General features: G+C 37.4%; 7 protein-coding genes, 2 long non-coding RNA genes and 2 pseudogenes across 11 annotated transcripts in view; 5 read left to right on the top strand and 6 right to left on the bottom strand.

The window, feature by feature from the left end:
• The first annotated feature begins 1,475 nt into the window (after positions 1-1,475).
• LOC143540739 (eukaryotic translation initiation factor 5A-like) lies at positions 1,476-5,180 on the top strand. The gene is made up of 5 exons (XM_077033721.1): positions 1,476-1,650; positions 4,324-4,446; positions 4,531-4,587; positions 4,682-4,756; positions 4,842-5,180. Exons 1-5 carry the CDS (start codon positions 1,528-1,530, stop codon positions 4,941-4,943), a joined length of 480 nt encoding a protein of 159 aa, XP_076889836.1. The 5' UTR covers positions 1,476-1,527; the 3' UTR covers positions 4,944-5,180.
• A 244-nt stretch (positions 5,181-5,424) lies between these two features.
• Positions 5,425-8,915, bottom strand: LOC143540738 (isopentenyl phosphate kinase-like). Its single transcript, XM_077033720.1, has 12 exons — positions 8,749-8,915; positions 7,274-7,504; positions 7,111-7,208; positions 6,997-7,039; positions 6,655-6,716; positions 6,501-6,557; positions 6,385-6,420; positions 6,214-6,291; positions 6,040-6,106; positions 5,906-5,968; positions 5,719-5,822; positions 5,425-5,629 (listed from the first exon to the last, which is right to left on the bottom strand). Exons 1-12 carry the CDS (start codon positions 8,807-8,809, stop codon positions 5,534-5,536), a joined length of 996 nt encoding a protein of 331 aa, XP_076889835.1. The 5' UTR covers positions 8,810-8,915; the 3' UTR covers positions 5,425-5,533.
• A 4,796-nt stretch (positions 8,916-13,711) lies between these two features.
• Positions 13,712-15,723, bottom strand: LOC143540761 (disease resistance protein Roq1 pseudogene; annotated as a pseudogene). Its single transcript, XR_013136639.1, has 2 exons — positions 15,093-15,723; positions 13,712-14,656 (listed from the first exon to the last, which is right to left on the bottom strand). The product of XR_013136639.1 is annotated as a disease resistance protein Roq1 pseudogene (transcript).
• A 9,615-nt stretch (positions 15,724-25,338) lies between these two features.
• On the bottom strand, positions 25,339-26,730 carry LOC143540760 (TMV resistance protein N-like). Its single transcript, XM_077033737.1, has 2 exons — positions 26,537-26,730; positions 25,339-26,305 (listed from the first exon to the last, which is right to left on the bottom strand). The coding sequence occupies exons 1-2, from the start codon at positions 26,728-26,730 to the stop codon at positions 25,339-25,341; spliced, it is 1,161 nt and encodes a 386-aa protein (XP_076889852.1).
• A 720-nt stretch (positions 26,731-27,450) lies between these two features.
• On the top strand, positions 27,451-27,978 carry LOC143540759 (uncharacterized). Its single transcript, XM_077033735.1, has one exon. The coding sequence runs from the start codon at positions 27,451-27,453 to the stop codon at positions 27,976-27,978; it is 528 nt and encodes a 175-aa protein (XP_076889850.1).
• Positions 27,979-30,913: 2,935 nt separating this feature from the next.
• On the top strand, positions 30,914-31,528 carry LOC143540758 (secreted RxLR effector protein 161 pseudogene; annotated as a pseudogene).
• Positions 31,529-36,431: 4,903 nt separating this feature from the next.
• LOC143540769 (uncharacterized) lies at positions 36,432-37,482 on the top strand. Its single transcript, XR_013136640.1, has 2 exons — positions 36,432-37,288; positions 37,346-37,482. It is a non-coding gene; the product is annotated as an uncharacterized LOC143540769 (long non-coding RNA).
• A 4,860-nt stretch (positions 37,483-42,342) lies between these two features.
• Positions 42,343-44,627, top strand: LOC143540771 (uncharacterized). 2 transcript variants are annotated; one of them, XM_077033743.1, is made up of 4 exons: positions 42,343-43,506; positions 43,653-43,785; positions 43,838-44,049; positions 44,178-44,627. In XM_077033743.1, the coding sequence occupies exons 1-3, from the start codon at positions 42,555-42,557 to the stop codon at positions 43,878-43,880; spliced, it is 1,128 nt and encodes a 375-aa protein (XP_076889858.1). In that variant the 5' UTR covers positions 42,343-42,554; the 3' UTR covers positions 43,881-44,049; positions 44,178-44,627. The 2 variants fall into 2 exon arrangements, with proteins under 2 accessions (XP_076889858.1, XP_076889859.1); XM_077033744.1 differs by having other exon boundaries at positions 42,347-43,506; positions 43,653-44,052; positions 44,169-44,627.
• LOC143540772 (uncharacterized) lies at positions 43,309-43,659 on the bottom strand. The gene is made up of 2 exons (XR_013136642.1): positions 43,468-43,659; positions 43,309-43,350 (listed from the first exon to the last, which is right to left on the bottom strand). It is a non-coding gene; the product is annotated as an uncharacterized LOC143540772 (long non-coding RNA).
• A 25,090-nt stretch (positions 44,628-69,717) lies between the features above and the next one.
• Positions 69,718-70,309, bottom strand: LOC143540757 (TMV resistance protein N-like). The gene is made up of 2 exons (XM_077033734.1): positions 70,111-70,309; positions 69,718-70,028 (listed from the first exon to the last, which is right to left on the bottom strand). Exons 1-2 carry the CDS (start codon positions 70,307-70,309, stop codon positions 69,718-69,720), a joined length of 510 nt encoding a protein of 169 aa, XP_076889849.1.
• An 88-nt stretch (positions 70,310-70,397) lies between these two features.
• The window catches only part of LOC143540754 (toll/interleukin-1 receptor-like protein), a 2,113-nt gene continuing 1,057 nt past the window's right edge, over positions 70,398-71,453 (bottom strand). The window contains exon 2 of the mRNA XM_077033733.1: positions 70,398-70,608. Within this exon, the coding sequence (XP_076889848.1) occupies positions 70,398-70,608 (211 nt within the window). The remainder of the gene's footprint in view (positions 70,609-71,453) is intronic.

Genomic DNA, 71,453 nt, shown 5'->3' with positions numbered 1-71,453 from the left:
TGTTCCATTCATCTCTAGAAGTAGGAAGTAAAACTTCCTTTAGATGACCGAATCTGCTTTTCAAATCTTCCCATATCATATATGGGTTATCATAATTAAAATATTCATGCTGTAGCAATTCATCAATATGTTTATGGATGAAAACATCAGCTCTTGCTTTATCCTGGTCAGAGCAATCATTGTATTCTTGGATTGCGTCTAACACATCCATAGATTTTAAATGTCTTTTGACATTTGCTGTCCAATACATATAATTTTCTCCAGAAATGTTGAGTGTTGGGAATTCGAGTTTTGCTATATTTGACATTTTGTTGCTAAACATAATAGAGCAAATAATAAGATAAATATTAGAATCCATATATATCAATCAACAATGAGATACAATACATTGGTAGAGCTATAAACATATAAAAGAAAAAGAACATGCCGAACTCTTCAGATGGGAGATTAAAAATTAGAATGAGAAGTAGTATAAGCATTATAGTGACCAACATCAAAACCGGGTGAATCATTTTGAGAATTTTATCTTGGATAAATTTAATAAGAAGAATGTTTGTTGTAAATGAAATGGAGTTAATGATTGGTTATTTATAGTGGAGGTTTATAACCCATTTATAACGGTTATATTACCGTTTATAACGGTAATATTACCGTTTGTGTGTGTGTATATATATAATATATAATATTAATTATTTTAAAGTAAGATAATAATTAAGATATTAAATACAGTTTATTTTATAAAATATATATAATTAGTATGCACAATAATAAGAATAGAATTGTTAGTGTAAATAAATCTAACTTCTAAATGAAATATTAGTGTGCATATATAAATAAAAGTTAGAATAGTTATCAAATTTTAATAACAATGTTTATACACATTATTGCTATTACTCAGTATATTAGTTAGTATATGTATATGCATAGATATATATCTAATGTACATAATTAAAGAAGTGTTTATGATGCTTATGTAGATACCTTTGTGTCTATTACCTTTCTTGGTTAGGATATAAGCGGCTCGTGCTGATAACGTGTTATAATTTTAAGAATTAACACAAGATTAGTGCTAAAACTTGAGAACTTTAGAAAATTTAGTAAAGAGAGAAAGTAGTGAAATGTATCACTTATGAATTTGTATGTATGAGGTGCATCTTCTCCTTTACATTGAGCTAGTATTTATACTACAAAAGATTAACCTTTTCTCTAGACAAGATTAACTATCTGATGGTCATGTAGTATGGGACATTATCAATAAATTTGACAAAGAGCTCATCCACTTGCTTGATAGATCTAGATTGGGTAAATCTTGATCTTGAATAATAGATATTCATAACACGAAGGACATTAATATAACAACCAAACCCCAATCTCTTCAATCCAACGGCCACAATCCAATCTCACCAATCTTTCTGTACGGCTGCCGTTCAAAACCCTAAATCCCCAATTCCACACTCATTCAATCAATCATCATCTTCTTCTTCGTCAATACCAATAATAATAATAATAATAATAATAATAATAATCATGTCTGACGAAGAGCACCAGTTCGAGTCAAAAGCCGATGCCGGAGCATCGAAAACGTTCCCGCAGCAAGCCGGTACCATCAGGAAGAACGGTTATATTGTTATTAAGAATCGTGCTTGTAAGGTATTCGTTTAATATTAATATTATAGATCTGATTTAGTTGATGTTAATGTTATGGATTTGATTATTGTTATTATTATTAGTTTATTGTTATAAGGTTATATGGATTGAAATGTTATAATATGTTTACTTGTTTACTGATTGTTATTACTAGGCTCGAGTTCGGCTCGTTTCGAGATATTTTTTTGTAGCTTTGAGTTTGTTATGTTTTAAAGCTCGAGCTCGGCTTGTTTATTGTTTGTTGATTAATTAATTTATTTATATACAGTTTTAGTTATTTTATATTTATTTGAGCTTCTTTTCTAAAGCTTGAGCTTGGCTTGTTAGTTTTTTTATTGATTATTAATATCTTTATATAATATTTTATATATTTGTATATGTTTTGAGAAAAACCAGACGAGCTGATGATCGGCTGGAGCTCGTATTCAGAATCTTAAACAAGCCAAAGCTTGAGCTCGGCTTGTTAGTTTTTTATTGATTATTATTTTCTTTATATACAATATTATTATATTTGTTTATGTATTGAGAGAAACTAGATGAGCTAAAGATTGGCTGGAGCTCGTATTCAGAACCTTAAACGAGCCAAAGCTTGAGCTTGTCTTGTTAGTTTTTTGTTGATTATTAATTTCTTTATATACAATTTTATATATTGAGAAAAACCAGACGAGCTAAAGATCGGCTGGAGTTCGTATTCAGGACCGTAAACGAGCCAAAGCTTGAGCTCGGCTTGTTAGTTTTTTGTTGATTATTAATTTCTTTATATACAATTTTATATATTGAGAAAAACCAGACGAGCTAAAGATCGGCTGGAGCTCGTATTCAGGACCGTAAATAAGCCAAAGCTTGAGCTCGGCTTGTTAGTTTTTTATTGATTATTATTTTCTTTATATACAATATTATATGTTTGTTTATGTATTGAGAAAAACTAGACGAGCTAAGGATCGACTGGAGTTTGTTTTCAGAACCGTAAACGAGTCAAAGTTTGAGCTCGACTTGTTTATTTTTGGGAAAGTTGCGTAAGTTATCAACTTCGACTAATTTTTTTCAAAAATAGACACCAAAGTTTACTATACAATCTCAAGAGGCATTCTAATTGATTCAGTCAGGCTTTGCCACGCACTACAAGACGGCTAAAAGTATGAAAGCTTTGCTGTCACTTTTTCAGCACTGAAAATCTAAAAGAGTAACCTCGGACCAATCAGAAATGGCCACGTGTCCAAATCTTGCTGAATTTAGTCTAAAAGCCTTAGTCACATCAATGTAGACTAAAAAGACAACGTTGGCTTAACCGACTTCCCTTTTTTAGCCGCCTTTTCTTTTTTTAGCGGCTAAAAAGGAGATGCCGGCTTAGCCGGTGTTGTTTTTTAGCCTACAACGAGGCATCTAAGACTTTTATGCTAATTTTAGCCGGCTTTCGACGTGTGGCAATTTCTGATTAGTTTGAGGTTGTTTTTAATGATTTTCAGTGTCCAAAGAGTGACGGCTAAGGCTTAACCGCCTTCCACATTTGTAGCCGTATTGAGGTATGTGGTGAATCCTGATTGGATCAATTCTTATCTCTCTTGGTGTTGGTGGCTAAATTTTAGTGTCTATTTTTGAAAAAAATTGGTCAAATTTGTTTTTTTGGGTAGTTTTCTCTTTATTTTTTATTGTTTATTAATTTTTTTATATACAATTTTATATATTTGTATTTGTATATATTGTGATAAAAATCAGACGAGCTTAAGGTCGGCTTGAGCTCGTATGCAGAATCTTAAACGAGCTAAAGCTTGGCTTGATAAGACTATGTTGTGTAAAACTAATACATAGAAGTTTAAAAGAGTTGAACTTTAAAAGGTCGCAAGGCTGGTTAAGGCTCCACGTGCCTAAACAAATTTCCATACAAGGCTTGAGCTACAGATTGATATAACTAGGCAAGCTTTATTTGAGGCTTGGCTTGTTTTGTTTTGTGCTTTTCATCCATCTGATCTTGAGTTGCTTTGTGAGCGGCTCAGCTTGTTTGCACTTCTAGTTATGGTCTTGTTTAGGGGTTGAAACGAGTTGAGCCTTAGCTTGTTTAGGCTCGAACTCAGCTTGTTTAGAGTTGTATTTCTAAAGCTCGAGTTTGGCTTGGCTTGAGCTTGGCTCGTTTATTGTTTATTAGTTATTTAGTTATTTCATATATATATATTTTTATAGTTATTTACAAGTTACATATAATTCCAATTTATATTTATAATAGAGTATATATTAGTTAGTTATTTTAATCATATATTTGAGTATAATAATTATTATGAAAATATATATTAAATAAAATAAAATTATATAAACAAAAAGCTTGTTTAGGCTCGAGCTTGTTTAAGTTTGTTTCGAGCTGAGCTTGTAACGGCTGATCTCGAGTGGCTCGGCTTGTTTGCACCCTTAATCTTATCTGTGAAGATTTTCTAGTTTAAGTTTCGCATTCTGGAAAATGTATAGATTAATGATCATCCATCTGTGCCACTTGTTCTTTAATCTGATAGAAATTTGAAGTTTATTGTCACCATGAATCGGTGGCTTTTTTTTTAATTACCAGAAACAGTATTCTCAAAATGAAAGCAAATTCTGTTATTGTAGTTTGTGTTTATAATGTGAGTTAGTGTTAATTTAAATACTCGTATGTGTTAAGTGTTAACTGTAATAATTTCTTTTTTGCAGGTTGTTGAAGTTTCTACTTCTAAGACTGGCAAGCACGGTCATGCTAAATGTCACTTTGTTGCGATCGATATCTTCAATGGAAAGAAACTTGAAGATATCGTTCCATCTTCCCACAATTGTGATGTATGGTTTTTATACATCAAAAATCAATTTCATTTCTTTATTAAAAAGTATATATTTTTCTTATGTTATTCTTGTTAATTACAGGTTCCACATGTTAACCGTACCGATTATCAGCTCATTGATATCTCCGAGGATGGATTTGTAAGTGTCTTTTAGTATCTTTTGGTATTTGTCACTTTCTTTAGATTTTTATGTAAGTGTGCATATAGTGATATTTTGCTTAATGTTTGTGTAGGTGAGTTTGTTGACTGAGAGTGGTGGTACCAAGGATGACCTCAAGCTTCCAACCGATGACACTCTGCTTACACAGGTTCGTATCGATAATCACGCCAATAAGTAAATTACCATGTTTCGTTTAACGCATATTGTAACTATAGTGTACCATATTTGTGCAGATTAAGGATGGTTTTGCTGAAGGAAAGGACCTCGTTGTGACCGTCATGTCTGCGATGGGAGAGGAGCAGATCTGCGCTCTCAAGGATATCGGTCCCAAGTAACTTAAGAAGTTGTTGCTTGAATTGGAATGTGGAGTAATTGTTAGCTTTCATATTAAAGAACCATATGCTAGAATCATGGTGTTTGGTTATTTGAAGGTTTCTACTAGGTTTCTGTTATGTTTCCTACAGTTTTTGCTTTGTTTTGTTTTGTTTTGTTTTTTTGTGTTGACATTTTGGTTGTTTGGTGAGAGGGATATGTACACTTTGCATCTCATTTTTTTGGGAGGCTGACATGTGAACTTATGAACTTATAAAATGCTTATTTTGCTCAACTATTTTGTTTTGTAACATCTGTTCTTTAACGCCAACAAGTATTGGCTCGCGTTAGTCGCTTAAAGCACACGAGCTTTGTTTCTAAGCATAAAAACTTTTCACAAGTCGCTTAAAGCACACACGAGTATTGTCTAACAGTTTTAATAAAAAAAATCCACAATATAAACATACATGAACTCCAAATGAATCTTAAAACATAAATTGAAGATTGCCTGAGAATTATATCAAAACCTGAACTGGTCAAATTGCATGGTACAACAATGTAACAAAGAGGCTCATGAAAAAATGAAGTTGCAGAACACATGACAAAACATGTTTCATGAAACATATCGAATAACTGTTCCGAGCCAGTCTTCAGGGATCTTATCTCTCAGTTTACCACTTAAGGCTGTCAACGAGTGTTCGGTTGCTGCCTATAAAGAGAAACATTTTCATAGTTAAGTACCTTTATAAAAAAAGCAGGCTATGAATGAAAAATATTAACACACACATATATACATACCTTCACAATATACACATCAATACCAAGTTTTGCGATCATTGCGGCTTCTGATATCTTGGTCACCATACCTCCTGTTGTATCGTGCGATGCCACACTAATCTCAACTATTCAACGCAAAATCATTTAAAACTTTATTATTTTATTCATCGCTTAAAAACTAAATAATAAACCATATTATTTTACTAACCTTGCTTATCTGAGTCTTCAAATGTTGGGTTCACAACCGACCAACTGCCATCTTCACGAACGGCTGTCCACTCATCGTTTAATCAAATTAAACAACAATATAGACAAAGAACCGTGTATAAAGCTTTTACTCACCAATCTCTCTGAGAAGAACAGCATTCGGTTCTGAAGGAGGGCGATCGTATACGCCAAAAACATCGGTCTTTATTGCTTATTGTATAGGAACACTATAGAAATAATATTTAGCATGTTTAATATTACTTTGGTTTAAAGCTATATATATTGAAGGAAAATAAAACATTAGGATACAAGGAAAACTACAAATTGAGGCTTTAAATGTGCGGCTAGATGACTTATGATCACGTCTCCACTTAATATAGTGCAGCCCTGAAACAATATGATATAACACGCTGTAACTAAATGCTAATCGTCATTAGCATAGAAGAACACTCTTTGTTAAATGCTAATAATGCTACATACCAGTGACTCATCAAGAACCGCATCACCGTGCAAAACCTAGATGGAAACTATTCATTCAAATTTACAAAATAGTTAATTTTACTTAGAACTTTTGACAGTCATGTGTGTAAACTTACTGGAACAAAACCGGAGTCAAGGGCTTCAACCACCGTTGACACATCAGCAGAAGCTATCTGTAAAAAAGTATGCTTTTGGTTTTTAATTGTTCATATGTAAAAGATGTCACAAAAATTCAAATAACCCGATAAAGACTTTTATGTTCATCCTCACATTTCTTTCACGCGTTGACCATCCACATGAAAACGGAGACATTGCAACTGACGGGATACCCTCTGCAACAAAGTTTTAAACAAAAATAAATAATAATTTACGCCAGGATTAACTTTATTTTGGTAACCGTGAGAATCAGTTAAGAAAACTCATGGGTCCCACCAATACCCTGCTAACCATCAGGGCATTGATGGGCCCGTGATTCCCCTACTAATCCATAGGGAAATACTCACGGGCCCACCACTGCGCCATCCTTGAAATCTTGAACAATGAGAACTTATATATTATACAAGTCAAATGATAGAATCGACCGCATTAATAACTAGTTAACTAGAATTGTACCTCTTGCAAGTGCTCTAACTATTTCAAGATTGAGCGAAGTCACCTAATAAAACGAGAAACAACCAACAATAAAAACACGAGACAAAGTCAACTTTAAAAAACAGTAACGCTTACAGAAATACGCGTAGCAACAAAACCGGCTTTCACAAGAGGCTGATCCAGTCCTCCTTTATGAACCCCCGATTTACTAGCTTGAAAATGACCAAAAGACCCTGAAAAACATAAATAATAAAATTGAAAACCGAAAAACATAACTCACATATACAACTTAACTGACCTGCTCCATGAATAACAACAAAAATGTTGTACTCTAAAACATGTTGTTCCGTAAACTCGTCAACATTATTCGTAGTTTCCGATATTCCCGAGCGTTTGCTCCAATCCATTCCAAGTACTGATCCAGATGATGATCCTAACGTCATTGATTCCCGCAGCTGTGAAGAAACTGTAGTAAGATTGGTTTCGTTTATCTTTTCGAATTCGTTCTTGCAGGTGATCGCTGCGCCTCCTATAAGTTCACATATTATTATTATTCAGTATGGAATCTTGTTTAGGGATGGCAATGGGTCGGGTTTATATAATCCCGACTTCATACCCGATTATAAAAGTTTATCCCATACCCGTCCCAGAACCCGTTGGGTATCTATTGATGTGCATGAAACCGAAAAACCTGAACAGGAAAAACGGAACCAAAACAAAAACCGAAGGTACAATTTTATGTTTTTGTAAAAAGCGAACTTACGGTTTGATGTTTGGTTTAGGTTTTGCATGTAATAAAAGCCAAAAAACCAAACCGAATCGAATATTACATTTTAAAAATTTTAAAGTTTATTTAAGTAATTTATAAGAATTTAATAAATCTGTAACTCAAATATTTTAGCTCAAATGTATAATAATCCACTAGTTTTTAAATAACTAAATGATTAAGGCCCGACTTCATTATTTTGAGCCAACTTTTTTTCTTCGGTCCAAAATTTTCAAATTCAAGTGGCCGAAAAAACCAAAACTGAGCCAAATTGAAAAATCAAATAATCAAAAGCAAACTGTTTTCAAAAATTCAAAAACCAAAGTTTTAGTTTTTAGTTCGGCTTTAGCCCACCCCTAGGTATATTATTATACCGTATATACCTAAAATAAATGGAGCATATTATATACTGACATACAGTATACACTTGAAATTAATTCGGTCAACAGAAATTAGGAATATAATCGAGTATATTATCTATCGTATATGCCTAAAATAAATCGGGTATATTATATATACCGAAAATCATGCTGGGTATCTAATAGGGTAAACGGGTATATAAGCAAATTCCTTACCCATCTCGTAGACTCGCACCCGTGAAAAACTTCAAGAGCATGTTTAAGATTGAGTTTGAAAAATGCGTATTGGTTTTTTTCAAAAAACCATTTTGAAAAGACAGGATTTATGGCTTTTGAACAACTGCTTTTTAACCATTTCAAAAAGCTAAAATAAAAAAGATTTTTAATATTAACAAACACAGTTTAACTTATTGGCTTTTTGAAAACACAACATTTTCCAAACTCAATCCCAAACAGTCTCCAAAACCCAGTCCCTTACCGGACCCTATACTCGTCCCAGATGTTTCGGGTATTCCCATCATGTTCGGGTTTCATTTCCATCTCTAATATAGTTACAAATATATATATATATATATATATATATATATATATATACAGCATAAACCATAATAAGGGAATTAACTTAAGTGAAAAGAAAGGATGTTTGACCGAGTTTGACGATGCAACGAACTGGGGTTTTGGGTTTGGTATTATTTTGCTTTGTCTCCATAGTTTGATGCTTGCTTCTGTGACCAGTTGATTCCTATGAATATGATTTGATTTCACACTTGTTTGGTCTTTCAAGTGTTTAGTTGTTGACGAATCGAATCTTGGTAGTTTGTACTTTTGTTTTGGGAAGATGATGTAAATACTAAATAGCCCCTTATTTTATGTTTAATTACATATTCTTTCTTATTATTTTTGTAAAAAAACTTGTTTGCATTTTAACATAATAACATGTGTTTTAAGGTAAAGGTCAAGAAATGCGTGAAAAATTTGTAGAAAAAAAAAACTCAAATTTTTTTAATAAAAATAATAATATAATAATCGTAACTCAAAATATAAACAATTAAAAAAAACTAAAATGTTCTTACGTCTTTCTCGTTCAGAAAAGAAAGGAAAAAAAGAAAAACACCCTCCAAAAAGATACAATGTTGAGAAAAAAGTCACACTAACGATAAAAAAAAGATGCAATTAATGACAAAAATAAACAAAAAACACAATGAAAAATTAAAATACACAGTGATATTTTTTCCTCAATATTTTGATTTTTTTAAAGAGTGAGGAAGGCGGAGGAAACATTCTTTTTCTTACTTTTACTTTTTTTTGGTCACAAATTCTTATCATTCTTCTAATTTTTGTCCTTTTTATAGAATTACTTAACCCGTGTATTTAATATTCCAGTTTTTAAACCATAATAACAACCAATACTAATCACTGAACGAATATCAAATGAAATAAAATCAAAGTTCTCATATTATAATATGACCAATTTTAGTAAAGTTAGATAAATCAAGTAGCACAACTTTCTGATAAACAAACTAAACAAATATAATTGATCAGATATAAACAAACACAAAAGAACATAATTGATCAAGTATTAGCCCTGCTTGCGGTGCGCACATATGATGTATATATGTGTGAACCCTCGGGTGGGCAAAAGTGAAATTGCACTAATTTTGACGTTATTTTACTAATCTCGTGAAAATAACGTTAAAAGTGACGGACGGTTAATCAGGCATCATGTAGTGGCGTTGATAGCCGAAAGACAAGGGTACATGCACCGATCAGCCGGTGTCCCGATGATTGAGTGCTATGTGCCTTATGTCCAAGGCTTGATGCAAAACTACTATCGAGCCGGGGGTCTCACTGGAAGCAACCTCTCTATCCTTATGGGGTAGAGGTAAGGCTGTCTACATCTTACCCTCCTCAGACCCTACTATAGCTTTGCTATTGGTGGGATATACTGAGTACGATGATGATGATGATGATGATGATGATGATGATGATCAAGTATGTAGGAACACAAATAAAGATAATTAAGGTGCTGTTTGTTTTTCCTCAGAAGGACTTCTCCACCTCTTTTGTCTGCACTGAGAAGAGGGCGCGCAGACGTTGGGCTCTGCAGTGTGTTTGTTTTTTCGAAGACGTTTCATTAAAAAACGTCTGCGCGCCCTCTTCTCCCAGAAGTGTTGGTATTATTACTTCTTTAACCTCTTCTCCCAGAAGTGATGAGCCAAGTTGCTACTGATGACTCCACCAGCAATTCTTCACTCTTCATTTTATTCTTTTCATTTGTTGTCACCATAATCTTTGTTTATGGCTGTGTTTTTCTATCGATTGCCGCCATCATTGCCGATTGTTACCGGGTTTGATTTACGAACCCTAGGCAGCGATCGTGTGGTGGTGGCAGCTCTCCGATGTTGGGAAATTACGGTTGTTAAATCTAGGGTTTATGACCTCTGATTGTTACCGGATTCGGTGTGGTGGCTGTACTCCGGTTGGGGAAGTGATGGCTTTTAAATCCATGGTTTCTGACGCCGGTTGCCGCCTCTGTCGATGTCGATTGACATTTGATTTGGGTTTTTTTGATGGTTGTTTGAAATATGAAATCAGGTTTGTGGCTGTGATGATCTAATGTTGTTCGAGTTAACATCAGCTCAGGATATGTGCCTGGCGTGGCAAAAATGCAGGATGGCAGGTACCCTTGCAGCCATGGCACTTTGAACCTTTTGCACCAATGTTTCGATAGGTCTGAGCCTCTTTATAGTGATTATTAAATCATTGATGAATTTCAAGTTTTAGTTTCTTTTGATATTTATAGATGATGGTATTTGAAGATTTTTGAGTCATATATTTCACCCGAACCATCATCGTTTATACTACTTATTTTTCTTTAATTATTTAAATTTCAGCTTATTTTAGCAGTCTGCAGATGTTAAAAAACAAACAGTCTTCTTGTGCAGACTGCAGAGTTTTGGTCCACCTCTTCTGTTACAGATGTTGGCAGATGTGGTTTCGCAGTCTTCTGACATTTTACCTCTGAAAAACAAACAGCACCTAAGTTAGTATTAATGTACACAAACGAACAAGTGCAATACATCACAATTAATTCAAAAACACGTCTAAACTAGTGGTTTTAATTTACACGATTCTTTCAGTATATCCATCCACCTTCCATGTTTCATCCAAAATCATTCATCCATGTTTAAACCTGTAGTAGAAAAGAAGAAGATCAAACACATAAGATCAAAAGTTTGGTTGTGTCCTCAGCTCAACATATATTTTGAACACATAGATATTGCATAACTGCAGAATGGAGAATATTTCAGCATAGCCAATTAATGTAACCATATAATTTCGATAGAAGACCCCGAAGCCTGCTGGATTGTAAATGTCTTTATGTTTTTTAATTTCTTCATCCCAAAATTCTGAGCGGTCTGTTGATCTTTCCGCTGAACCACCTTTACTTTGCCTAGGAACAAGTTCAACTTTAAACGTACACCAACGAATGAAAAATGACATATTACCATTCCATTGTGACATGTGCATCAATGAACTAAAGGGTATGTAACATAATTTTCTTATTTCAGTCGCACCTCATTCGTTGGAATAGCAAGCTTGATAATCCATGTGCATCTCTTGCTTGATAACAATCATCAAATCGGACATTTCAGACCAAGCAACACATATTAAGAATCCACTATAGTCACTATACCAGTTCTGCGGAAGCAGCAATGCGAATGTATCAGATGCAAAGGGCCTTGTCGATATGTCAAAACCTAGCCCCTTTGAAATGTCAAAATAATATTTTCTGAAACTCATAAAATGATCTTCAACGACATTTGCCTTCAGTCATTTATTAATGATAAAGCATTAGTCTGTTTAAGTCTATACAAAAGTATAAATTTAAGAACATTATATTTAAGATAGAGCCGAACCCGAAACACTGATTGCAATACTTTCTCCCCATCACACACTTTATACCCAAGTGTGACCTTCCACAACCATTTATAAGTTGTTGGAAAATCTTCTATAATAAGTGAGTCGCACCCATCTGCATCAAGAATAGCTATGCTTGGTGGGAGATCTGGCAATTCTATAAGGCTTTTGCATTTTGAAATGTTAAGGAATTTGAGACGAGGAAGTTGCAAGAGGATGGAATGGATCCTCAAGAATCTGTTTTCACTCAAGTCTAGTACTTGTAAGTTACCTAACTCACAAATTTCAGAGGGGATGTCTTTGTCTAGTAAGTTGGACGATCTAAGACTCAAACTTGTTAAGAAACGCGGAAAGTGAGGAAACCTGATTTTAAGATAGTATCGTAGAAAATAGTCTTCTAACCCTTTAAAAGTAATGTGTTTCCGGAAGAAATTTGAATCTAGAAAAGTACGCATAGGATGTAAAGAAAGCACCTCTAAGCAACAGTCTACATTAAAGAGGTCTTCTGCTGGTGTCTCAAGTCGTATACAACCCGAGAGATGGAGCTCTTTCAATTTTTTTAGGCGACAAAAGTCGACTTCAATACACTTTAGATGGATGCAATAACTTAGATCTAGAGAAACGAGGTTTGTACATAATTGTTCAATTGATGAGGGTAAAACTTCTATCCCACTCTCTCCTAAACAAATATCTACCAAGCTATCCATGTTCGTTTTGATATTTGGAAACTTATGAAGATGAGAGCGCCTCGAGAGTATAAGAGTCATCAATTTTGGCATCCCGGTGATGTCCGGAAACATTCCAAGATTTTCACATCCATGCAAGTCCAGAAAAACAAGTCTTTTATGACATCCAATTGATGAATGGCATTCTTTTAAACCAGAACAATTACGGAGCATTAGATTTCTCGAATTACTGAGGTTGAACATTTTCAAATTTGGTAGATGCTGTAGTATAAAATCATACACAAGTCAGATATGTTGTTTCTTGGAATAACTGGATCGAACAACGTCACACACAGTTCTTTGATGACTCTTCTCATTATCATTCAAAACATTCAAAACAGTAACCCACGACTTTTAAAAGACTCAACCCCGCAAAAAAATCTAAGCATATATAATGGTATTTAAAGTCAACTAATTAAGAATTAACCTGCTGTGGCTCAACCTCAATAAACAAAATCGATAGACACAAACAACTTAACTAACTCAAACTCTCACTAAAGCTAATTAATCAAGATTAATCCCTACAGTGTCTTGATGCAGTTGCATAACTATGTAGTCATATTATGTTTATAATTTACTAATTTCCAGGTTGTTTAGATTCATAATTTGCTACTTTTACATCTGTAATAGAGAAAAATATATAACAAAATATATAAGAATTACCTTATACCCCTCCCAGAGTTGTTTTTGCAAGCTTTCTTTCAAGATTAGACAGCAAAGCTTTGTTGGCTCGAAATTAGTTGGCAAAAGACTTGGAGGATAACATTCCCAATAAATTGACCGTAGATTTTTCATGGTAACAACAACCTGAGGAAGATGTTGTGAACAATCCATCCTAGTGCTTTCATTTATTATAGAATATTTATATTGTTACAACGAGTAGATTAAGGAAATACAATAATACAGTTAATATTTAACAAAATTACATTCAATCAATCCTAATCAATTATGATTAATGATTTCCGCTAATAGAGAGCCTTTTGTACCAACACCTTTATTCCTATAATAGGGTGAAAACCACAAGCCTCTAGGCTCAACATAGCATCTTCTAGCATGCCCCCTCTATGAAAACATGCAATATCTAGGAACAACTCTTTCTCCATTGGCTTAAGTCCATCATAACTAATCTTCAGCTTTCCAACAATATCATATTCTGGGATATCTTTTAGTCTCGCCAATGCACTCTTCCATTCATTTACGTCTTTATCACATAGAAAACAACCTAAAACTTTAAGTGCTAAAGGGAGTCCGAAAGCATAAGAAACAACATCTTTTGAAAGGATCCCATAAGCTTCTATAGGCATGTTATCTTGAGGTGCATGCTTACGAAAGAGCTTCATTGCCTCGTCATCATTTAACAATCTAATATTGTATATCGCACTTTGTGAGCATTTAGTAAATGATTATCTCTAGTTGTGATTATTACACGACTTCCTTCACCAAACCAATCTAGTGATCCAACTAACATGTTTAGCTGGTCAAGGTTATCGACATCGTCAAGAACAATCAATACTTTTCTATTACACAACCTTCTCTTTATCATGCGTCTGCCTTCCTGAACACTCCCTACTTTCAAATCTTTTTGTTTCAAAATATCTGAGAGTACTTTTTCTTGTAATATTTTAAATCCGTACTTGCATGATATCTCCCTAACATTGTCCAGAAAGCAGCAACCATCAAACTTGCTAGAGATTTCATTGTAAATAGAAGATGCAAGAGTAGTCTTACCACCACCACCCATCCCCCATATTCCAATCATGTGCACGCCACCCTGCTCAACTTGTAAGTGTGTTCTCAATTCGTTTAAACGCGCCCTAATACCGATGAGTTCTTCATCGACATATGAATTCGAGGAAAACAAGATACATGATACAGTATCAACAATCTCTTTGATGCCTTTCGATTCATGCCTACACATTCGATAAGTAAGAATAATTAGCATATGCTCAAAATCAAACAAATTATCTTATATTGCACAATGAAATAAGATTGGTAGACCAGATCAATACCACAAGCACGTTAATGGCCGTAAATTACTCACTGGTTTATCAAGTCAGTAAGCTACAAATATGACTGCATGTTCATTACATTTCAAAACAACAATCTGAAACTTTTGAATAATATGTATATTTTCATGGCTCAATCCTCAAAACAAGATTACTAGTATGAGGTACAAATCTCTTTGTATGTTCATCAAATCTCTAAGCAATAAAGTCCATACTTGGATACAAGTATCTCGTTGACCAATCTTTTAATACAAACATGTCTTCTATAATAGAATTTTTACCTTACGATACAAAAACTTATTAGAGTCATCTTACGCATAATGATTAAATATAAAATTACCCGTTTGTAGTATGCTTGATTACCCAACCCCATATGCTAGCTGATTGTACTAGTGCTTTTCTCCATGTTTTAACTTTGCTCATATTCTTCCAACAATGTTTGGCAATTTTCCAATTTGGATTTCGCATGTCTGATGGATTTACATGATAAAATATTGGCATAACGCGCGATTTGCCCTCTCTCGTCCCTACATTTCATAATACACTCAAGTTCATCCAAGCACCAAGAAGAATCGATATAGTTTTTGGAGAATATAATGATGGCGATCTTTGATTCTTTGATTGCCTTAAAGAGGGATTGAGCGATGGATTGGCCTCGGGGAAGTGTCTCGTCATCCTTGTAAGTGTAGATTCCTCGTTGCACAAGAGCATCGTAGAGAAAATCCACAAAAGTCTTACGTGTATCTTCTCCTCTGAAACTAAGAAATACATCGTATTTCCATGATTGGGAAGATGAAGGAGCAGAGTAAGATAATGAAGATGAAGATGCCATTGATGTATTGAATGAGTGTATGTGCAAAGATGACGAAGAAAATAAGTATGTGGGTTAGGTTCCTCTATGAATGAAGTAAATACAAAGAATTTCCTGGAAACTTGCTCTTCAAAAATTGTGGAAATGTCAAGGAAGCAACTTGATGAAGCCCATCTTTATGAATAATGAAATTAAAAAGAAAAAAATAATCTAAGAATATACATTTTTTGCCAATTATATTTTTGTTTTTATCTTTGATTGTCAGATAAAGAAACAGTTGTAATCAATTTAATTTTATTTAAACACAATAAAATACCGGATTAAAGTTGTAATAAGCCTAAAATGGGGTTGTTTTCATAAGATTGACTATGTAAAAACAAAACAAGAAGGGTTTTGGAAATTTCTTGGATAGAAGCACTTTAAGAAAAAAAAAAGAATCATATATATATATATATATATATATATATATATATATATATATATATATATAGAAAAAAATAATCTAAGAATATACATTTTTTGCCAATTATATTTTTGTTTTTATCTTTGATTGTCAGATAAAGAAACAGTTGTAATCAATTTAATTTTATTTAAACACAATAAAATACCGGATTAAAGTTGTAATAAGCCTAAAATGGGGTTGTTTTCATAAGATTGACTATGTAAAAACAAAACAAGAAGGGTTTTGGAAATTTCTTGGATAGAAGCACTTTAAGAAAAAAAAAAGAATCATATATATATATATATATATATATATATATATATATATATATATATATATTTATTGTAGAGGTAGGGTACCAAAAATACCCAAATACCCTTAAGTATCGTCCGCGGGTCATAGAGAGTCCTCTTATAAGCCACCCGTGGGATACATGGATCACCCGCATATCGTGATTGAGGGAGAACATCTTCATATCACACGGGAAGCATCCTGGCATCCTCAAAAGTCATCCGCAGGATGGGACATCTGTCCGCCTAAAACATCTGGAAGACAACGCCAGCGGGACAGCTGTCACCAATCAAGTACCCTCTAGAAGAAGGATCATGACCTTTACTTGGGGAATACGTGACATACTAACCAATGAACAAAGGACACCTGGCCAGGTTGTTATAACCGTGCACATGGACCGGGTGTGATTCGTCCTATCATTGGGAGACACGTGTCCAGGTTGTTACGCCCATGCACATGGAACGTATAGCTCAACCTAACACAAGAGGACACGGGTCCAGACGGTTATCAAAGATCTTCTAGAAGAGGACAGCTGCCCCAATCATCTTCCTTCATCCTTCGGCTATAAATACCTTGTCAAACGGTATGAGGTATTCATTCACTCACTTGCATTCTGACTACACTTAGTCTATTTACTTCAGTACTTTCTCCACTACGAACATTACTAATTCTCACGCCGGAGGGTGGTTACAGGAAGACCCCCCTCTTGTCCTTCCTGTAACGAGACTCACGGTGTCTGTTTTGTAGGTTCCGGTCACTGGACTTTGACAAGTCTTACTCATATCGTGGTAGTAGTTATCGTATTGTACCCTGTGGACTCATTGGATCCAGGACCCATACCCGGGGATCGGATCCGTGTTTCTTCATTGGCGCCATCCGTGGGACACAATGAAGAATTGCATATAAAGAATTTCATGATCGCGTTGTCTAGTTACTTGTGACATTGATGTCTTACCTACCGAATATATTACGGAGTAGATTAATACACAAACTGGCCTTGTTGTACATATATTAGAGCATCCATAACAACAAACCTTCACAAACCGACACATCAACGTCATATCGGATTCCAAACTTTTTATAAAAATCTCAACTTTTTTTCACAACAACAAACATTTACAAACCTCATTAAAATATTATTAAAACCATATATAATATATATATGTATATATCCATGTGAGAGGGTGGAAAAATGGACCCACCACCCCTTGTTTGTTGCAAATTTGTATAAACAAACTTCACCATTCAAACTTTACTCTCACAACAATAAATTAAGTCTAAACTTGTTTGTCTTTCTTGCCATCTCATCCAAACCTTGGGCATTGCACCCCGTTGTGGATGAGTTTATAGTTATAAAATAAAAGTCAACAAATCTTAAACTACTAATATGTAAACTTGATCTTTGTATTCTTTATTATTATTATTATTATTATTATTATTATTAAGTGTCTTCTCACAAAAAAATCAAATGGAATTGAGGCTCCTCATGTTAAGTGAAGAGTTAGTTTATGAATAATAGAAGGGATGTGTTATTCATACTAAAAGGGTGTCTGAATAATCAAAAGGTTGTTTGAATAATAGATAAAATGTGTATTAAAAGGGTGTGTGAATAATCAAAGGTTGTTTGAATAACCATTGCATGATAGAAAGGTTGATGTACCATCTATAGGTAGTGGCGCGAAGTGAAAGTCAAAAGAATTATTCTAATGTGCATCCATATCTTGTAGTGTTGATGGTATGTATAAGGGTGGATGGTGAAAAAAGAAACAGTGCATCACTGCATCTATTCTAAGCATAGCTACTTAGTTATTTTGGATTTTGACAGTTAGTCTTTAGATGCAAATATCTGAATCGCTCAGATGTATGAGTGTTTGGCAACATCTGAATGAAATCTTGAATGGGTCAGATACAGTAAGAGTCTGAATGAGATATTGGACAAAGAGCTTCCCTCCCCATCCTTAACCTAACAACTGCCGTTCAATCCAACCCTCCACCAGGTAATTATTTCCTCAAAAAAAATGATGAACAGTTTGGTTTGTTATTGTTCTACCATCTGCTAAGGTGTTTGTGTGTTTATATTTTATATCATTGGCTAATTAGATTGTTGGTATTGGTCATAATTGTTTGAGATTAGGGCTTCAATGCTGAAAAAACTATGGGTTCTGGATGTTAAATGCATATATGCTTCATTGAAGTTACATGTTTCATTCTTTTTCAATAGAACCAAAGGATAGAATTTTTAGATTTATTTGTTTGTATTATGCCTAACTAAAATAAAATTAGGCTAACAAATATCTAACTGAAACGATTGGGTTTAATTATCCAACCCGTTATTAGCGATTCGGGTTGGTTCAATTTTAAACGCTATTGATACATAAAAGTACAAGAGTAATTTTTCATAGTATACAAATTTCATATGCATTGCGTTTTAGGGGTGTTCATGGTTCGGTTTGAAACTGTGAAACCGCCCGAACCGGTTAATTATAAAACATAATATAAAATTCGTTGACTGCAAATTCAGATACATTCGGATATAAAATTCGTTAATCGCCCGAAGCGGTTAATTTAAAGTTTCAATAATTAGTGAAGTGCTATTTAATTTCTGTTCCCTTTGTTGGCTGCACTAGAATCCCATATGTGCTCACTGCTCTTTAATCTTTGCTTCCTTTCATCATAAGTTATCTTTTCAAGTTGTACCTAAAACAATGAACATAACATATATTTATCTTTAGTAGCATTAATATCATTAAAAATGTAATTTACCCTAAGTTCAAGTTAAAGCCAAAGCCAAATTTGACCAAAATCTCAGCTTTGCTGATACACAGCTATGTTCAAGTTTGAGCTGATAATAGTAACTCTTGCACTTTTATCCAACCAACTCTCTCAACGTAATTTAGTATACTCAGTTATGCATCAATATGGGCTCTTAATATAGATGCATGCTCAAAAGTTAGTCAACCTAATGTTGACCCATAACCTGACTCGGCCAGTCTTACCTGTTATTTAGCCAACTAATTTTAACCGGTTGTTCACCACAACCAGCTTTGACCCGTAATAAAACCGATTTTAGTCTGTTAACCGACAAAATCAATTTTAGCCAATTAACCTACCTCACTAGTTTACCCGAACAGTTTTGACCTGTTCATTTAAATGCACATGTATCCAATACTTAGAATAGAACATCATTCCTAAGGCTGAGGGGTGTGGAGCGCTAGAAAGGGCGCAAGAGGCCAGCCGCTCGCGCCCCGGGGCGCGAGCACCACACCACCGAGGCGCGAGAGGGGCGCGAGAGGGGCGCGAGCGCGGAAAAAGAGGCAGGCGCAAGAGGGGTAGCGGCTAGGGGGAGCGTGAAGGCTTCTTGGGTTGCGTAAATAGAGCCGTTGGCTCATATTAATGTGTATTAAAAAAAAAAAAAATTTTTTTTCCTCTATATATATTCCTCTATATATCACATATATATTCCTAAACCAATACATACCACACCCAAAACCATTCTCACATACCACACCAAAACCAATATCACATACCAATATCACATACCACACCCAAAACCCAAAATCACCCTATCTTCGAAACCTTTTTTTAAAAACATGGCTGGAAATTGGTACCCAAACCTAGATTCAGATTACAGTTACGACGATTTATGGTCGGCACCGGACCAAGCGATGTTTTATTCGGGGTCGCAGCAATCATCCGGCTTTCAACCATCCAACATACAACCGTCTCCTAACTTTGTAGTTCCGGAGACACAAGAACCAGAACCAGAAGGTGAAGCTGCGGGACAACGAAGACGCGTCCACCGGAAAAAACAAGTTGCAACGGACGGGTCGGGTTCGGCTTCGACCGGAAGGACGAAACGGAAAATCACTCCGTGGTCATCGGATGAGAAGGAAGCCCTGTGTCGGGCTTGGATAGTCACTTCTGAGGATCGGCGTTGCGGTAATTGTTTTAACGTTTTTAAAAATGATTTTTAATAAAAAAGTTAAATAAAAAGGTTAAATGACTTACAAATTTATTTATGCATTTTGCAGCGGACTACCAAAAGAGCAAGGTCTTTTGGACAAAGGTTAGGGAGACGTTCTATTCGCTCGTTGGGAGTACAGAGCGGAACGCCGATATGATTTCGGGTCGGTGGACCGAAATCAGAAAATTTGTCGGCTTGTTTACTAATCTGTTCAACAGGAACGCCGGTCGTATGAGACCAAGTGGCAGTGACGATTTGGCGGTTTATAATTTCACTGTCGAAGAGTGGAAGCAGGAGTGCCTGCGGAGGTATGGGACGGTGAAGACGTGGGACGATTTAAAGGTGTGGGAGAGGTTGAGAAGGTGTTCTAAGTGGGTTGAGCTGGTGGCGCCGGACGTTGATGCGGAAGTAGGGCCGAAACGGACTAAAACTAGTTCGTCTGGAGCGTACAGCACTTCCGCCGGGTCGGATTGCCGGGTTGGATTCGACCTAAACGTTGCGGGGGAGGAAACGTCTTCACCGCCGAGGAGGCGGCCATTGGGAAGGGACGCCAGGGGGAAAAAACCGGCTGAGGGGGAAGCCGTAAACATCACCGATCTTGTTGAATCCCTCAATAAATTCAACAAAACCATGGAGGTGGTCTCTAATGACAAAAAGGAAAAAAAAAGAATGAGAGATTTGGACTTCCTTACAAGAGACTTCAGTAACCTAAATCCGGTCGACCAAATGCTGATGGAAAAACAAAAGGAACGTATCCGGAAGAGGTTGATCGAAGAAGACCAAGCCGAAGAATAAGAATAATGTTTTTTTTAGTACTTTAATTTTTTTTTAGATATTAATGTGTTTTTTTAATTAATGTGTGTTTTTTTAAATAATTTCTTGTTTTTTTAATAATACGTTTTTTTAATACATTTATAAAAAAATAAAAAAATAAACCGCTCTCGCCCCCTCTCGCGCCCCTCCACACCATGGCCCGGGGCGCGAGCACCACTACCAACACCCATCTTATCAAGTTTCTCTCTCTGCCACACGTCACAATATTATTGGCTGGCGCCCCCACTCGCGCCCTCTCTCACGCCCCCCACACCCCTCAGCCTAAAATAACATAGGTTGTTTGTCCTCCTCTGATTCTGCCATGCCAAATTGCAGAGGCCAATCATCAGTCCTAAACATAATTTATTTATAGTCTGCGATTTTTTGAAAAGAAAATGTATATTAAGAATTAATTTACATGTTTAATCCAAGCCTTCATGTTTACCCTTTCACAATCTTCAAGATATTATTGTTTCTCTCTATGGTAAAGACGATTTAGGTAAAACTCTCATGTGTTGACTGCTCTTTAATTTTTGTCCATACAGATATCTATTATTAGTTTGAAATAGTGGAGATGTTGTAGACTTATTAGTAATTGTGGTCTTTTTGTAGCTTGTGTTCTTGATTGAATTATAGAGAAATTTATTTTCTAGTTCTGATCTCTTAGGTTGTTGGTTGTTTACCTTCGTTGTGGTAATTTGTTTTTTAGAAATGACCCATAAAGAAATGACACAAAAAAGAGTAGGATCCGTTGGAGTCACGAGGCTATTGACAAAGAGATATAGTGATTGCTTGTTTCGTTGTCCATAATTTTAAAAGGAAACGCAATATTCATGATACAAGGTGGAGAAAGTGATGGCCAGTTCGTTCACTACATATAATGGGGTTCACAAGGCATTGAGTATATGACTACTTTGCGTGACGAGATAGCTACTCAACTGATTTCAAATTAATAAAATTAATTTTGTATGCGAAGTATTAACTTTTATTTGGATTTTAATATGTTTCCATGGATTTTTAAGTAATAATGTGTAATATGGATTTCTATGATGTTTTGTATTTTCTTTTTATACTTTTTTATCATTCTGAGTTATAAACAAACAGATATATTTCATTCAACATAAAATAGTTCAGAGGGTAAGATAGTCATTTTATACAGTTATTCAGATGTCTAACCAAACATACTTTAACTTGTTCAGATCTTACTGGCTCAGACTCTCTTAACCATTCAGACCTCTTTATGATTCAACACTTAATGGTTCAGCAATTACCAAACAGACCTCTTTATGATTCAGCACTTAATGGCTCAGACTCTCTTAACCATTCAGACCTCTGTATGAGTGCATTAGCTCTTGGTGTTTAAAATGGATATGGTGTTAAATAGGAGGTCAAATGTTTAAATCCTATAATGTGTAAATATTTAGTCGTTCCAAAATTTTTTTTAGCTCTTGGTGTTTTTTTTTATTAAAATAAAAATGTCTCTTTGTTTCATTTAAGAGAAGTGTTTACATCGAAAAGGAAGTCAAACATGCAACAAACCACATCGCTAGCTCTTTTTGAATGGTAAAACTAAGTCTTCTAAGAATTATATTCATATATAGATATTGGTTGGTTTGATAATTTATTTTTAAAGAGAGACAAATTTACAGCTAGTACTAAAAAAGTGATAGACAACACCGTAATCTTATCAATTAAAACAAATCTTCAACAAAGACATCGATCATTTATAGTGTAACAACTTGGTCTGTTCGAAACTTATAAATGCGAACCGTTTTGATGTTCGGGTCATTTTATAAAAATATCGTGTTTAACAAATGGATTATTTTGTTAATATTTAATTGTTTCTTTTAATTTTATCTCAATTGTATCCAATCTTCAAACTTCAAGGTCCAAGCTAAAATATTATTATATTATTATAACCCAAATGATAAACTGGATACCCGTTTATCGAACCCGACCCATATTAGTTTTCTTGAACCCGAATTCAAATCTTGCTAACTTGGACCAAAATATTCGTTTAAAAGTTGCAATTTATCCTGTGTATCTCGTAAATATATCATTTTCGTCATAAATCAACGATCTAATTGAGTTAATAATATCAGTTATTGATTCTTCTTTCCTTTTTATCCAAACCGACAACCATGTTTGCCTATTGATCACGAAATCACTTGTTATATTCCAATTAATTTACAGGATACGATCCTTATAACCTCGCCGACAATACCCCTCTAACGAGTTATATTATCATAGCTGTTTGGTTGGTTGTTCGTTTCTCCTCGTAGCCGACCCTAACCCTAACTCGTTGAACATATAAACGATGTTTGTAATCCAATCCAGACTTAATCACCTAACCATCACCGACCTTTACCCTATACTTAATTTGATATTCGTAGATGTTTGAATGATTGTTCTTCAACCTCCGTCGCCACCCTGTTCAGGCTAAAACTAATCATCGTATCACCGTAGTTTGAGGCCTTATCGTCAACGCATGATTTCCGCGAATCATCATCCGTAATATTTCTCTTATAACCTTTGTTCGTCTATTGAGGTGAGTACCACATTCCCCCTATTTTTACTCGTTTTCCACGTTTTGGGGACATATGCGTAAATTATATTTCTCATATATACTTATACTCAAAAATGCAACTATTGTCTTATGTGTTAACAACTTATACTTTACTTGTTTATGTGCTTATTTACTTTATATGCTTCCGCATTCGGAGAGGTCCAACATATTCTCAGTCTAGTATGATCATACGTCAGTCATTATAGTCTTTATGCTTCTCGACATCTCAGTTATACTTGCTCATTTAGTTAATTTGTTATTCGGATATGACTTGTTGCAATTACTTATTTTATATATACTATAAGTACATTTAAACTAGTGTGTTGCTCACTCAACCTTGTGTTGACAAAACTACTTTATTTTCAACACGTATATAAGTTAGCGTTTGATGTGAAGTAATTGAAGTTAGAAGATCACTTAAGGATTTATGCTAGAAGAAATTAATTGAGACAATATTAATAATTGTTTGATGTCTTATTTGTTTTTGGGATATTGTAATGAATATTTTTTTTATTTAAAATTATTAAATAGATATTGAAACTTATGTTGTGCATGATAATAACTTTGAGAGCTGTGACAATCAGTTCGCGCCCCGGCATTTTCGATGTAGGTTGGGGTGCAACATATTAAGTTTCAAGCATTTATCATAACTATTTTGTGAATTAACCAATAACCAGCACTAAAACTTTGGGACGACAATTTATGTTGAATTTACCGTCCATAAAAGAATTCAAATTGAAAGTGCTTCTTAGTTTTGGGAAATCCTTCAAGTTCATTTTACAAATAATACAAGCCAAACAATAGAACGAATCATTTGTTCTTGTATATATTAATAATATTATATGAAACAGTTGATGTGTTCGACCGTCTAATTATTATATACTCGGAGTATCAAATAATATATGGCCACTTAATCCCAAGAGGAGCCAGCCAGCCAGCCAAGGATGGAACAAAATGGTTTAATGAGTGGAATTTCAAAATGAAAACAATAGGCCAATATGGGAAGGAGTCAAGGATCAGACATCCTTAATCTACATATTAAAGTGAACATCCCAATATATATTGGAATCCCTTTTAAGGTATTCAACTGTTCATATAAGAAATGCATTCATATAATAAAAGTGAATATCCCAATATATATTGCTATATAGCCTATATTCAATGTCAACATCTTTAAAAACTGAAAGTTGACCATGAGAAGCCAGTATCTTTGTTGCCAAATCTTGGCTCTCGCACTTGCTCAAGCTTGTCTTTGCCATGTAAAAAAGAGGCCAAATTTTTAAGCACGCAGGCAACCGCACACGTTTCATTAATTTGATGTTTTTTTGGCTCACTTATGAGATAAAAAGGTTGTAACTTCAATACAGATTATTTTGTGAATTAGGCTTTTATTACTATTTATAAATGCGTTGTGTTTATGAAGTTTGTTATGTATATTAGTGATACATGACAAGCTTCTTAGATAGCATACATTTAAATATAAGCAAACTATTGATTTCCATGTTTGAGAATTGGTAATCTTGAACTTAATTCTATTACTTGCACTTAAATATAAGCAAACTATTTATTTAATATCTAATCCAGTGTAGATGTAACCAATTAATCTTAACTGTTAATTAGTACAATCAGTACGTTGTATAAAATTCTTCCTACACTTCATACATATTAACTAAGAGAAACTATATGTACATTAAAAAAACTAAAAAGTGAACTTCCCTATCCATATCTTGGTATATTCACTCAACATATTCAAAAACTGAAAGCCGGTCATGAGCATCTTTTTCGCCACATTTTTGCTCTCGCCCCCTTTGGTAAGCAGCAAAGAAAAGGTATTTCTACTAACTCCATCGTCACCGGGATTTATCTTTTCCAGAATTCCGTCAACGGGGATACTTTCTAGTCTAGCCAATAGACTTGTCCACTCAAGCTTGTCTTTGCCATGTAGAAAAGAGCCCAAATTTTTAATTGTTGCTGGATGACCACCAAATTTAGAAACTATACTTTGTGAAAGCTCCACATAACCTTCTTCAGGTCTACATGACCCAAATGCATTCCAGCTAAAGAGCTCAATAGCCTCTTCATCATCTAACATTCTCACATTATGTGTTATGCAATTGTGAGCATTCACCAGATCTTGGTTTCTTGTGGTGATTATAATTCGACTCCCCTCGGCGAACCAGTCGGATGATCCAACTAACATTTGTAGATGGTCAACGTGGTCGACATCATCAAGCACAATTAGAACCTTTTTTTGGCATAATCTCCTTCTCATCATGGATATTCCTTGTTCAATGCTCTTTAAGCCCACTTTTGATTTGAATACATTTGAGAGGATTTTCTCTTGTAAAGTTTTCAAGCCATGCTTTCTTGATTCGGCACGAACACTTTTTACAAAGCAGCAACCTTCGAATTCATGTTTTATTTCATCATAAACAGAAGATGCAAGAGTAGACTTACCACTACCCCAAATCCCACTTACTCCAACCATGCGAACGCCACCCGACCCAATATCAAGAAGCGATCTCAAATCTTGCATGCGTGTCTCAGTTCCAATTAGATTTGTGCATGCACTTGTTCCAGCAGTTGCTTCCTTTCTTGAGAACATGTTAAGATATCCATGTGTAATTGAGTAAGCAATTCTTTCTGCGGTTTCTTCATCATTATCCCTGCACAGTTTGCATAGTTGTAATACTTATCTCATTATATATATAGTAACTTATGCGATGAAGTACTTGACCATTCAAACTCACAGTATCAACCAAATACATGTGATTTTATCATCAAATATTTGGTCTTACGAGTTGAAAGTTATTTATACCGTTCTCGCATTCATAGTTGAACTACATATTAGAAACATATTATTCATTAAGTTATAAGAAAATGTTCAAGAATAATACCCGGTGACCACGTATCCTGGAATGTAAGCTAAATCCACCATCGCTTTTCTCCAAGATTCAACCTGCTCGGCGTTCCCTAACTCATGTCCGGTTAATGCTGCTCCGTACCTTCCATTTAGACTCCGCAGCTCGGATGGATCCACATGGTCGAATATGGGTATAACTGGTAGCCCTCTCTCATCCCTGCATTGCATAATATCTGCCAGTTCGTTCAAGCACCGGCTAGAGTTGGCATAGTTCTTGTTGATTACAACAAATGCTGCCTTGGTTTCTTGGATAGCTCTGTCCTACCTTTGTTCGATGCTTTTAACACCGCAGGGACGTGCTTCATTCATGCGGATGACCTTTTGTCGTTGGAGTGCTGTGTATAGATGGTCTGCAAATGATTTGCGGGTATCTTCTCCTCTAAAACTAAGAAACACATCATCTCGAAAAGAGGCAAAAGATGACTGAGAAGTGATGAAAACTGATCCAAGTCTTGGGTGCATGCACGTGCAAGTTATTTTTTTTATTTTAAATTTGAATAAGTCTTGTTTGTTATTAATAAGGTTGTTAGACTAGAACTGAATAATTGGGAGCCGTTTATAAGGCCGTTGTATGAGCTCTATTTAAGGAGCCTCCTTCTTTGATTGATTATGCAATTTATCTTTAACCTATTTCATCTTATCATTCATCTATTCAAATCATAATACCATCAGATTGGTATCAGAGCGCCAGTCTGATATACGATCCCTACTCAACATAACCCTAGCTGTTCCATTAATCCAAAACCCTAATATGTTCCTTTAATACAAAAAAAAACCCTAATCTGTTCTGCCTTCGATCCATGGCTGAACAAACCAGTACCCTTCCTACTGCTCCAACGCCTATTCCCGTGTTCAAAGGGAGAAGGCTACGAATATTGGAGTGTTCGTATGAAGACGATTCTGAGATCAAGAGATTTATGGGACCTTGTTCATGATGGGGTTGATGCAACCGATAAAGATGCTGGAAAATTGAAGAATTCTCAAAAGAGAGATGCTCATGCCATGGCCATCATTCAACAGGCCATGCATGACCAACTCTTCTCTCGAATTGCTGCTGCTTCCACTGCTAAAGAAACATGGGAGATATTAAGAATGGAATTTCAAAGTGATTCACAAGTGAAGGCTGTCAAACTTCAAGGTTTGAGAAGGGAATTTGAAAATCTCACTATGAAGGAAAGTGAGGTTATTGGAGATTACTTTGGAAGAGTCATGGCTCTTGTTAGTCAGAAAAGAGCCTATGGAGAGGAGATCTCAGACCAAACTGTTGTGGAAAAGGTACTTCGTAGTCTCACTGCCAGATTTGATTATGTTGTACCTTCCATAAAAGTTGGTCATGATCTTTCACAGCTGACTCTGGTTAAACTAATGGGATGCCTACAATCCCAAGAAGAAAGGATGAAGCCGATCTACCCCTGAAAAGCAAAACTCAGGAGATGAGCAAGCTCTTCAAGCTATGCAAGAAACTAATCGACCCTTTAAAAACTCATCATTTAGAGGAAGAGGGAGGTTATCATTCAAGGGTAGAGGCAGAGGGAGAAGCCAAGATAGAGGTAAAATCCCTCAATGCACTCATTGTAAGAAGATTGGCCATGAAAGAAAGGACTGTTGGTATTTGGATGAACAATCCGCTGCTAATGTGGCCGCTGATTCAGAAGATACACTGGAGGATAATGAGCAACGGTTGTTCATGGCTTGTATTGAAGATCAGATGTCTTTCATGGCTGATGATACATGCAAGGCCACTCCCTCACACTTATGGTTTCTTGATTCAGATGCCTCCAACCACATGACAGGATGCAAAGAGAGCTTTATCTCTCTTGATGACAGTTTCAAAATGTCTGTGAGACTTGGAGACAAAAAGGTCCTTATGGTTGAAGGAAAAGGAACTGTCAAGATAACCACACCAAGTGGTTCCATAAGGCTCCTGGATGATGTTTATCTTGCCCCTCACTTAGGCTACAACTTACTAAGTGTTGGACAATTAATGAGAAAGGGATACTCGTTGTTTTTTTGATGATGGAAAGTGCACCATTAAGAGCAAGACTAATGGTCGTGTTCTCATGGAGGTACCGGTTCAAAATAACAACATGTTCTTGCTTGATGTTGCTGATCCGGTTAGAGAAGAAAAGGCTGAAGTGACCACTAATATCCAACCAATTGATGGCAAGTCTCTTCTCTGGCACAAGAGGTACGGTCACTATCATTTTCAAAGCCTTAAGCTATTACATGACAAGCACATGGTTACTGGTTTACCCAGCATTAGGCATGCAGACAAGTGTGAGTGGTGTGTAGTAGGTAAACAAGCAAAAGAAAGCTTTCCATTCAAATCATGGAGAGCTACCAAACCATTGGAACTTGTCCAGACATCTGTGGTGCCATGCAAGCAACAAGCATGGGAGGAAGTAAGTTCTATTTACTTTTCGTTGATGATTACACTAGAATGGTTTGGGTTTACTTTATTAAAGAGAAATCAGAAGCTTTTACCAAATTTAAAATCTTTAAGCTCATGGTTGAAAAAGAAAGTGAGCATGAAATTAAGTTTTAAGGTCTGATAGAGGTGGTGAATACACCTCTAATGAGTTTAATTCGTTTTGTGAATCGTTTGGTATTAAAAGGGAACTAACTGTGCCTTATACTCCTGAGCATAATGGTGTCGTTGAAAGAAAAAACAGGACTATAATGGGCATGACCAGAAGTATGATGAAACAAATGAATCTTCCTAATCAATTTGGGCTGAGGCTGTTGCTACTGCAGTCTATCTTATCAACATAGCCACTACGAAAGCTGTTAGAAATATTACACCCTATGAAGCCTGGAATAAAAAGAAGCCTTCTGTTAATCATTTAAGGTTGTTTGGGTGTGTGGCTTATGGTCTCATTCCTGCTCAGTTTAGAAAGAAGCTGGATAAGAAGTCTGAGAAGTGTATCTTTATCGGGTACTCTACACAAAGCAAGGGCTTTAGGCTCTATAATCCAGACACAAAGAAGTTCCTCACTAGAAGGGATGTCACCTTCATGGAAAATGAAAAATGGAATTGGTGTAGTTCCTCATCAAACGACTCTCAAACGTATTACACTGACCCATTTCCAATTATTAATGATGAACCAACCTCAATTGAACCCTCATTTGAACCTCAAACACCAGCTACTACTCAAAATCTAACTTCTACACATTCACCTTCTCAATGTCCTATTACACCCAACACAAACTTCACTTATTCCTCTAATCAACCAGCCTCCTCTTCTAACTCAAATACCACCACTACTCATACTACCTCACAAAACAATCCTACCATACCCTTTACTCCTAATCCTAGAGGTCAAAGAATGAAGGGCCTGAATGATGTGTATGATAAAGCAGAAAAGATTGATGTAGACTTTTATGCCTGCCAATTTTCTCTCACAGCCACAGATCCTAATTCATATGAAGAAGCTAGTAAGAAGCAAGAGTGGCAGGATGCTATGGTTGAGGAAATAAATTCAATTGAAAAGAATGCTACATGGGAACTGGTGAAGTTACCGTATGACAGGAAGGTTGTTGGTCTAAAGTGGTTGTTTAAGACCAAGATAGGTCCGGATGGAAAAGTGTTAAAGTATAAAGCAAGGCTTGTGGCTAAAGGCTACACTCAACTTCCTGGAATTGATTACCAGGAAACATTTGCACCGGTGGCAAGATTTGAAACCATTAGAGTGGTGTTGAGTGTGGCTGGGCTAAGAGGATGGAAGGTACACCAATTAGATGTAAAATCTGCCTTTTTGAATGGGGAGTTAATTGAAGAAATTTATGTTGAACAACCATGTGGTTTTGAAGTTCAAGGGAAGGAGAATCATGTGTACAAACTAAAAAAAAGGCTTTGTATGGTTTAAAGCAAGCTCCTAGAGCTTGGTACTCCAAGATTGATAGCTACTTCATCAACCACGGGTACAAGAGAAGTGAGAACGAGCCCACTCTATATGTCAAGAATGAATCCAGTGAAGAGGCTGTGTACATTTGCTTATATGTTGATGATATAATTTGTACTTGCTCTTCAGCTAAGTTGATTGCAGATTTTAAAGAAAGAATGAAGAAAGCCTTTGATATGACAGACCTGGGTCTACTTACGTTCTTTCTTGGCTTAGAAGTGAAACAAACCAGGGAGGGTTTGTTCTTGTGTCAGGAGAAGTATGCAAGGAGTCTAATTTTAAAGTTTGGTATAACAAATTGTAATCTTGAAAACACACCAATGAATTCAAGTGAGAAATTGCAGATTTAAGATGGAGCTGATAAGTGTAATGAAGTCACTTATAAAAGCCTTGTGGGTGGGTTGATTTACCTAACCCATACCCGACCTGATCTTGCTTATGCAGTAAGCATGATCTCAAGGTTTATGCAATCTCCATCTAAGTTGTACTATGGAGCTGCAAGAAGAGTTCTAAAATATGTGGCCGGTACTCTCAAATTTGGGATTTGGTATGCAAAAGGAGTTGAGATTGATTTGATTGGTTTCTCTGATAGTGATTGGGCAAGCTGTCCAGATGATAGGAAGAGTATTTCAGCTTGTGTGTTTTCTCTTGGAAGTGGAGCTGTTACATGGAGCTCGAGAAAACAATCCACTGTTGCTTTATCTAGCACTGAAGCTGAATACATAGCAGCTATAGCTGCTACTTGTCAAGCCTTGTGGTTAAGAAGAGTGCTAGGAGATCTTGGTATAAAGCAGACTCAAGCTACAGTACTTTATTGTGATAACATGTCCACTATTAATCTCAGTAAAAATCCCGTGATGCATAGCAGGTCTAAACATATTGAGCTGAAATACCACTTCATTCGTGAGATGGTGAATCAAGATCAGGTGGCATTAAAGTATTGCAAGACTAACGAACAATTAGCTGATATGCTCACAAAGGCATTGGGTTGTGAGAAGTATGTGTTCTATAGACACTGGCTAGGAGTTATGGAGCTTGAATCAAGGGAGGGTGATGAAAACTGATCCAAGTCTTGGGTGCATGCACGTGCAAGTTATTTTTTTTATTTTAAATTTGAATAAGTCTTGTTTGTTATTAATCTAGTCAAGGTTGTTAGACTAGAACTGAATAATTGGGAGCCGTTTATAAGGCCGTTGTATGAGCTCTATTTAAGGAGCCTCCTTCTTTGATTGATTATGCAATTTATCTTTAACCTATTTCATCTTATCATTCATCTATTCAAATCATAATACCATCAAGAAGTCGATGCGTTGACCTGTTAGGTTGTTTGAAATTAATATACATTTGATACTCATTAAAAAAATTTAGGTCTTAGGTAAAAGGGTTTTTTTCATTGGGTTTAAACAGTAATTTCATTAATTTTATAAATGAGTTTATTGGGTTATGATTTAGATTATGCTCTTTTTAATAAAAATGGCTAAAATGAATTGAGTAATTGGGTTTTAATATTTTGAATACATATTTTTTAGTATCTATATATTTAAAATTTTTTTGAAACAATTCCAGGCCTACCGAGGTGATCGAGCCGAAAAGAATCCAACCCCCCTCCCCGTCAAAAAAGAAAAAGAAAAAGAAGAAGCTGAAACATTGGTTGATTAATCGGTTCCTCCATAAATTCCTATTATTAATAAAAAATTTATTCAAGTTGTTCTCTAGTATATCAAATATGAGGAGGAAAAATACGCTGTCGTCTGTATTTGGTAAAAAGCTTCATCCTCGTCTGGAAGATCATCGTATACGTCATACCATGATCCACTTGGAGCCTATGTCAAACAACCAAAGAAAACGATATCTAGAATTGATCAGGCATAAAGTTTATGGAACTATAGAATGATGTTTATGGAACCACTAAAAATCAAAATATGAGGCGACTGATAAAAGTTAAATGCTATATTTGAGTGAAGCAACTTACTAACTGATAATCAAGAGCTTTCTGTAATTGTCCTACTACCTTCTTCATAGTTGGCCGTTCTTCTCCATTTCTCAAACATTCATAGGCAATGGTTGAAAATATACGTAAGCAAGCAGGAGTTAATTCTTCGCGTAAATCAGAATGAATGATCTCATCTAATGTTTGCTTGTTGTAATGTTTCGTGACCCAAACATAAAAAAATTGGCCATCAACCGTAGGAATTGCTGGTCTTCCACACAAAACTTCGAACAATACAACCCCAAATGAAAAGACATCAGATTTTTTTGTTAGATGACCTGTACAATAGTACTCTGGATCAATATATTCGGGTGTTCCACAAACATTTGAGATAACAAAGCTAGACTGCGCATTAGCGGGACCTTTTCTGGACAACCCAAAATCTGAAACTTTGGCTTTCCAATTCTCGTCCAAAAGGATGTTAGCGCTCTTAACATCCCGATGGAGAATATTGTCTTCAAGCCCAACACCATCGTGAAGGTACATTAACCCACGGGCAGCGTCTATGCAAATCTGTAGACGTTGTGTCCAGCTTAGATCTTTGCTTTTTAAATGTCTGTCGAGGCTCCTGTTGCTTTCGTACTTATAAACAAGTATCTTCTCTCCATCTTCATCACAAAATCCGAGAAGAGACGCTATGTTTTCATGTTTATAAGTAGAAAGCAGAATCTCTGTCTTAAATTCATGATCTCCATGTCCGTACTCACCACGATGGCAATCCCATCGCTTTATGGCAATGGTGCCATGTTTCTTGGATTCGCCTTTATAGACCTTCCCAAATCCACCAACTCTAATGCGGTTCTCTTCGGAAAAATTGTTAGTCGCAGATAGTATCTCTTGGAGAGGAATCTACAAGCACTACGTGAATATTGACCTTCAGCCACACGAAAAAGTGTGGCCGTAGGCCTTTAGCCACACACATTTGGTTAAGGTCATATGTGGCTAAAGGTCGCGACACCGTGGGTATGATATGGCCACACACAGTTTTTAGTGGTCTTATGTTGTAATAAGTGTGGCTAAATGGTACAGGCATTAGTTGCTGGCCATCAAGACCTCTCCAATAAGTGTGGCTAAACGGTAAAAAATGACCACATGACTATTTACTATGAGTGACCATTGCACATATTTCGGCCACATATATTAATGTTTCAGCCACATGGATTTTATAATAATGTGGCCAATAGGGTTGTGTTAAGCGTGCATTATGACCTATACCGTGTGGATATAACAAAGCAATGGCCACATATATTTAGTAATAGTGTGGCTAATTATATTATATAGGCACTGGATATTACATTAAAAGTGGCTAAATATTTTTATTTGCCACTCAGAAACTGATTTGTAGGTTATAGTGTGGCCATTTTATTACTGTTTGTCACACAAAATGTTTTCCCTAATATAAAGTGTGGTTATTGTAAAACTTTTCGTCACACATAGTTAAATTCTGTGTGGCTAATAATAACTTATAGACACTGGAGGTTATTCTAAATGTGGCTAAAAATGTGAACTTGCTAGTCAAAAACTCTTTTGTAGTTTGTGGTGTGGCCATTGTCTTACCGTTTGTCACACATAATGCTTTTCCTAATATAAAGTGTGACTATTGTCAAACTTTTCGTCACACATAGTGAGGTACTGTGTGGCTAATAATATCATATAGACACTGTAGTTTGTTGTCAATGTGGCTAAAAATGTGAAGTTGCTACTCACACTCTTTTGTGGTGTGGCCATTGTCTTACCGTTTGTGACTATTATCAAACTTTTTGTCACACATATTGAGGTACTCTGTGGCTAATAATATCATATAGACACTGGAGGTTGTTGTCAAAGTGGCTAAATATGTGAAGTTGCCAGTCAAACACTCTTTTGTGGTGTGGCCATTGTCTTTACCGTTTGTCACACATAATGCTTTTCCTAATATAAAGTGTGACTATTGTTAAACTTTTCGTCACACATAGTGAGGTACTGTGTGGCTAATAATATCATATAGACACTGGAGGTTGTTGTTAATGTGGCTAAAAATGTGAAGTTGCCACTCAAACATTCTTTTGTTATTTGTGGTGTGGCCATTGTCTTTACCGTTTGTCACACATAATGCTTTTGTAATACAAAGTGTGGCTATTATCATACTTTTCGTCACACAAAAATGTTTATGTTGTGGCTAATGGTCATTTATAGACTCTAATTTTTGTAATTTCAGGTGTGGCTATTGTCTAACTTTTGGCCACACATATTTAATGTGTTATATGTGGCCAAATTGTGTGTACTAAGGCAATATATAATTTTTTTTATTTTTTGTGCAGTAATATAAAACAACTATAAACAAGCATGACATAACAAAATTAGAAACAAATTATATTAACAATAATATTCACTTAAGCAAATGTATATGCAAAATATCTTACAAAATACAAAAATAACGACAACCTATATACTAGCTAAGGCGTCGGTTTTCTTGGCACTGCTCCTTGTCTTCTGTTTGGTCACCCGGTCTATCTTTGTGTACTTTGCCTTTGCCTTCTTGCCTTCTTTTGAGGACGGGAGTGGTGGTAGCTGGAACAACAGAATATAAAAAATAAATATGTATAATTAATGTCGTATTTTGTAATTGAATAGAACAAAACGGTATGCATACATACATACCGAACGTTCGTTTAACTGTTCGTGAACCTTTCTGAGGGAAGTTTGTTTATGTTCGTTTATCTTTGTTCAATTACGTTAGTTTAGATTATAAACAAACGAACATAAACGAACACAAGTGTTCATTTTTTAAACTAAATGAAAAAGAACATAGATATTTGTTCGGTTAAGTTAAAAGGGAACAAACCTCCTGGTCACATAAGATTAGGTGTTCTGGCCAAGAAACAAAAGAACCACGTGCGTTGCCAACAGTCACAATTTCACCTGCCTCACAAGGAATAATTGCTTGTTCCTTTATGACTTCATCAATACTAACTTTATAGCAACCCTCCGGGATTGCTTTTCCATGCAACTGTTGTGGAACCGGTGACCAATAAACTTTACCATTTGCCACCTTGTTACGCTTGTCATTCAAACACAAACGACACTCATACACCTATAAACCAGCATGTGAAATTAAGATGGCTTAGTTGAAGTCAATATATAAGTACATACCCATGTTGGTGGGAAATTAACAATGTTTCGCGCAGTACATACCTTTATTTCAGCAGCTGGGGAAGCTTCATCCGTAGATACATCAACTTTTCTTTTACGGCTTCTCCGTTTTACCTAAAAACTATTCAATGAATCAATCAACAATTAAAGGAAAAACTGAAAATTCCAGATACTTACTGACGGTTTTTTTGAGCCGTTACTATCCGGAGTGTGGTGTAGTTGTGTTGATGCTTGGTCAACATTGTTCTCTACAGGCTTCATTGGTAATATAACAGAAATTGGATTTGTTAGGACTTATTAGGTTATCAAATATAAAAACTGAAACTGCCAAATACTTACTAATGTCGCACTATGGGGATCGACTACCGTTTGGTCAACACTTTTTTCCACTGACTTGGCCTGCAATTCGGTAAATAGAAAATGAGCACACTCACATTGGAAATGAATTATAAAAAGTACTGAAATTATCAAATACTTACTGATGTCGCGATATGGGGAGCGGGTACCGTTTGGTTTACACTTTTTTCCACAGACTTGGCCTGCAATTCGGTAATAGAAAATGAGCACACTCACATTGGAAATGAATTATAAAAAGTACTGAAATTGTCAAATACTTACTGATTTCGCGATTTGGGGAGCGGCTACCGTTTCGACAACTATTTTATCCGCAGACTTGGGCTACAATTAACTTATGCAAAATCAGCACACACTCATGGAAAGTTAATTATTAAAACAAATCAATCAAACTGTCAAATGGTTACCTGAGAAGCGGATTCTTATTGCACAGCCTCACCTGAGGTTAAGATGTTTCCCACATAACTGTACAAATCAATTTATTAGGTTATGGAAAATGAAAAGTCACATGGAAAGTTGTAAAAAACAAAGAAACTGTCAGATACTTACTGGTCCTGGCATTTTATTTTGCGCCACAGCACTTGTACTTTGGTTAGAACCAACCTGGTTGGGAACATGATTTACCTACGAATTGTGACAAAAACAGTGCCAATTATGTATGTCGAATGCATTAATTAATATGCAGCATACGTCACTTACTTGACTTCCAGACATTTCCGGCAACAATCCTTTGAGATGTCTGAACCTGGCCTCAAATTCTAACCGTTCCTTCTCACGGCTTGCTAGCATAGCATTCGTGGATTCAAGTAGAGACGTCAACCTGTTCACCACTACATCTCTCTGCACCGCTTCATGCTCAAGTTGGGCAATCCGTTGCTTAAATGAGCCTTTTACCCGACTCATACCCCAATATTTACCTGTTGTCAATCCGTACCCAATCCCTTTTAAAAACCCATCTTTCTCTTTGCCAAGCACTAAGGTGACGGCATCTGTGCACGGTTGAAGTGCCAGGGCTCCGGAGGCGATCTGCTCCTCATGCTCAACCTGCAAGAAAACAAATATTCTAATACACTTGTAACACGCTTATGTATCCACATCAAGTGTTGAGACAAGTTATACAGACTCAAGTTTTTTTGACACCAATATAAGACAATGAATTCACTTTAACATGATTTTAAAAGTTTAATACTAAAACATACTAATTTGGTTGCCACGCCTTTGACAACAGCATTCTTGTATGCACCATCTTTGTCCTCCCTTCCTTTCATCCACATTAATGCACGGTCGGGGATCTCATCCGGTCCAATTTCCTTCTTTTTGACCTTGTAAAATATTCAAGAGAAAGAAGGTGACGGTCATGCGTTAGACACATAACCAACAAATCATTGAACTAGAGAGAAAGCAGCTGACGGTGATTACCAGTTTCTCTCGAAGGTAGGTATAACCCCCTCGTCCCATTTGATGATCAAAAACATTCTTTGCTCGAGCTCCCTTTGATGAAGCTGATTTTTTCTTCAACCACACATTATAATCATTTCATTATATTTAAACAAAAAACATAAACCATATATAGTCGATCAATCTACGTTTGCAGAGTATAGGATTTATACCTGAAACTTCTCTGATTGTGTGTACTCAACGAAGCGATCCCAGTCTTCTTGCCTGATCATCGTCCTGTGTCCCTTGGGTATCACCTTCAGCTTCAGAGGTTTACCGATGTTCGGCATCATGTATTTGGCATACATTTTTCTTCTGAAATCCCGAAGAAGGTGTCCGAGCCGATTCATCACAGAAGGCCTGCGACAATCCTCAATCTCAAAATATTTCTGCATAATATAATACAGTAAAGGTAAATTACATCTCAAAATATTAAACGCACAAATAGAAATAAAGAATAACCGTTATCTGTTCCCACAGTTTATCTCTAAGCTCCTTTGTGACCTCCCTCCAACTTAATATCTCAAGCCAACTATTTCCCTTACAACATTCCCTATAAAACTTGCAAACTTTGATCTATTTTGGCCAGTGAACCTACCCAGATTATCAAACTCCACTGCCAGTTTGACACCACCAGAGTTTGCATATTGGGTACGCAGCTTAGGTAGCCTCGTCAACCCCCTTGTAGGTTTTTTCGTAGTAGCAAAACTATTGAGGGGTTGGATAGCCTCCAAACTGTTGAGGGGTTCGATAACCATCGTCCCTATAACCTCGTCTGGTTGACCGTCGTCGTCGTCGTTGGCTTCCTCGCTGGAGTAGCCTTCAGTGTCGTCTGATTGAGCGTCGTCGTCATAGTTGGCTTCCTAATCGGAGTAGCGTTCTTCTTCGATTCTTTCATCTATAAGCTTCATCTTCGATTGTTTTTTTTAATAATTTGGCTGATTTGTGGAGTGGAAAATTTTAATAATTCGGAGTGTAACTTGATTTTTGGAGTGTTAAATGTAATTTGGAGTTTTTGAATATTTGGAGCCAATATTTTGGAGCTTTTGGAGTTTTGCCTCCCTTTTAATTAAGAACCAATAGATTAATTATTGGCAGAGAACATGTGGCTGAAAATAGGCACTTTGCCAGAAGATGGTTGGATAAGCGTGTATTGCGTATTAGGATATTTATATATGTTTATGTACATTAGCGCGTGACAAGCGTAATAGTGTTTTTTAACAAAGTGTTTTTTGTTTTATTTTTAGATTTAACTATAATTACCATTCATTACAAGTTTTCATACAAAAGGCACCATTACAATACATTCCATGAAACAAAAATAAGAGTGAATAACAAAATAGATGATACAAGAAACTATAAAAATTAAAGCATTTAAAAGCTAATTAACCAACCAACATTCAACACAATAAACTAAAAAGTGTATCAATACAACAACCATACATATACAAATACCCAAATCACAAATGTTCTAAACACGTCACCAAATATTTCCCAAATGTTCCAAACATCACCAAATCACTAATCAACTTTTGAAATTAACAAAGTAGCTTCATTGAAGTCATATTCAAATCTACACTTATCACCAATCTGTATATCATTTTCCACCTTGAAATTTTTCCATTTTGGTAACCGATATCTGAAGTTCAGGTCCGACAGTTCACCATGAAGTCTCATTTTCTTTTTACGACCTTCGGGATTGACCAAAGTGATTGGCATTCCATCATAGGCATCAATCTTGGTAGCAATGTGACCCGGAAGACGCTGTGAAAAGCAAATTTCAAATATACTTGTAAATAAAAAAGAAATTTAAAAATTCAATTTACCAATTTCTTGGGGACGTTCATGTGGAAGACGATTTTAGAGTCATCATCTTGCTCATCAAGATGAATTGGGTTTTGGGAGGAACAACCCTGATTGCTTGATTGATAGTTGAGAAACAACTGATTTGGACCAGGATGGATAAATTCTATGCCATCTTCATGAAAGACATTAATATGAAATGTCTTATCTGATATGATTTCAAACACAACAAGCGAGCCACCTTTCAAGTTGGTTTGTTTAAAAACCTCATTCCATACATCCTCTAGCCTACAAACCATTCCATCCCTAAGACATGAAACTTTAAACATATATCTATCTGGAGCAATAAGCTCGAAAAGCGAATTCATGTAATTGTCACCAAATTCTTGAATCACGTACCACTCAGGGAAATCCTATTAAACATGTTAATTAAAGGACATTTGAATTTGTAAACAATCATTAGAAACATAAATTAAAACTTATTAAGTAATGGACGTGTCGGTTTCTGACTAGAATACATATCATAGTACCGGATTAATCATTTACGTTTCTTTTGAAAGTAAACATATTCAACATACATCTTGGTTTAATCTCAAAAACAACATATGTTCCAGCTTCTATACAACATTCTCTGATTAATTTAGTCCAACCGGTTCTAAAATAAAAGTCAGCAAGTACTTTGATTATAACAACAGAAAACGTTCTACCACTTTGATCGTAAATCAAACAACAGCCGGTATTCGATTTCATGTCAGCAAACATTGGTTGAACAGCTTTAGGAATGAGCTATAAGTAACACGAAAAATGTTCTTAGAATGTTTCATAAAAAAAATTAAGCGATAACATTAACATACCATCCTACTCATGGAATCGCTGTCGATATCTACCTGGAACTTAACTCCATTATTGAGACGTGACATTTTTATGTTCTTAACTCGATAAGCGATGTCTACGAATTACAGTAAAGCGAAGTAGAAGTCTATTTAAGGTTTTAAAGTTAAAAGGGTTTTGAATTTTGGTTTTATTTATTTCTACACATTTAATTATTTATATATTTTGGTTTTTTGTTTTATAACTTTTTAAAAATAGTATAAAAACATTTACTTTTAGTTTTTTTACTAACATTCCGGTATTAAATTTCGTTAAAAGAGGAGTTCGTTTAATAAATCGTATTTTTTAAATAAATTTAAAATTTTATCCATTATTGAAGTATTATCTTAACCGTTAGTAAGATTTTCTGGATATGATTTACAACTTCGTAATAGAGAGGCTCATAACATTCTAGTGTTATCATATCAAATATGTAGTTTTGTATCATTATCATCTTCTAGGTTATTATCATCACCATATGTGTTATGATGATGATCAACATCATAAAGTTATCATCGTTATCATGTATTATAGTGGTTATCATCATCATAATCATCGATCACCATGAAACGGCATCATCATCAGACGTGCGGGTAATCAACATGGTCATTGTATAGGCTATCGTAGTCGGCGTTGATCATAAGGGCTCAAACATATATCTCGCTATCAGTGTCGTCATTATCGTTACACATCTCCATCATCATCATCATCAGCATCATCATCCGATTGCCATGTAGGGGATGTAGTCAACATCGTATGGGTTATCATAAACAAAACGCCCAATATTAGCGATCACTGTCGGCACCATCTTATGAATTGTCGTCGTTATCAAACGACATCATCATTCGTACATGCTACCATCAGTATGACCATCGTATACGTTATCATGGTCGTCGTCGATCATACGGGTTACATGTCATTAAACATTAGTGTCACCATTATCATCAACATATGTGTGTGTGTGTGTGTGTGGGCGCCTGTGTGGCGTATTGTCATATAGGTACATATAATTGGTCCTCTGTGTGATCATCATCATAGACGTCATGCTCGTTGTACGAGCTACAGTTGCCATCGTATGGGTTGGCGTAAGCAAACCGTATATATAGGTTAGCAGCATCAATATGATAACCACCACCAACCCAGGTAGTTATATTAGCATCGTCTCGTCATAATTGGGCCAATCATCATGGTCATCATACGGGATAGCACCGTCATTGTCTCATGTATTACATATCCGCAATCATACTACACACGACCTGGCACATTCGCCACAACGATCCCCAGCACCAACCACCAACCACACTCCATCACCACCCACCACGTACAACAACCCACCACACCACCACCACCCACCACCACCACCACCACCACCACCGACCTCCGCCACCACCACCCACTGCCCACCTCACCACCCACCACCACACATCCGCCACCACGAACCACCGCACCTCCGCCACCGTCCACCACCATCATGACAACCTTGCACGCGCCTTCTTTTAAAAGGGTCAAATAACTACCGTACGATTAAAATTTAAAAGCACACGCCTTCTTTTAAAAAAGTCAAATAACTACCCTCGTAAGTCAAAATTCCTGAAAACCGTCGACGATTTCTACGGTGAAGCACAAGCACAAGTACAAGCACGATTTCTCAGAACCCTAACTCATCTACTTCTGGAACAGAACCAAAATGAAGAACCCTAACTCATCTATTTCAGAAACGGAACCAAGGATGAAGCAAAAGCACGATAGGTCTCAAAATAAAGATGGAACAGGTGTTACTTTATGATTTTTTTAGCGTTTTAGGTTTACTTAATCTTAAAATGTAAGCATTTGTTTGAATCTTCTTATGTATTAATACGTTTGATAAGCATGTTGTTGTTGTAATACATATCCTTGTTTTTTTAAATCTATGTATAATATTAAAGCATGTTATAAGTGTATGATTAGCGTGTTATGGCTTTGGTATGAGAATTTATCATTGTGATGTTTGACAAGAGTTTTCTGTTTCCTTGTGATTCGTGTTGTTATCCCCTACCCCCGTGTTTTATTGTATGTATGTGATTCAGTTGTTGAAAAAACCAGACTGATAAAAGGAAGACTAAAAAAGTTGCTCCGGTGGGGAAAACAAAACATGATGTGGAAGCAGACTCTGATTCAGACCTTGACACAAAAATCGACAGGTTGTTGTCAAAGCGGAAACAGGTGGAACACAGCACCTCTGGCCCGGACTTTCAGCGTCTGAAAAGAGAGCCGTTAAAGAAAAAAACAAGACTGATAAAAGGAAGACTAAAAAAGTTGCTCCGGTGGGGAAAACAAAACATGTTGCGGAAGCAGATTCTGATTCAGACCTTGACACAAAAATCAACAGGTTGTTGTCAAAGCGGAAACAGGTGGAACCCAGCACCTCCGGCCCGGACTTTCAGCGTCCGAAAAAAAGAGCCGTTAAAGAAAAGAAGCCATCCGAGAGGGGACAACCTTTTGTTGAATTTGTAGACAAAAGGTTGATGAATAGGTGTGCACCTATTCATATTGTTGAGGTAGTGAAGGTAATGACCATTGCCCAAAAAACTTGTGTAGAAGAAATGGGTTTCGGGTCAATGTTAAGACTTCAAGTAACCCAAACTCCAACAACTTTGGGATATTGGTTGCTCATAAACTATAATAACCGTTTAAATGAATTGAACATTGGGAGTGGTGTTATTAAGATAACACCACAAAAAGTACATGAAGTGTTGGGGATACCAATGGGTAAGATTCCTGTTTTAGGCAAGAATAGACCAATATTGGGGGAAGATGTTACTACAGATTTGTTCAAATCTCAATTCCTGACAGGTGCAAGAAAAAGTGTAAAGAATGTGAAAGGCAAACTGGCCGTGGATCAAGGAGTTGGTGAACTGTTTAAGATTAATTTCCTTGTGTTGGTCAACACCAGTATAGGATTTGTGACAAAATCAACAACAGTCAATCAACGATTCATCGCCGCAATTGATAAAACCTCCGATATTCCAAATATGGACTGGTGCAGCTATGTTATTGAAAACTTGAAAACGACAAAGGAAGAATGGAGAGGTATCGACGTTCAATACAACGGTCCGATCACCTTCCTTGTGATGCTTTACACGCATGAATACCAGAAAAAATATGGTCCATTTGGGACTCCCGTCACAACGCCTGCAGTCAACTACATAACAACAACTACTCTTAATAAGATGGAAAAATACTTGGAGAATAATGGCGTTCCCTTAGAAGAAGATGTTGCTGCTGTGACGTGTAGTGTTGACGGGAAAGGGATTGATGCGGCTGTTGCTGCTCCTGCTGCTGTGACCGTTAGTGCTGCCGGGAAGGGACTTGATGAGACTGCTGATGCTGCTGTTGCTGATACTGCTGCTGTGACAGTTAGTGCTGCCGGGAAGAGACTTGATGAGACTGCTGCTGCTGTGACGGTTAGTGCTGCCGGTAAGCCTAGAGTTGAAGAAAACACTGCAGCTGAGGAGAAACAAGAACATGGTATTAAACTTGTTATTTTCTTGTAAAATACTCTCATATCTCTTATCTCTACATGCATTTTATGTAATACAACATTATATGTAATTAAAAAACAGATGGTCAAAGTGCATCTGAAACAGAAAATGCCGATCAAACTGCTGAACTAGATTTGGATGATTATGTAAGCGATTATTCACCTTTAAGTTTGCAAATGCCTATCGTGCTTGTTGACTATTATTTAACTCTATTACAACTGGCTGGGATAAATTGAAAATGTTTTTGAATTAACCCAAACTATATTCTCTTTTTACAGTCTTGGAATAAGGCAATGGGTAACAAGTTGAAGAAATTTGATAAGATTTGCTCCGAGATCAACGAGTTGGTCCGTCAAAGGAAAGGATAGACATCTATCGAATGAGAATATATTTGCTAGATGTTGTGAATGGGAAAACAGATTCACAACATCTAATGTGGTCCCTAAAACACAATATTCAGATGTTGGTGTTGGTGTTGGTGGTCCAGTGGCTGCTCTAAAAGGTATTTGGGTTAAATTAATTAATTATTAGTATAGTTAAAACTCTCTTAAAACACTTATGTTGTTCTTTTAAACTTATTACATTTGTGTGATGCAGTTGATTCAGATGTTGGTGTTGGTGGTCCAGTGGCTGCTCAGAAAGGTATATCATATATGTACCAGCTTAATTATAATCACAGTCGAACATATTACATCTTTGGCTGTCGTAAAAAATGATGCAGGTGATGCAGGTCAAGAAAACAATGTCTCGTGCGAAGATGTTGATGAAGTTGTTAATACAGTGGTTGCGTGGGCAAAAGAGGGTATGTAATTATAAATAAAAACCAAAAGGGCAAATAAGGTATTTACTTATAGTTACAATTATTTTCAATCAAATTTAATTTGAGTTGTTTTATGTTTAACAGTTGACACCGGATTGTCAACAAGTGATAGCCTGAACTCTCCATATCTTCTGAGAGAGGTTGACGCATCCGCTAGTGTCACAGAAGATGAAGAAATACTTTCAGAGTATATATTTTTTTGTCTTGGAGACATTTGGGAGGAGGTCTACACGACCACTCACACAGAAAACTTCAAGGTGCTCTTTGAAAGCTTCTCTCATGGCATTTATATCCGAGCCAATGCAATGGATGCATTCAGTGAATTAATGAACTATGAAGAAAAGAAAAAATCTGCAGCATCACCGTTCAGATTCTTTGCTTCAAGCAATTTGCTGGTACAAATTAATCTATTTTGTTTGTACTATTAGAAAACGCTGACTAAACGCTTTAATCATCTGCATTTTAATTATTATACAGACAAGTGACCATTATTCTGAGTCAATGGGTTTCACATACAAAGAAAGACTGGATTTGTTTACAGACAACTTCGAAAGAGAAATGGCAAGGACTGGAATTCTATCACTCAAGGAGGTTGCTATAGTGCTCGTGCCAATTCTACAACACGAGCATTTCGTTGTGGTTGCCTTCAATCTTCAAACAGGAGTGATAGACTTACTTGACAACAGTGCAAACCAAGAAATACCAACTGATGCAAAGTTTAAAAGCTTAGAAGACAAATCAAAAGCAATTAGAGAGAAATTTGAAGAAAGATACGGAAATACTCCTGATATACTGGTAAACATATATACCTTTGACCCAAAAAAATACCCTGTTATAAAAATTGTCAAAATACTTAAATTGCTTTCAATTTTATGTAGAGAAACGTCTTTTGCATGTATTTTAAAACAATCAAACACCCCATTGCTCAGCAAATCCAAGTAGCAACAATCAATAGATTGAAGATGAGATGGAGAACAAAAAGTAATGGAATAGATTGTGGTATTTTTGCTATGAGACACATGGAGAAATATTATGGGAAGAGACCATGGCGGTGTAATCTAAAACGGAAGGCCCTGAACAACAAAGACAGCTAAAAGGGTTGAGGTTAAAGTATTTGTGCAAAATCCTCCTCTCGGATACAAACCAACACCGAAATACTCTTATCAAGAAAGCACTGCTATTCCATAAAAATGACGACACTCGTTTAACCGGAGAAGAGTTGATTGCTGAACTTAAGAAAAGGCAACAACAAATTTGAATGATTTCAAAACTGACTGCTATGTACTTTAAGATACTTGTTATGTTATGCTATGTACATTATCACTTTAAGATAATAGTTACATGTTGAATCAATGTTTTAGCACATAACCAACAAATTTTATTATTACCAAAACACACATACAAACACACCATCACAAACATACAAATTTTATTACTACTAATCTCTGAGTGACACACATAAAAACACACCATGAAACACCATCACATACTAATCTTTGAGTGACATAAGAAACTTCAACTTCAATTCCATTTAGCAATTCAGTTCAAGAATTGCCTTGCCCAAAAGTTTTAACTCGTCAAGCTCTCTCTGACCTACATCAACCATAAACAAAACAGCAAGATCTCGGATACAACTAGCGGGCATCCGAGTAAGAGCTTTTGTAATGAGATCCCTGGCATCCAAGCTGTTGCTAGTCTTTACAAATTCTTCAGTAAGAGTTTCCCGACAAGCTTTATCTACCTCGATTTGAGCCTCAATTCGCCTTCTGAGGGCAGCCTTGTAGGATCTGGATGATGATGATGATGATGATGATGATGATGATGATGATGATGATGATGATGATGAAGAGCAATCCATTATTAACTAAAAAAATAATTTAAAATTATGTAGGTATATGAGTTTCACAAATGTGGTGTAGGTATATATAACCAAAATGCTCACAGGCGAACAATAACTGTAATAAAATAACAAAAGGGTGTCCCGCGCTTGGGAAACGCAACAATTTGTCTCATGTGTTTTTGTTTAATCTAGAGATTACTTGCATTTATATCACCTGTCAGAAGTAATTGATCACAATTATACGTCCCTTGTCAAAAATGCCGCGAAAAATATTATGGTAATAATAGCCTAGATTTAAGTTAAGCTATATCTTACTAGATCTTACTATATCTTACTATAAATCTAACTTAACTACATTAAGTTTTGTTATTCAATCACACTAACACCTTCCACTCCTGTAAAAATGAATTCTTCTGAGACAACCGAGAAGGCCATCGTGAAAAAAACGATGGAATTTTAGAAAGAAAGAGACGACTCTCTGTTGAAGACAGTCGAAGCGATCAGGTCTAGACTGGCTTGGGAAAAAAACAACCACCTTCCACTCCTGTCAACTCATGTTGTGGGAAGAAGACATTGAGTTTCGATCCATGGTTGCTGATTATCAGCAACAACAGTCTGAGTTCTACGGCTCAAATGTGTGAGACCCTGGTTGACACCATAACTACGATGTCAACCAACATGAGTTTTAAGGAGATGGGGGCGGAGTCTGTGGACAAGGCGGAGTGATGGTGATGTTACCTTTGCTGGTCTTGGTATTTTTGTGATGTATTGTAATTAATGGTACTTTTTGTATGGCATATTTTGATGAATGGTAAATATATATTATCTTAAAATGCTTTCTTAACATGTTTTATGTATTGTAATTAAGGGTACTTTTTGTGATACGTCTTTTGATGAATGGTAAATATGGATTAATGGTTCTCATCTTTCTTTGTTAAAAATCCGTGTAATCAATTAGGTTAACATATGTAATATAATTGTTCAAAAGAGTCTGTTACGCTTGCAACCCGCTACTGTACAAAAGACATATAAATATATCCTTAAACGGTAATAAAAAGCATGTGTACAAGTACAACAACTCCTTTCTAAACCCTCCTATATATATATATACTTATATATCTAGTTTTGTTTTCAATAAAAACTCCTTTTTCACCATGGAAGAAAACTCATCGAGGACCACCACATCCAGTAACAGAAGCAATCGATCTCAGGTTTATTGTTTTTGTGGAGTTGAAGCCATTCAAAGAACATCAAGCATCACTAAAAATTCAGGTCGGAGGTTCTACAATTGTGCATCTCAGGTTAGTGAAATTGCAAATAAAGTTGGAATTCATCTCAGGTTACAATTGTTGACCATAAAACCTATATTTTTTTCAACTTTTAGGGCAAAAAATGTGATTTCTTTATATGGTCTGATTGTGCTTCGTCCACAAGATCTGATGTGTGCACAAGATGTACAGACATAATTCCTATCTTGATAAGGGCAAATAAGTCATTAGAGGATCAACTTGAAAGGAGTGTAGTTTCAAGGATTGAATCAGAAAAAAAAGGGAAGTTATTGTATTTTATTTGCTTCTTATTGTTTTTAGGGCTTTTAATTAGTTTTGTAATTAAATGCTAAGAAACTTTGTTATGATTTTAGACCAGCTATTATGATGTATTTTTATATTTCTCAACGCAATTAAAGGCTTAATGAGTAGTTTAGTTTGAGTGTTTCCGTAGTTTACTTCATTAAAAAGAGGTTATAATAATATTTCATTAAAAAGAGGTTATTATCAAAAATCAATAAAAATATGTCCCTCCTGAGTTTCGAACCCCATGTGCAATCTATGTTTAATCACAAGCGCCTCAACCGTTTGAGCTACACCCTGAGAACGTAATAGAACCTCTTGTAATATTTATATAACGAAATTTAGAAGTTTAAAATTTTCATTTTTACCCGCCAATTAATTGAGTTATCTTCTGGAAGACTCACAAATCAATTAGTATTGACCAAATAAATTCTCACAATCTCACCAAAATCTAATAAATAATCTGCTAGTGTATTTATTGAACTCTCATCAATCTCAATCCTACCAAACAGCTTCACTAATCTCAGGTGAGTACCAAATATTTTTGCTTTTAGTCAGTTACATTTATTGGCGTTAATTAGTATATATATATATCGTTGATGACACAGTTAATAAAAAAATTCTTGGAAGATGGATAAGTTTTGGTGTCAGTAGGCGACAGGTACAGTAAATCATATAGAGATGGTGTTAAGGCATTTCTACATTTTGCAGTTCGTAATTGCAAGGAGACATCACCACCAATTTCTGTTTCATGTCCATGTGTTAAGTGTTTGAACCACGTATCTCTTAGTTTATACGAGGTAGAACATCACTTGTACAGGTTTGGAATTGATAAGAATTATACTACTTGGATAAAACATGGATAAACCGACACCAAAATTCCAACTAATTATGTTAATAATACTGGGATTGCCTGCACCAGCATTCCAACTAATTATGATAATAATACTGGGTTTGTTGACACCAACATTCCAACAGATGCCCGTGAAACTGTAGAAATAGTAAATGCTACAAAAGACAACTTCAAAGGCGACAAGAAGTATCAACAGTTTCTACAACTACTTGTTAACGCTGAGAAACCCCTATATAAAGTATGTCTTGACTTCACCAAGTTGTCTGCATTAGTACAACTACTCAACTTGAAGAGCAAGCACAGGGTATCTCATAAGTTCGTTGATGAACTTCTGAAATTGTTGAAAAAGATGCTACCTGCAGATAACGAAATTATAAATAATATGTATGAGGGCAAAAGGATGATGAAGGCAATGGGCTCAGGATACGAAAAGATACATGTGTGTATCAATGACTGCATTATTTACTATAAGGATTACAAGGATTTGGAAGCATGTCCAGTTTGTAACAAGTCAAGGTGGAAGGTGGATTAGAAGACTAACAAAACTTACATAAACACGCCCGCTAAGGTACCGTGGTACTTTCCCATTATTCCACGATTCAAGCGCCTCTTTCAATCAAAGACCACAACAGAGAATTTAACATGGCACGCCACGAGTACCAATAAACCCGGTGTTTTACGCCACCCATCAGATTCACCAGCATGGAAAGCCATAGATGACAGGTACTCCGATACCATCGGAAGCGATCCAAGAAATCTTCGTCTAGGAATTTCACTGACGGGGTCGACGTACATAGAGGCAACAGAAACCGGCCTGTTTTAGCAGTCATTTACAACCTTCCACCTTGGATTTGTATGAAAAGAAAATTCATCATGCTTTCCTTATTAATATCCGGAGTGCCAGGGAAACAATATTGATGTGTTTTTACAGCCTTTAATTGACGATCTAGCATATTTATTTGAGGTCGGGGAGCCAACATATGATGCATATAAACAAGAAATGTTTACACTACGTGCAGTTGTGTTATGGACGATTAATGATTACCCTGCTCTTGGTACACTATGTGGTTGCCCTTACAGTGGATTCAAAGGTTGTGTGGTGTGTCGGGGCGACACTCAGTGTGTTCGACTTTATCACACAAAGAAGCAGAGTTATACTGCCCACAGAAGGTATTTATCACATGACCACCCTTTCAGGAAACAAACAAAGACGTTCAACGGAAAAGAGGAGATGAGAACCGCTAAAGAGCCTATGACAGGGGAAGAGATATACGACGAGGTCAAAAACATTAACAATGAATGGGGAAAGGGATCTGAATCCCTAAGTGGGAGTAAGAGGAAAAGGGATAACACAACGCCGCACCAATATTGGAAGAAGTTCAATATATGGTACCAACGGCTCAGCTATTAGAAGTATTTACCTGTCTAACATTGTATTGATTTGATGTATGTTGAAAAGAATGTGGCAGAAAGTATTGTCGGGACGTTGCTGAACATTCCCGGTAGGACAAAAGACGGATTGGCAGCTAGAAAGGATTTGGAGTTTTTAGGGATTAAAAAGGAATTGCAACCGAAAGCAAAAGGCAACAATACATAACTGTCTGCAGCATGCTTCACATTATCAGCGCAAGAAAAAGACATGTTTCTTGAAACACTGTATAAACTGAAGGCTCCACTAGGGTATTGTTCTAACTTCTCTAGTTTGGTGAATCTTAAAGAAAGGAAGCTACAAGGCCTTAAATCACATGATTATCACATGCTTATGCAACAGGTTCTGCCCCTTGCAATACGGTCATCATGCCAGAACCAATGAGAAATGCTATAATCAGGCTTTGTTTTTTTTTTCAAGTCAATTTGTAGCAAATAAATCATTGTAGAAGAGCTTGATAAGATGCAGGAAGAGCAAATAGTTACACTGTGCCTGCTGGAGAAGTACTTTCCGCCATCATTTTTGATGTCATGGTTCACTTAACCGTACACCTTGTTAGAGAGATAAAATTATGTGGGCAACCATGCTTTCGTTGGATGTATCCCTTTGAAAGGTGTATGAAGGTTATCAAAGGGCATGTGCGAAACAAAACTTATCCAGAAGGGTGCATTGCTGAGGAGAACATTGCGGAAGAAACAATCGAGTTTCTGAGCGAATACCAAAAAAACATCAAGAGTACTGTTCGTATTCCACATGATAAGCATGATGATAATTGGGAGACAATTCCTGTGACAGGCGTTAAGTCAGTTGAAGTTTCTTCTGATCTTTTCAAGAGAGCACATTTCAATGTGCTGCAGAATACGCCTAAAATAGCGTTGTATATCGAGTAAGTATTACTAACATATATACTCTAAATTATATATATATAAACATATATAGGGTGCAGTTACTGTACGCTAATGCCTTAACGTACGGTAGTTACGCGAGACGTTCAAAGGCAAAAAACAAAGCTAAAAAACTAAAACGCTACACAAACGCACCCAAAATTATATATATATATATATATATATATATATATATTGATTCACAATATATTATACTCTTACTTGCAGACAACACAAGACCTCTTTGAAAAACCAAATGCCTGGTAAACGACAAGCATTGCTGGAGAAGGAGCATACTTTAAAGTTTGGTGACTGGTTACACGACAAGGTAGATCAATTTATTAAGTCTTCTATAATTTTTATGTCACACCCGGCCCTGAGCGGCGGAAACAGCCGGGCGCGCACGAGTGGGGATTGATAATTAAGCACGGGCCATTGCAACCATTCAAAGATTTTCATTTCGCATGAAAAGTTTAATACAAATACATTACATTGATTAAAAATTACATAAAAACATCCAAGTATAAAAACTGTTGAAGATTTCCACGCCATATCCCCTTGCGCGGCGGGAACAACCACGCGCATCGAAGGGATAGAACTAAAATCTTCCAAAAAGCTAGTTTTAGATGTTCAGCGTGAGGTGCTCTAAGTGTGACTCCATGCGCTACCTAGTTATCTCCTGAAAGACACGTAAAAACATTTGAATCAGTATAAACTGAGTGAGTTCACAAGTTTTAGTAACTTGATAAATCGTGTTTGCATCATAATCTTGATACAAATCATTCTGAAACATAATTCTGATAGCATCATTAAAACACATGCTTGGTAAAACATAGTCCTATCAACATATTCTGATAAAATCGTTCCGCGGGTTACGCTGCGAACATTTCTGGGAACTGTGCTCGTCTATGCAAAGTGGCGCTGCCACTACGAGCTAAAATAAGTAATACCGTCCCGCGGGTTACGCGCGAACGTTTCAGGAAAATGTGCTCGTCCATGCAAAGTGGCGCTGCCACTACGAGCTAATCAATAATTCCGTCCCGCGGGTTACGCGCGGACGTTGTGCCGGAAAACAAGGCGCTCGTCCATGCAAAGAGGCGCGACCCCTACGAGCGGGCTCAAACCCATAGTACTGCCCCATGACCATACTAGGCACTCGTCCATGCAAAGAGGTGCGACCCCTACGAGTGGGTGGATCAAACCAGCAGTCCCTACCCTTAGAGTTCCAATGGTAAAGTGATCACTTACTCGAATTCTGGCGCACATACATCGAAAACCATAGATACCGTTTGCATTGCTCGTAAATACACCATAATGAAACATTATTTAAACACATAATTGCTTGTATTGCTTGTAAGAGTATCACATGAAACATAGTTTTAAGTACGTGTCCCTCGCCCCGAAAACAGTTTAAAAACAGTGAAAACAGCGAGAATAGGGGCTGTGAGACTCACCTGTGGTTCTTGTTAAGGGATTAATCGAGATTCGGGTTTTCTTGGTGTTGGCCTCGGAATCGAAGGTCTAGTAACTGGAACGGAATCGAAAATAACGGATGCTTTGGGAGATGATTAGTGCAAGTTTGCAGTTCTTTGAAGTGTGTTTTGAGTGATAATTTAGGTTACATATTTATAGGCAAACTCAAGGGAACACAATCCCTTGCTTTAGGGGATTGTAATCTTTTCATATCTAGGTGTAATGATGATAAAGTATGGAAATTATTATTGTTTATTGTTTATTTAAAAGTGGAGGAGTGGTTAAAAGATCTTGATTTGATTTGGACAGGACATGCAGGTCTGGGGTTGGTGAGAATAGGGTGGCTGACAGTTGACTTTTCATGTTACAGTGTGCTTTTTCAGGTACTTTTGTCAGTGTACAGTAAAAAGTGGAAAATCTCTGAAACACGCTACTGTTTCCCTTTTTGGGCGGGAGTAATCTCCTTATGTCTGGAGAATAGACTAAGTGTTCTGTGCGCATCACTTTGTGCGCATAGCTTTCTGCGTGAAGGACATTTCTTTGCTGCGGGTAGGTGCGTAACCTTCTCGCAGTTAGGGATATTGAGTTTCATTTGTAGATTCTCCAGGTGGTCTTGGTATTTCAACATAGTGATCAGTCATGTTGAAGTCAATTCCATCTTGGAGCTTCAGACAAACTAGCTCTCAATGTTCCCGCCATGCGGGGAGGTTAGTTCCCTTCCGCACGCGCATAAACGATTTAGGATGCACCCGCCTTAGCATCATGCGGGATGGTCAACCCATAGACAACATAACGTTAAGTTACATGAAAACATAAAGCCAAAACATTCGCGCATGGCGCATATAACATATGCTCACGCTGGTTCTTAACATGGTGCGCTTGCGCAGGTTGCACATAACAAATGCACGCGCTGACTAACATGGCGCGCTCGCGCAGGGCAAACATAACAAATGCCCGCGCTGATTCTAACATAGCGCGCTCGCGCAGGGCGAACATAACAAATGCACGCGCTGACTAACATGGCGCGCTCGCGCAGGGCAAACATAACAAATGCCCGCGCTGATTCTAACATAGCGCGCTCGCGCAGGGCGAACATAACAAATGCCCGCGCTATATGGCGCGCATAATATTTACAATCACCTAATTATTAGGTGATTACTTAGTTTAAGGGATTGGGAATTTACCGGGTGTCACATTCTCCCCTCGTTAAACGAATTTCGTCCCGAAATTTAGGAGACGTTGCTGGCAGAAGCCATGCTCTGAAAGAGGTGTGGGTAATTCTTGCGTATTTGGTCTTCTCTTTCCCAAGTGAATTCAGGCCCACGCCTCGAATTCCATTGAACCTTTACTAACTTGATTTTGCCCCTGCGTAACTTTTGTTCTTTCCAATCGGTTACTGCTATAGGTTCTTCTACGAAGTGCAGCTGTTTGTCGATGTGAATCTCTTCCAACGGCAAAATCAACGTTTCGTCAGATAAGCACTTTTTGAGGTTGGACACATGAAACGTATCATGAACTCCACTGAGTTCGGCGGGTAGACGGAGTTTATAAGCAACCGGACCGATCCTTTCCAGGATCTCAAATGGTCCAATGAAGCGCGGATTCAACTTTCCTCGCTTGCCGAAACGGGGGACTCCTTTCCATGGAGAGACTTTCAAAAGTACTTTATCCCCTACTTGAAATTCCAATGGTTTCCTTCGCACATCTGCGTAGCTCTTCTGTCTGTCGCGCGCTGTCTTAAGGCGATCCCTTATCTGAAAAATCTTGTCTGTTGTTTCTTGGATCAATTCTGGACCAGTCATTTGCTTGTCACCTACTTCAGCCCAGCACAGTGGGGATCTACACTTACGCCCATACAAAGCTTCGAACGGCGCAGCCCTAATGCTTGTGTGATAGCTGTTGTTGTAAGAAAATTCAACCAATGGGAGATGAGTATCCCAGCTACCTTCGAAATCGATTGCGCACGCGCGTAGCATATCTTCCAATGTCTGGATTGTTCGCTCGCTTTGCCCATCCGTTTGAGGATGATATGCCGTACTCATGTCAAGACGAGTACCTAAAGCCCCTTGTAACGATCTCCAAAGCCTTGATGTGAACCGACTATCTCTATCAGAAATGATGGACACTGGGACTCCATGTTTGAAACTACTTCTCGAATATACAGTCGTGCTAACTTTTCCATCTTATCGGTTTCCTTGATCGGCAGGAAGTGCGCTGACTTAGTTAGCCGATCCACAATAACCCATATTGTGTCATAACCCCCAGGTGTCCTTGGCAGTTTGGTGATGAAGTCCATAGAGATTTGTTCCCACTTCCACATGGGAATTTCTGGCTGCTGAAGCAACCCTGATGGTTTCTGGTATTCAGCCTTTACCTTCGAACACGTCAGGCACTTACTGACATACGTCGCGATGGCGCCTTTAAGATTGGGCCACCAATACAGCGTTTTAACATCTTGGTACATCTTGTCTGCGCCAGGATGTACGGAATACCGCGTCTTGTGAGCTTCGTTTAATACTTGCTCGCGCAATCCTCCCTTGAGAGGGACCCATATGCGGTTAGCGAAATATAGATTGCCGTTCTCTTTAAGTTCCAAACTCTTAACCATACCCCCAAGGCATTCGTTTTTAACAAACTCTGGTTTCAAGGCTTCTTGCTGAGCGTCTCGGATGAGGGTAGAGAGATCTGCGTGAATGGTCAACCTTAGAGCCTTGACTCGTAGCGTTTTTATTCGCTCCTTCCTACTTAGCGCGTCTGCTACCACATTCGCCTTTCCAGGGTGGTACTTAATTTCACAATCATAATCATTCAACAACTCCACCCATCTTCGTTGCCTCATGTTTAAATCCTTTTGATCAAATATATGTTGAAGGCTCTTGTGATCCGTAAAGATTATACACTTTGTACCATAGAGGTAATGGCGCCAAATCTTTAGCGCGAAGACAACCGCTCCAAGTTCTAAATCATGCGTTGTGTAGTTCTTCTCATTGGTCTTGAGTTGGCGTGAGGCATACGCTATGACTTTGTTTCGCTGCATAAGGACACATCCAAGTCCCTGATGTGAAGCGTCGCAGTAAACAACAATGTCATCCATCCCCTCGGGCAAAGACAAAATTGGCGCACTACATAACTTCTGTTTCAACATTTGAAATGCTGTTTCCTGATTTTCGCCCCAAACAAACTTCTTGTCTTTCTGAGTTAGCGCGGTCAGAGGTAGAGCTATTTTGGAGAAGTTCTCAATGAAGCGTCGATAGTAGCCAGCTAGTCCTAGGAATTGCCTCACCTCAGTTGGGGTTTTTGGCGCTTCCCAATTTTTGATGGCCTTGACTTTGGAAGGATCAACGTGTATTCCTTTCTCGTTTACAACGTGACCTAGAAAGTGAACTTCTCTAAGCCAAAACTCGCACTTGGAAAACTTCGCATACAACTTTTCTTTCCTCAACAATTCCAAAATCAATCTCAGGTGTTGCTCATGCTCGGCCTTGGTCCGTGAGTAAATCAGAATATCATCTATAAACACAATCACAAACTTGTCCAAGTATGGTTTGCACACGCGGTTCATCAGATCCATGAACACAGCCGGCGCATTAGTTAGCCCGAAAGGCATCACTAAGAACTCATAATGGCCGTATCTAGTTCGGAAGGCTGTTTTCGGCACATCTTCCTCATGGACCCTAAGTTGGTGGTATCCTGACCGTAGATCTATCTTCGAATAATAACTGGATCCCTGCAACTGGTCAAATAAGTCGTCAATCCTCGGTAAGGGGTACCGATTCTTGACTGTCAGCTTGTTCAGCTCCCTGTAGTCAATACACATTCTGAACGAACCATCCTTCTTCTTAACAAACAGTACTGGAGCTCCCCAAGGTGAAAAGCTTGGGCGTATGAAACCCTTATCCAATAGTTCCTGTAACTGATTGGATAGCTCTTGCATCTCAGATGGAGCTAATCGATAAGGCGCTCGAGCTACTGGCGCAGCTCCTGGGACTAAATCAATACGAAACTCGACTTGTCGCGGCGGCGGTAATCCGGGCAAATCTTCAGGAAAAACTTCTGGAAATTCGCGCACTACTGGTAAGTCTTCAATTCTTCGCTCATCTCCTTTCTTCTCTACGACATGCGCCAGGAAGGCGTAGCACCCTTTCCTTAGGCACTTTCGCGCCTTTAGGCACGAAATCAGTTTCGTCGCAACTCCCCTTCTTTCCCCTTGAATTACCAAGGTTTCTCCGTTCAACAGTGGGATCCGAACCCGCTTCTCATGGCAAATAACTTCCGCGCGGTTCTCGACTAACCAATCCATACCTACCACAATGTCAAAACTTCCCAAGTCTATTGGCAACAAGTTAATATTGAACCCGTGACCTCCCATGACTATAACACATTGTTCAGTTCTTTCGTTCGCGCATAACTGCCTACCATTGGCTAGTTCTATAGTATAAGGCGTGTCTAGCCTACTGGTTGCTAGGCCTAGGGAGTCTTTAAACTCAGCGGATATAAAACTTAGGTCAGCGCCAGTATCAAATAAGACAGATGCAAAATGTCCGTTAAGCAAAAACGTACCGGTTACCACATTCGGCTCTTCTTTAGCTTCGCCTGCGCCGATCACAAAAGCTCTCCCGCGAGCTTGGTTCCCCTTTTGCGGGCAATCCCGACTAAAATGCCCTGGCTTCCCGCATGCGTAGCAGTTGTCGCTTGCTCCAGCTTCTCTGACACGGCAATTCATCGTCTTGTGCCCTGGTCTGCCACATTTGGCACATTCGATTCTTGTGCATTCACCCTCGTGGTGATACTTGCATTTGCTGCACCATGGGCGAGGCCCGCTGTATCCTTTTCGTGGTGGCTCCGCGGCCTGAATCGCGTAAACCCTTGCGCTTTCCTGCTTCTTGAACGGTGGCTGCTTGGAGTCGGACCCTCGGTGGTGAGAGTTCCATTTCCTCTTGGGATCAGAGGTTCGCTGCTCGATTCCGCGCGGAGTCAACATACCCGCACGGACCGTATCCCTTGTAAGGGTGATGGCCCGCGCTACCGCCTCATCAAAGGTTGGAGGCGCTGCGGTGTTGAGCGGAACCCTAACAACAGGAGGTAACCCAAAAATATACCTCTCGATCTTCTTTTCCTCCGTGTTTGCCATGTCTGGCACCAACTGGCAAAGTTCGTTGAACCGGTTGTTGTAGGCGTCGATATCCGTTCCTACCATGATGTGGTTCCAGAATTCCTGTTGTAGACTCTGGATTTCTGCGCGAGAGCAGAACTTTCTCATCATCATCTCCCTCAGTTCCTCCCAGGTCTTGTGGAGAGCAACTTCTCGCCCCAATGTTTTCGTTTGAAGCTTCCACCAAGACGAAGCTGCCTCTTGGAACATGCAGGTCGCGTAAAGGACCTTCTGGTTCTCACTACATCCGCTAATGGAGAGAACTGTCTCCATCTTGTCAATCCAGTTGTAGAGCCCAATGGCCCCTTCGGTTCCCTTGAATGGCCAAGGCTTACAGGCCATGAATGTCTTATAGGAGCATCCTTTGTCCAAGGCTCCTGATTCGGGTTCTGGGGTCTCATTCTGACGACCCTGACTTGATTCGGCCTTGCTGGCCTCATGTGTTGCGATTGCTTGCGCGATTATTCCCGCGAGTTCCTCGGGTGTCATGGTAATTCCTTTGGCTTTAGTTGGAGGCATTCTCGCTTTAAAAGTGAAAATATATCAGACTTAGCGCATGTACTCTGAGCACATAATGTTATCATTATTTTACTAGACACTGTGACCCGTGTTCCTAAGTGTGTGTATAGTTTCTTTTGAAAATATTTTCTTTGAAAAATATTTCATGCGATTCCCCAACGGTTATAGTCTAGGTTAAAACTTCTTTTCCTAGTTCGCTATAACCAGTGCTCTGATACCAATCTGTCACACCCGGCCCTGAGCGGCGGAAACAGCCGGGCGCGCACGAGTGGGGATTGATAATTAAGCACGGGCCATTGCAACCATTCAAAGATTTTCATTTCGCATGAAAAGTTTAATACAAATACATTACATTGATTAAAAATTACATAAAAACATCCAAGTATAAAAACTGTTGAAGATTTCCACGCCATATCCCCTTGCGCGGCGGGAACAACCACGCGCATCGAAGGGATAGAACTAAAATCTTCCAAAAAGCTAGTTTTAGATGTTCAGCGTGAGGTGCTCTAAGTGTGACTCCATGCGCTACCTAGTTATCTCCTGAAAGACACGTAAAAACATTTGAATCAGTATTGTTAGTCCCCCCGGGGCGTCGGCGATCGATACGAGATCCGCACGAGGTCTAGGAGTGCGGAATCCTCCTAGACTCGTTTATGGTGTACAGACGAATAACACAAACACGTACACGATCAAATACACAAACAAATACTAGAACGGGATAAACAAATCTGCAGATTCATATATAAAATAATCACGTTACATACCGTAACAAAAACAGAAAAACACGACTGACCCGAGGTGAGCTCTACCTCGGGTCGTCTCACACGACTCTAGTCTCTTACTCTCTCTCAATAAACAAGCTGCTCAAACACACACTGATTTCTAGTTTTCTAAAACTAAACAAGACACAACTATATATAGACAAACATTCACGGGCCTGGGCTTCAGTAGGCGAAGTTGTGCTAACTTCGCCGTTGGCGAAGTTGTGATAACTTCGCCTAAGGCAGAAGTTGTTACAACTTCGCCGTTGGCGAAGTTGTTACAACTTCGCCGTTGGCGAAGTTGTTCTAACTTCGCCTAAGGCGAAGTTGTGCTAACTTCGCCTGTGGCGTTCCGCTGGTCAGAATTGCATAGCGACGGTCACAAAATGCACCAACAGTCTCCCCTTTGACCGTTGCTCTCAATTCATAAAACACGAAAGATCATCTGTTACAAAACATGCACCAACAGACTCCCTCTTAACTGATGATCTTCTGTTTGCAGACAACCAGCCGTGTCTGAAACTGTCCTGTAGCTTCACAAATCTACCAATCACCCAGCGTCTTCCATATCAGATCTCCCCTTCAGTGTAAGCTTCTCCGACTATAATGATTGAGGTCTTTGAAATGCATGCATCCTCGTGCCAATAGATCATCTCAACCAATCACGTGAGTCCATCTGACTTCACCAACACGTGAAGTTGGGCTTCCTCCACAACTTCACCAACTCGTCGGCATACGATAAGGTTTAATCTTCAACTACTCAACATCAAGTGATCAATTTCATCACAAAACCACCCTGACAGAATCTAACACACGACCATTAAAAAATCTGAAGCATCTTCAATCACCAGGGATAACGATCAGGAACATAAACACTTTAATTCCCGGTTAAATCCAACTTGTTCCAGAATCTTCACTCTAATAAATAAGCATCACGTTTCAGGATCCAATTCTCGAACGCCTTGAAAATAACATAAAAAATATGCTCTGACCGCAATCCAGTAATGACGAAAAACCTTCAGTTCAATTTGACTTTCTTCGGTTGGTCACCACGAACAACAACAATTTCCTTTCCCACAAACACCCGAATATGTGTCACTATCCAGTTTCAAACAATATCCCATTCACAACCTCAACTCCAAATCAGAGTTGACACGTATTTGTTCACACGTAAGACCAAAAGATAACAAGATCACTCGTTGATGGAACAACATCTTCGGTCTCACAATAATCGTGTACACCTGGCCATACAGACGAAAACTCCAAAATACTCTTTTTTTTTTTTTTTTTTTTTTTTTTTTCTCGTTAACTTCGCCTAAAGTTAACATCGCCTGGCCATAACTTCGCCTGGCTATAACTTCGCCGAGAAGTCAACTTCGCCTAAAGTCAACTTCGCCTGTTCATAACTTCGCTTCTCCTTATATCTTCGCTGAAACCCTACGAACAGTGACGGCAACTTCGCCTGATGAACAATAACTTCGCCTGAAGAACTGTTCGGCCAGAAACGCACAGAAACGTGCCAAAAACACCAAAACGCAGATCTCGAACCATAGCGTAAGAGCCTAAGGCTCTGATACCACTTGTTAGTCCCCCCGGGGCGTCGGCGATCGATACGAGATCCGCACGAGGTCTAGGAGTGCGGAATCCTCCTAGACTCGTTTATGGTGTACAGACGAATAACACAAACACGTACACGATCAAATACACAAACAAATACTAGAACGGGATAAACAAATCTGCAGATTCATATATAAAATAATCACGTTACATACCGTAACAAAAACAGAAAAACACGACTGACCCGAGGTGAGCTCTACCTCGGGTCGTCTCACACGACTCTAGTCTCTTACTCTCTCTCAATAAACAAGCTGCTCAAACACACACTGATTTCTAGTTTTCTAAAACTAAACAAGACACAACTATATATAGACAAACATTCACGGGCCTGGGCTTCAGTAGGCGAAGTTGTGCTAACTTCGCCGTTGGCGAAGTTGTGATAACTTCGCCTAAGGCAGAAGTTGTTACAACTTCGCCGTTGGCGAAGTTGTTCTAACTTCGCCTAAGGCGAAGTTGTGCTAACTTCGCCTGTGGCGTTCCGCTGGTCAGAATTGCATAGCGACGGTCACAAAATGCACCAACAAGTATAAACTGAGTGAGTTCACAAGTTTTAGTAACTTGATAAATCGTGTTTGCATCATAATCTTGATACAAATCATTCTGAAACATAATTCTGATAGCATCATTAAAACACATGCTTGGTAAAACATAGTCCTATCAACATATTCTGATAAAATCGTTCCGCGGGTTACGCGCGAACATTTCTGGGAACTGTGCTCGTCTATGCAAAGTGGCGCTGCCACTACGAGCTAAAATAAGTAATACCGTCCCGCGGGTTACGCGCGAACGTTTCAGGAAAATGTGCTCGTCCATGCAAAGTGGCGCTGCCACTACGAGCTAATCAATAATTCCGTCCCGCGGGTTACGCGCGGACGTTGTGCCGGAAAACAAGGCGCTCGTCCATGCAAAGAGGCGCGACCCCTACGAGCGGGCTCAAACCCATAGTACTGCCCCATGACCATACTAGGCACTCGTCCATGCAAAGAGGTGCGACCCCTACGAGTGGGTGGATCAAACCAGCAGTCCCTACCCTTAGAGTTCCAATGGTAAAGTGATCACTTACTCGAATTCTGGCGCACATACATCGAAAACCATAGATACCGTTTGCATTGCTCGTAAATACACCATAATGAAACATTATTTAAACACATAATTGCTTGTATTGCTTGTAAGAGTATCACATGAAACATAGTTTTAAGTACGTGTCCCTCGCCCCGAAAACAGTTTAAAAACAGTGAAAACAGCGAGAATAGGGGCTGTGAGACTCACCTGTGGTTCTTGTTAAGGGATTAATCGAGATTCGGGTTTTCTTGGTGTTGGCCTCGGAATCGAAGGTCTAGTAACTGGAACGGAATCGAAAATAACGGATGCTTTGGGAGATGATTAGTGCAAGTTTGCAGTTCTTTGAAGTGTGTTTTGAGTGATAATTTAGGTTACATATTTATAGGCAAACTCAAGGGAACACAATCCCTTGCTTTAGGGGATTGTAATCTTTTCATATCTAGGTGTAATGATGATAAAGTATGGAAATTATTATTGTTTATTGTTTATTTAAAAGTGGAGGAGTGGTTAAAAGATCTTGATTTGATTTGGACAGGACATGCAGGTCTGGGGTTGGTGAGAATAGGGTGGCTGACAGTTGACTTTTCATGTTACAGTGTGCTTTTTCAGGTACTTTTGTCAGTGTACAGTAAAAAGTGGAAAATCTCTGAAACACGCTACTGTTTCCCTTTTTGGGCGGGAGTAATCTCCTTATGTCTGGAGAATAGACTAAGTGTTCTGTGCGCATCACTTTGTGCGCATAGCTTTCTGCGTGAAGGACATTTCTTTGCTGCGGGTAGGTGCGTAACCTTCTCGCAGTTAGGGATATTGAGTTTCATTTGTAGATTCTCCAGGTGGTCTTGGTATTTCAACATAGTGATCAGTCATGTTGAAGTCAATTCCATCTTGGAGCTTCAGACAAACTAGCTCTCAATGTTCCCGCCATGCGGGGAGGTTAGTTCCCTTCCGCACGCGCATAAACGATTTAGGATGCACCCGCCTTAGCATCATGCGGGATGGTCAACCCATAGACAACATAACGTTAAGTTACATGAAAACATAAAGCCAAAACATTCGCGCATGGCGCATATAACATATGCTCACGCTGGTTCTTAACATGGTGCGCTTGCGCAGGTTGCACATAACAAATGCACGCGCTGACTAACATGGCGCGCTCGCGCAGGGCAAACATAACAAATGCCCGCGCTGATTCTAACATAGCGCGCTCGCGCAGGGCGAACATAACAAATGCACGCGCTGACTAACATGGCGCGCTCGCGCAGGGCAAACATAACAAATGCCCGCGCTGATTCTAACATAGCGCGCTCGCGCAGGGCGAACATAACAAATGCCCGCGCTATATGGCGCGCATAATATTTACAATCACCTAATTATTAGGTGATTACTTAGTTTAAGGGATTGGGAATTTACCGGGTGTCACATTTTAAAATTCCTTTATAGTTTCTGCAATTCTTTTATAGTTTCTGCAATGTAGGTGAAGAATCTAATCCTTGTAATGAAATTCAGGTTGAAAGAGAGCTAGCGAGCTCCCTAGGTTCTGTATCGGAAATCGTAAAGTGGATTGCACACGGAGCACACCGCAACGTTTACAAATACGACTCGTACGACATCAACGGTTTGGAATTTCGTACAAAATCTCATGATGGTAGAGTTTACCAGAACAGCGGGGTTGGTGTAGAGGCGGATGACATGCACAACAAAAAAGATGTGGTGACGTATGGACAAAACTTTTATTTTGGGGTTTTGCAAGAGATATGGGTCCTAGATTATCACACTAAAAGAATTCCGGTCTTCATGTGCCAATGGGTTGACCGTAAACATGTCAAACATGATATTCTTGGTTACACGTCGGTCGACCTAAACAAATTTGGCCACATGGATGATCCATTCATATTGGCCTCGCAAGCATGCCAGGTGTTTTATGTTCAAGATCAGCTAGATAGAAAAAAGCATGTTGTCCTCATGAATCCACCCAAGAGTTATAGGCATTCGTATGACGAGGTCAGTGAGAATTTTAGCACGGTAACTTTCCCTCATGAGGGTAATACATTGCCACTTGTACAACCAAATCAACTGCTTCGTAATGAGTCCCCGGATGATTACTGGCGGCCCGGGAAAAAGCCTACAACTATTCGTATTGGAGATTGACGCCGATGTCGGGGTTGTCGACCCATCAGTTGTGTTCGTTCGGCTAGTTAGATGTAAATAATGTTTAAATATAGTTGTGATACATGATATCTTCCTTCTTTACTTTGTACTTATTAATTCAAACTAAAGAAATATTGGTTGTTTTTAATACTATTACTACTTATACGTACATGCCGGTTTGTTGAATTCATTTCATATTCTGGCTATTTTGGTCAATTGGTGTCAAGTTCAAACATACATCATGTTACATTGATAAAAATCACAATTGACTTGTAGTGTACCATAGTAAGATCAATAAAGTCATTACATTCGACTCGTGCTATATCAAAGTTACATTAATACAAAGAAAGCCGAAAAATGCATCAATTCTCGTGTGATGGTTTTGTTTCTTGCACAACCTCTATTTGGTTATGTTTCAACATACTTTTCAATAGCTGGTTTCCTGCAAAATATTATCAACTCATTTTATAAAAAAAAGACCATTATGCCCTTCTTTTCACTAACCTGCATACCAAAATTGTACCCTCCAGACTTTGAAGAAGCCTTTGAACAAATAAAATTCAGTTTTGAAAAATCCTTTCCAAACTCAATGCCATCACCAGTAACCTTAGATTTAAGATTTGGTGATGGCATTGAATTTTGGAAAGGATTTTATCAAAATCTAACATCTTTGGGAAGTTTAAGATCTGTGGAAACCTTAGATATTTTCTGCTTGCCCAAGTTTGGAATTCACATAACATATATAGAAGTGTAATAAATTTCAGTCACCAGTTTTATTGCAGTCATTAAAGTCTCTGTTGTTATATAGTTGGTTGTTGAGTGTATAACTGCATACTACCTATCAAAATGGTTTCCACACGCTATGGAAACGCAAAGAAGCTAATTAATCCTGATAATTAATTACATTTATACCTACTACCTGTCCAAAATCTTGAAAATATATTTATGTAACGATAGCCTACATTCAAGTTAATTAAAATAATAAAAACTAGTATTTCACACGCTTTTTACGCTTTTAATACCTGTCAGAAAATCTTTGAAATATATTTATGTAATAATACCCTACATTCAAGTTAATTAAAATAAAAAAACTAGTTTATCTTACTAGATACGCTACAAATCAACTGAACTACAACAAATTACTGTCTCAACTACCAAAAATTAGATTTTAGGTCTATTTTGTTATTCACTCACACGTTATTTATAAAAAATCAACATCAACTACGCTTAAGAAACGCAAATATAACATTCACATAACAAAATATAATAACATTTACAATATTAAAATTTACATTAATATATAGAAAACCAAATTACATAATATTAACTCCTAGCATCCGATTCCAAATCGGAATCTACATCGTTATCCATATCCGGAGTCCTGCCATCCGATTCCGTATCCGAATCCGAATCCGAATCCGAATCCTCTGGATTGTGAGAGGGCATGATCCTCTGGTACATGCCATCGAAGGTGTAGGTGGAGTCCCTAAGCCTACAGAGGTGAAGGTTCACCTCAGAATGGAACGTCCCATAAACGGACACCGCCCTGAAGTGCGGCAAGTCTTACAACTCGATGTACGCCATTTCGATCCCCGGCACTACCATATCAGTGCTGAAATAATCAATAGTCGTGTACCCAAGCCACCTAACCATTGGGTTAAGTTGTTGGTACGAGAAGGTTTGAGGGTCGACATAGTCAATATACCTCACCCTTTGGTTCCTCCGGAAGGCGCCGGAATAAAAGCGGAACCGTATCGTGAAAAATGTGGGGTTGTCGTAGTAGTTGGGGGTTTGAGCACCCGGTGCACGTTCGAGCCATTTAGCTGCATCCATTATCGGAAATTATAATCGGAAGAAAGGTGGATTGTGATTGTGATAGTGATTGTGGATTGTGATAGTGATTGTGGATTGTGATTGTGATTGTGACTGGTATTTATCACCATCGGAAACCGCCGGTACATCTCCCTGACAATTTGAATTTGGCGGCACAAGAAACTGTAAAGGCAATGATGACGTCGCCAATCGTTAAATCAACGTGTGGCCATTAATGACGATTGGACACGCTTAAAAATATTATTGTGTTACCATTTATAACTTATAGCCACACATAATAAGTGTATCCGTGACAATAAAAAACTTACAAAAAATAAAACTAAGATATTCTTTGGTCACACAATCTCAAATAAGTGGCCATTAATTACATTTGGACACACTAAAACAACCTTTAAGTGTGACAATTTATAACTTATAGCAACACATAATAACTATATCCGTGACAATAAAAAACTTATAAAAAAACAAAACTAAGATACTCTTTAGTCACACAACCTGGAATACGTGGCCATTAATAACATTTGGACACACTAAAACATCCTTTAAGTGTGACAATTTATAACTTATAGCCACACATAATAAGTGTATCCGTGACAATAAAAAACTTATAAAAAGCAAAACTAAGATACTCTTTAGTCACACAACCTCGTATAAGTGGTCATTAATTACATTTGGACACACAAAAACATCCTTTAAGTGTGACAATTTATAACTTATAGCCACACATAAAAAGTGTATCCGTGATAATAAAAAACTTATAAAAAGCAAAACTAAGATACTCTTTGGTCACACAACCTAGTATAAGTGGCCATTAATTCCATTTGGACACACTTAAAAATATTTTAGTGTGACCATTTATTACTTATAGCCATACATAGTATGTGTTTCTGTGACAATAAAAAACTTATGAAAAATAAAAGTAAACTACTCTTTGGTCACACAACGTCGTGTAAGTGGCCATATATTTTAAGCGTTTTAGCCACATAACTAATAAATACAATGGTTGTTCGTCATTTTTCGCCACTTTATTAAAAATGTGGCTAGAAAATGTGACATTAGGTCACACAACGTAATATAAGTGGCTATATCTTTTACCTTTTAGACACATCTCTTATCAATACAGTAGCCGTTTGTCAAATTTGGCCACACTTTTAAAACATGTGGCTAGTTAAATGTCAAAGTTTGTGGCTAATGCATGTGTTTTTGGTCACATGTATTAAAGATCAAACAAACTATGACTGTAGGTCACATTTCGCCACACGTTTTTATAAAGTGGCTAGTTTTTGTCATAGTTTTGTTCAAAGTGTGGTGAAAAGTACCTGACTAGGTATACAATGATCACGTGAAGAATAATATATGTGGCCAAAACATTCTGGAAAGTTTTCCAACATGGTCAAAGACCTTTTAACCACACATTTAAGCCGAAGTGTGGCAAATCGCCCAGACCACATGTGTGGCCGAAGGTCGATATTCACGTAGTGAAATGATTCAACTCTTCTATAGAAGGCATGATCTTTTGAAATAAATGTGGAACAAAAAGTGGTGGTTTGAAAAGCTAGCTAGAGAAGCTGAGGATGGTTTTGGATCTGAAGAGGGATGTTACTCTTTATATCTGTAGTGGGATGAGGTGAAACATAAGAGAGATGAGAATCAATATTTAGACATGGATTTAAGCATATTCAACTAGGAAAGTGAAGGAAACTTCTTGGAAAGAAATGCATTGAATAATACGGTGAAAAGGCAAAGGAAATTCAAGGAAATTTCGTAGAAAGAAGCGTTTTAATTTTAATAATCAATAAAACATCATGAGTATGTTTGGCAAAACTAGCTGCTAGCTATAGCTGGAAGCTGATGGCTGGAAGCTTGAAGCTGGTAGCTGAAACTTTTTAGATATATTTAGATGTTTGACAGAGTAGCTGGAGCAGTTAATAAAATGTATAAAATTACTAAAATGAACATAAATAAAAACAATATTAGTAAATATATTTGACTATTTGATAGATTTATACATTTTGTTATTATTTGTACAAAATTGTTGTAATGGTTGTGTGTGTATATATTGTTTATTTATGTTGTTTCGTTTTTAGATCGGGCTGATTATTGATAACGAAAATCAATAAAAAATATTTCTATAATATAATAACAAAATAAAAACAATAATCCATATAAATAAAATTATAAAACTAAAATAAACACTAAACATAAGAAAATAAAAAATAATGTTTTTTTCTAAAACACTATACTACGGTTAGACAAAAAACACGTTTTTATAAAAAAAACACCTATATGTCACGGTTAGACTGGTTTTCTTACCACACGGAGGCATGATTAGAAAAGGTATACATCATAATTAATAATCATAAAGCTACAATAAAGTAATTATAGGCATGTATAGAATTGAGTGTTTTATTAGCATCATCCAAGAAATATTCAAAAGGTAGTAACTAAACGCGTGATTGATATATCTCAAGGTCCCACCATGTAGTCGACATATGTATATTTTTTATTAAGAGAGCTAATGAGAACCGGTTTTATATAATTTACTATAAAACGATTACAATAAAGGGGCAGGCAAACGGGCAACAAGCTGCGCCGCAACCCCCTTTTGAACAGCAAAGTCAATCCTGCTAAAAACGAAACTTTGGGACCTAGAAGCTGAAGAGGTTCCGTGTACGACGCGTTGAACCCTACTCAAAAATTTCACAGCCTCTGAAGCCAGAAAACCAAATGTATCAAAGGCAAATGGTAGAAAGACATGTTGATTATCTAAACAAGCTTTCTCGTGTTTAACAACTTTGCCCGATTCAGCCTTCAACGCAGCCTGACCCACAAAATTTACCATTTAAGGAATTTACCATATAAGGATACACTTGAATTTGAACCGGGAAACCTCTCACCTAGGGCCGACGCCCGGTGAACAGTGACCCGAAGGCACGGCAATTCAGTGAGATAAAAGTCGTTCAGTTTAATGATCGAACTAGTGATCGCCGCTTAGTAGTCTATCCATCATCATCATATGCCGTTGAAACTAAATATTAGAGGCAAGAATCGAACATGCATCATATTGAACACCGGTCTTCTTCTTACCACGAGCCGAGAAAGAGCAAGAGTCAAGTTTGAGCTTCCGTAAGTTTAAACGAGCTGAGCTCGATCTTGTACCCCAAAATTATGTGGATGGCATCGAATGAGTCAAAACGAAACATATCAGACTCGTGTTGAATAAAAACATGACTCGTGTGCTTCATCAGACTCCCGCCAAACCTCAGTCCGAGAATCTTTGTCCAGGTCCTGTTTCATGCGGTACATATAGTCATATAGACTCTTGGCAATGGTTTCTTCTAATTATAGCCCAATATAAATTCCTATTGTTTTCTTCTAATTTTAGCCCAAAACTCATTTATATTATTAATTCTCAATAGTCACTTCAATTGATACTCAATTGAAAAAAATGCAAATCTTCAGCCATGCATACCAATCTTGATATAAAACACACACACGCACACACACTCACACACAAAACCCTATATATAATCCACACTTTTTCTCTTCTTTAAAGACCATCTATTGTGGTATAAGTTGAATCCGAGTACACATTATGCTCTACCATGACAACCGTCTCGTTAACTAAATATATTGTTGACAAGGAGCTCACAATATACTCCATCTTACACTACTCGGTTAATTTCTAATTTTAATTTTGTTAGTTAAGTAATGCATGGCCAGACGAGCTTTGAGGCGTTGTTCTAGTTATCGACATGTTGTTGAGCAGGGACTTGAGGGCTTCATTAAGCGGAGTGACTTTATTATATATCCCTACATATCTGGATTTTCGCGGTTGGATATTGGGAAAGACCCTTGTTGATCGATTACACATAGCAGGAATGTAATAAACACGATCAAGAAACACAGTTTTTATGACTCTATATAGACTATACTTATCTTAACCTTTATTTATTCAAATTACACAATGACTCAAAACTCTTGAGAGACTACTCTAATTCTGTTCCCATGCAATCCATGAACATCAAGATTACTCCAACCTTAGATTGGTCCAATTTTGGCCCCGCTGATGAAGAGTCTTAATACTAAAATTATTTAGATTTAAATCATCATAACTGCTATTGCAACACTTAAACAAATATTAAGATTGGAGAAAAAAATGATTTATTTTGTTCATCGTGTTTTCACAAATAACCATGAACAATGATCTCGTCCCCTCTAGTAAGCAGCCAAGAAAAGGTATTTCTAGTTACTCTGTCGTCACCAGGATTTACCTTTTCCAGAATTTCGTCAACGGGAATACCTTCTAGTGTAGCCAATGCACTTGTCCACTCAAGCTTGTCTTTTCCATGTAGAAAAGAGCCCAAATTTTTAAGTGTTGCTGGATGACCACTTAATTTAGAAACTATACTTTGTGCAAGCTCCTCATAACCTTCTTCAGGTCTACTTGCCCCAAATGCATTCAAGCTAAAGAGCTCAATAGCCTCTTCATCATCTAACATTCTCAAATTATATGTTAATACAATTGTGGGCATTCGTAAGATCTTGGTTTCTAGAGGTGATTATTATTAGACTACCATCACCAAGCCATTCGCGTGATGCGGCTAACATATCTAGGTGGAAAACATTATCCACATCATCAAGAACAATCAAAACACTGTTTTGAGATAATCTTGTTGTCATCATGGACATTCCTTGGTTGGTGTCCCTTAATGTTACTTTGGTTTTGAATACATCTGACATAATTTTCTTTTGAAACGTTTTCAAACCATGCATTGTTGACTCGGTACGAATATTTTTGACATATGAGAAACATTCAAATTCATGATATATTTCGTCATATATAGAAGATGCGAGAGCAGACTTACCACCACCCCCAAATCCCACTTATTCCAACAATACGAACACCATCTGACACGCTTTCTAAAAGTGATCTCAAATCTTGCATGCGTCTCTCTATTCCGATTAAGTTTGTATGCACACGTCTTTCAGCGGTTGCATTGTCACTTGGTATTAAGCTAAGATATGTATGTGTAATTGTGTAAACAATTTCTTGGATGGCCTTTTCTTCGTCCCTGCCGATTTTGAATAATTGTGATAGTTAGCTCACACAAAAATAAGCAAACCACGCAGTTAACTAAACACGCCAAGAGTTAAAAGTTAGCTTTAATATTAATAAGCTAAATGAAAAAATAATTAACAAAAAGAATAAACAAATAAGTAGAGCTAGAAAGAAATTAGGGCTAGAATCACTCGCCAATACCCCCATATTGTTATCATATTTCTTTATATTTTTAATATATATTTATACATACAAAAAATTTGATGGCTTTAAGCTAGGGCTTGGGTTTATTAGTCATATGATCCGGTCTTGCGTACGTATGATGACTTTATTAAGTTACAGACTTACAGAGGTACGTAGAAGGTAAAACGTAAATCTCTTAAAGAAAAAGAATTATTAAATCCCGAGGTTCGTATGATAACTATATTAAAGTTTAGCTTTATAAATGTAAATTTGATAGCTAAAAAATTCCAATCCCCACACTCCATGTGGCATTGTGGCCCTATTATGATTTAGAACTATTCACATTTTGAGATGTTATGTATAATGTCATGGAAATGCGTGTCCATTACTGAACTCACAAGCTTTCATGTGTATCCCATGCATGGTTGCAGAAGTCGTAGGCTTTGCTAGGTAAGTCAACCGGGGAGCTGCGATTACTCGACCTGGTTAGTGAGTACTCGGGAATTACTCGGTGAGTACTCGTCCTAGACAAGGAGTTCTCGAGAATACTCATCGAGTACATGCCGCCTAGACCGATTTTTACAACAATGATCTTGGGTGATTAAGCTTATGATTTTTGTTAGCAAGTGAATTGGTAACATATTTAAAGGCAGTTGCCAACTACTGGATAAAGAC

The sequence above is a fragment of the Bidens hawaiensis genome, unplaced genomic scaffold (assembly GCF_021521415.1).
Source record: "Bidens hawaiensis isolate Kalapana, Puna unplaced genomic scaffold, B.hawaiensis_p1.1 tig00012328_1, whole genome shotgun sequence".
In the NCBI taxonomy this organism is placed as follows: Eukaryota; Viridiplantae; Streptophyta; class Magnoliopsida; order Asterales; family Asteraceae; genus Bidens; species Bidens hawaiensis.
This window is presented reverse-complemented; position numbering and strand designations above follow the sequence as displayed.

Excerpts from the sequence above, each read along its gene's own strand:
- LOC143540739 (XM_077033721.1), top strand. The coding sequence starts at position 1,528 with ATGTCTGACGAAGAGCACCAGTTCGAGTCAAAAGCCGATGCCGGAGCA. Across the intron at positions 4,447-4,530 it reads CATCTTCCCACAATTGTGAT|GTTCCACATGTTAACCGTAC; the intron begins GTATGGTTTTTA and ends TGTTAATTACAG. Across the intron at positions 4,757-4,841 it reads ATGACACTCTGCTTACACAG|ATTAAGGATGGTTTTGCTGA; the intron begins GTTCGTATCGAT and ends ATATTTGTGCAG.
- LOC143540738 (XM_077033720.1), bottom strand. The coding sequence starts at position 8,809 with ATGGAGACAAAGCAAAATAATACCAAACCCAAAACCCCAGTTCGTTGC. Across the intron at positions 6,421-6,500 it reads TTGACTCCGGTTTTGTTCCA|GTTTTGCACGGTGATGCGGT; the intron begins GTAAGTTTACAC and ends GTTTCCATCTAG. Across the intron at positions 6,292-6,384 it reads CGGTTCTTGATGAGTCACTG|GGCTGCACTATATTAAGTGG; the intron begins GTATGTAGCATT and ends ATATTGTTTCAG.
- LOC143540760 (XM_077033737.1), bottom strand. The coding sequence starts at position 26,730 with ATGCAATGCAGGGATGAGAGAGGGCTACCAGTTATACCCATATTCGAC. Across the intron at positions 26,306-26,536 it reads CCAGGATACGTGGTCACCGG|GGATAATGATGAAGAAACCG; the intron begins GTATTATTCTTG and ends CAAACTGTGCAG.
- LOC143540759 (XM_077033735.1), top strand. The coding sequence starts at position 27,451 with ATGAAGACGATTCTGAGATCAAGAGATTTATGGGACCTTGTTCATGAT.
- LOC143540771 (XM_077033743.1), top strand. The coding sequence starts at position 42,555 with ATGAATAGGTGTGCACCTATTCATATTGTTGAGGTAGTGAAGGTAATG. Across the intron at positions 43,507-43,652 it reads TGTGACGGTTAGTGCTGCCG|ATGGTCAAAGTGCATCTGAA; the intron begins GTAAGCCTAGAG and ends ATTAAAAAACAG. Across the intron at positions 43,786-43,837 it reads GACTATTATTTAACTCTATT|CTCTTTTTACAGTCTTGGAA; the intron begins ACAACTGGCTGG and ends CCAAACTATATT.
- LOC143540757 (XM_077033734.1), bottom strand. The coding sequence starts at position 70,309 with ATGCATGGTTTGAAAACGTTTCAAAAGAAAATTATGTCAGATGTATTC. Across the intron at positions 70,029-70,110 it reads ACGCGAATGGCTTGGTGATG|ATGATGAAGAGGCTATTGAG; the intron begins GTAGTCTAATAA and ends TGAGAATGTTAG.